At 43.0% G+C, this 57331-nt stretch overlaps 1 protein-coding gene and 4 long non-coding RNA genes across 5 annotated transcripts; 3 read left to right on the top strand and 2 right to left on the bottom strand.

Moving 5' to 3' along the window:
* The first annotated feature begins 1413 nt into the window (after positions 1-1413).
* Positions 1414-1882, top strand: LOC114153398 (uncharacterized). The gene is made up of 2 exons (XR_003597319.1): positions 1414-1449; positions 1553-1882. It is a non-coding gene; the product is annotated as an uncharacterized LOC114153398 (long non-coding RNA).
* A 490-nt stretch (positions 1883-2372) lies between these two features.
* Positions 2373-12517, top strand: LOC114152625 (uncharacterized). Its single transcript, XR_003597188.1, has 3 exons — positions 2373-2991; positions 5100-5103; positions 12484-12517. It is a non-coding gene; the product is annotated as an uncharacterized LOC114152625 (long non-coding RNA).
* A 2740-nt stretch (positions 12518-15257) lies between these two features.
* LOC114153614 (uncharacterized) lies at positions 15258-30607 on the bottom strand. The gene is made up of 2 exons (XM_028032284.1): positions 29168-30607; positions 15258-15304 (listed from the first exon to the last, which is right to left on the bottom strand). The coding sequence occupies exons 1-2, from the start codon at positions 30435-30437 to the stop codon at positions 15297-15299; spliced, it is 1278 nt and encodes a 425-aa protein (XP_027888085.1). The 5' UTR covers positions 30438-30607; the 3' UTR covers positions 15258-15296.
* On the top strand, positions 29077-45662 carry LOC114153615 (uncharacterized). Its single transcript, XR_003597354.1, has 3 exons — positions 29077-29190; positions 30134-30141; positions 45650-45662. It is a non-coding gene; the product is annotated as an uncharacterized LOC114153615 (long non-coding RNA).
* On the bottom strand, positions 32692-36380 carry LOC114153616 (uncharacterized). The gene is made up of 2 exons (XR_003597355.1): positions 36333-36380; positions 32692-32769 (listed from the first exon to the last, which is right to left on the bottom strand). It is a non-coding gene; the product is annotated as an uncharacterized LOC114153616 (long non-coding RNA).
* Positions 45663-57331: the final 11669 nt, after the last annotated feature.

Here is a 57331-nt window from a genome sequence, read left to right as displayed (position 1 = left end):
GGTGTACAGGGTGAAGAGAAAGGGAGAAAGCACAGTTCCCTGTGGAGCTCCTACGTCACTGACCACCACATCAGACAGGACACTGCACAGACGAACAAACTGTGGCCTGCCTGTCAAGTAGTCAGTAACCCAGGAGATCACTGAGTCGTTGACACCCATCCTCCGCAGCTTCTCATCCAGTAGCAGAGGCTGGATGGTGTTGAAGGCACTGGGGGGGTCATGGTGGGCTGAAGGAGAGGTGGTGTGCTGGAGAATGCCAGTAGGTGGGTTGAACAACTTGGGGCAGTGTGGATGTGTGGGGGGATGGTGGTGGTAGGGGAGTAGCAGGAGGTGAGCTGAACCTGTTGAAAAACTGGTTGAACTGGTTTGCTCTATCCAGGCTCCCAGATGTCTGTGTGTCCTTCCCCTTCATCCCAGTGATGTGCTTCATTCCTTTCCACACATCTCTCACACTGTTCTGCTCGAGTTTGGACTCAAGCTTCCTCCTGTAGTTGTCCTTGCATGTCCTCAGTGTCTCTCTGAGTTCATGCTGGACTCTCCTCTGCTCCTCCTTATCTCCTGACCTGAAAGCCATCTTCTTTTTGTTTAGAAGTGCCTTCAGGTCACTGGTAATCCAGGGTTTATTGTTGGAGACGCAGCGCACGGTCCGGGCTGGCATGACAGTGTCCTCACAGAATCTGATGTATTCTGTGATGCAGTCAGACATGTTGTCGATGTCCTCCCCATGAGGCCCACAGAGCACATCCCAGTCTGTCGACCCAAAGCAGTCCTGCAGTGCCTCAGCTGCCTCCTGTGTCCACCTCCCCACCATCCTGATGCGCACAGGCTGCCTACTCACTAAGGGGACATACTTGGGAGTCATCCTTACCAAGATGTGGTCCGACCTGCCAAGGGGGGGCAGGGCTGTGGCGCTGTATGCATATTTGGCATTAGCATACAGGAGATCTAGCATTTTGTTTTCCCTGGTGGGACAGTCAACATAATGCTGGAAGTTGTTTAGAGCTCTGTCCAATGAGGCATGGTTAAAGTCACCTGTGATGACCATGAAGGCGTCTGGGTTTTTAGTCTGTATTTTGGCTGTAGGAGCGCTGATGACGTCACAGGCCACCACTGCATCAGCTGATGGGGGAATGTAAACAGCGATCAAAATGGCGGACGTAAACTCCCTCGGTAAATAATACGGCCGCATTCCCACAGCCAGAAGTTCAATGTCCGGGCTACAAATCTGTTCCTTCACATTAACATGACCGGGATTACACCACCTCTCACTCACATAAAGTGCAATCCCGCCGCCCTTCTTCTTCCGACTCTTGGAAAAGTCCCTGTCCCCGCGCACCAAGGAAAATCCAGGGACCTCCACGCTGTAGTCTGGAATAAGCGAGTGTAGCCAGGTTTCCGTGAAGCAGAAGATACTGCACTCCCTGTACTCTTCTGGTCCTAACCAGCGCCGTGAGTTTGTCCGCCTTATTCCCCAAAGACCTCACGTTCCCCACAGTAATCACCGGTACCGCTGGTTTGTGCCGTCTCCTCTTCTCCCTCCGTTTAACTCCAGACCTGCAGCCCCGGCGTCTCCTCCATAACTCCTCTGGGACCACAGGCCTGTCTCCGGGCAGCAGCAGAGGCTTATACAGCGCAATCAGCTGTTCACGCGCGTAAACAATGCCGCCACTCCGTTCGGCGAGGTTCTCCGTAACAAAGAGTAGAAAAAGTAGCAGAAGAACGCGGAGAAAAGCGACAAAACCACATCCAGCCATTGTGGAAAGCTTAACTGATGGTCTATGGGTTCTTTAAGCATGGATCCTTAATCGGTTACAGCAAATATACACAGATTAACACACACGACGGGAGCTGCGTCTGCAAGCAGCCAGCTGTGCCGGTGCCATTTTTCTAGAGGTGCCCTAGATGCCCCTGGTCTCACATAGCTCTTGACTTTGTTACTGGTTTGCTGTTTTCTAAGGGTTTCACTGCAATCATCACCATCATAGATTGGTTCTCCAAAGCTTGTCACCTCATCCCATTACATAAACTCCCCTTCTTCAAGAAACGGCTCAGCTCCTCATTAAACACGTTTTCTGTCTACATGGAATCCCCCTCGAGATCCTGTCTGACCGAGGTCCACAGTTTGTTTCCAAGCTTTCTACGGAGTTTGGGAGTGCCTTGGGGGCCAGGATAGTGCTCAGTTGGGGTTTTCACCCACAAACTAAAGGCCAAACAGAACAGGTGAATCAGGAACTTGAGCCCTCTCTCTGTTGTGTGTGTACTTTTAACCCCACTACTTGGAGTTCACAGCTGCCCTGGGTTGAATATGCTCATAACAGTCATGTCTCATCTGCCATTGGGTTATCCCCATTTGAATCTTCCCTTGGTTACCAGCCACCATTGTTTCCTTCACAGGATAAAGAACTCTCTGTCACCAATGTTCAGCCTCATCTCCGTCGCTGTAGGCGCATCTAGGATCAGACTGTCAAATGAAATAATTATTCGCACTGTTATTTCTTTCTTTAATTTTGTTCTTTCATTTATCATGTGTGTTTCTTGAAGTTAAGCAGCTGCTCAGAGCTGCACCTTTTGCTCCGTTGAGGGGAAGTGTCAAACCACAAGTCATTCTGTCTGCGAGGGCAACTCATTTCCCTTCAACAGCCTCATTTCTGTATAGACACCTAACTGCTGATAAAGATGAAATAGTATTCGCACCTGCTCTGATTAAACTGTTGAACCTGCGGGGTGTGAAGCGAGCAAGGCGATTATTGGAAACCGCACGTCTCCACGCGTCTGTTATCTACTCTGTATATATGTGGAGTTGCGGTTTGTACAATGTCATGATGTTCTGTCTAATTTTCCGTTTGACCTAAACCTTGCACCTGATGACTTTGTTCCAAAAAACGTTATTTTTGGTTGACTTCCCGGAATTGTTTTTGCGCCACCTGGGCGTCTAAGATGTGTATAAAAATTGACACGCTGCATGCTGTCTTGCAGAGTTTGTTTGATAGCGTCTGGCTGTACAACAGTCTCTCCCCTGCGCAGGTGTTTGTTCTTAATAAAGCTGTGTTTTTTGTTCTGCCTATTAAATCCTCGTAATAGACTATTTTTCGGGGTTAACAAGACCATTACTGCTCTCAACCGCTCTGCAGCACAAAATCTGCATCTGGCTCACAGGAGGAGGATCCCAGCATCTCAATACCAGCCGGGTCAAAAGGTATTGCTCTCTACCAAGGACATAACACTGAAATATTTCAATAAGAAGCTTTCCCACCAGGTTTATCGGATCCTATGAGATACCCTCAGTTCTCAGCCCCACCTCAGTGCGTCTCAAGCTCCCAGACAGTTTAAAGATCCACCCAGTTTTCCATGGCTCTTTGATTAAGCCTGTTGTCTCAAGTGCTATGGTGCACCTAACATAAAGACAACATAATGTGAGTTAATTGTTTCTTGTCAGCGTAGAAATTAATACAAAAATGAAGAACATCCCCTAATCATAACATTTCTACTGAATAAATTTAAGTGGAAATAGAATATTTGATCTAACTTCCAATAGCCAAGTAAAGAAGAGAAATGTTCAATAAAGCATCAAAAGAACTACACTAATAATCACAAGATTTTTAAAAATCTTTTCTTCTTTCTTTTATGAGGGTATACTCTGATATTACAACCTGACTGGTTAAAGAAACGTGTGAATGAAATGCTTCATTAATATTCACTTAGCCTAAAGTGGCACATTAAAATTTTATTTGAAAAATGTTGGCAAAATGTATGTTGTAACTAAAGGGCTTTGGCTCACTTGAGAATTTTCTAACAGGTAAGCTCAGCTCATTATTCATTTTTAGAATGTTTTGAAAAAAAATTATTATAATATTGGTTTTGTTGTCCCCTTCAAACAGTGGTTATCAAACCAGCTTTTTCTCCAAGTATTGTTTAATCAATGTTACATTATTGAGCTGAAAGACTCAAGCTGCACTGAGACTTGAAGATGAACAGGTTAGTATTTGCATTTGGTACAATGATTTATGGAATATGGCCTGTGCATAAAATTGCTGGCAATGCCTTTGCTCATCTAAAGGCAAACCTCAAAAACAAACAATATGTGATTGCCACTTACTTTTATTTGAGGGTCTGAAAACAGATTTTCATCGGGAATGGGTTTCTCATTAGCATAGAAATGAATATGATGACAGATAATGAATATGCCTCTTGATGCTTCACAACGGCTCTAGAATGATCAAGTATATAGGCAAACAAAAAAAGACATTTCTTTTTTTTAGGCAAGCAAATATGTGTGAACATTAGCATACTGCACAACAGAGAAAGAAAGTGGTTCTACTGAAAGCAGGCAGAGTGATGTAGAAAAGAGAACAAAGTCAAGGTCAGTGTTGGATACAGAGCGCCCTCCTATCTCTGTTTTTCCTTGCATTCCAAATCAAACACACACATGGTCATGTCTGCCCAGTTTTTCAACCATGGAATGAGGTGTCACATTTGATTGCCTGAGGTAAGACAAGCTCATTAGTACTTTCTAGCCTGTAGATAGAGTGTCAGAAACTGATTCCTGAATATGCAGCTCATTCTGTTAAATCAGCTGGCTACATGTGTTGTTAATGTTTGATTTAGGGATTATAAAAATGAATATTTTTAGACACAATTTAATATAGTCTATAGGCCAAATAACAAAAACTGAGGATTTGTCTCAAGATTAATCTGCACTAGCACAGCTCGATGACATGTGGCTGGGCTCAATCTTATGCCACCCGATAAAGCACTGCACTGTGAAAATGAAGATGGTTCAGGAGTTCCGGAACAGCCTAACTGATAGTGTTAATTCTGTACAGAATGAAACAAGACAGTTCAGCAGCAGGAAAAACATCACTTCACGTTCATCCATAACACCCAGCGATGGTCTGGACTTATATGCCAACATTCAACATTAAATGCTAATACAAATAATCATGTTACATATTTTAAATCAGGACAAAACAAATAATAAAAGAAACACAGACCACCAGCTGACATTTGTGATTAATAAATGAAATGCATAACAATGTGCATATTGTGAAAAAACTATCTAAAACTCTAAAAACGAACAAAAAAGTTAAATAAAAAGACAGATGAGTAACAACATACCTGCACATTATGGAAATAGACAGTTCAGCTACATGAAAAACACCCAGCTGACATCAGTTCATTTGCCCATGACAAAGGAACCACATAAAAAAAACGCTGCACAACGTGGGCAGAGCAGTTGGCTTGTTGACACATGTGCTGCAACAAAAAGGTCTTACTCAACAAAAACATTCCATCTTCCACTAAATTATACAAAAAACTTGAACATTTTACAAACACATTGGCTAAAAGATAGTAAAGCATTTTGTCGACTACAGCAACTTTTAAATAGTATATCAACAGAAGCTCCTTGAGAAAATGTCCTTCCTCCATAACACCCAGGAATGATCTGGTGAAGGAGGAAGTGGCGTCATGGGTTACGTCTGCAAAAATAAAACTAAACGTTCCCAAAATTATTATATAAATTTAATTTATATGATAATTTGAAGATACAAATGAAAGACAATGAAATTAAGAAAATAAAAAATAGATACATAAAATATTTGGTGGAATGTGTTATGTTTTCTTTCTTCCATGGTATACACACATGTACACAAACACAAGTTTGTATTTATTAGGACTTTGTACTGACTTCCATTCATTTTAGTAACAGCATTTATGCCTAACCCAGACATTTTCCATAAACCTAACTTCACTGTAGCATCATATTTTTTGGAAGGGCCATAGATGATTATTAACTTACCATCTTTCCAGTCCTCAAGTAGAGTTGCCAGCCACTCCAGCCATGCCCTTGCATCTTCCTTCTTCTTGGTAATTATAGGGTGCTGGACCACTGCTAGATGAACTCCATCTGGGCTTTTTGTGCAATAATAGATGCCTTGCGACGCCAGCCGAAGGTTCATCATAGTCTGCAGGGCGCCTTTGTTGGAGAGATGATAGTCGAAGAACATTTTTTGAACCACCAGGACCCATGACAACAGTCCTTCTCCAAGCAGCAGCTGCTGCACCGGATACGTTTGTAAAGTGGACTTTGAAAGGTGCGATTGTTCCCCCCTTCCACCTGGACCTGGATCTTCATGGCTTGTGCTCTTGCTTGCATCTGTTGGAAGTACGCCTGTGCCTCCACTTTGTCACTCATAACTTTCTTTGTCTCCTCAAGTTGCAAGCCCCCAAAGCCTCTCGTAACATTCCTGAGTAGGGATGAGTTTAGGCTATTTGGCTACTTGCTTCACTGTCTGGATTTGGTCAACTATCCTCAATAAAAGCTCTCCCTCACCTACACCATACAGTTACTGCAAAGTTGGTGACTGACTGCCCTATCAGTCACTGACAACCCTACTCCTTTCAGGTTGTCCACACTAAGTGTGTTGAACAGAGCCATGCTTCTGCTTTTACACACCAAAAGCAGAAGTTCCTTGGGCCCTCCTACTTTTATTCAGGGCCCCACTTTGGGCACCATCTTGTTGTTGTGCAATAGCCAGCCCCGCCCTGTTCCCTTACAGTTCAGGTCTGGCTACTGACCAGCACTCCATCTGATGGGTCTGGAAAGTCCCTCAACTAATTGAGTCTTAATCTGACTAGAATTATTGAAATAATTTAAGTGTTTCAGTAATTCAATGTTTTGGCTAGATGAGTCAAGAGAGACTCATCTAGCCAATTCACTACCTACGATCCGGATGTTACAAAATTTTCAGTCAGTGGAGCAATCAGCTGAGTAGCCCTGCAGCTGTGTAACCCCAAAAACCACACCTGTTAATGGCAGCTCTCTCCCTATTTAATAACGAGCACTTATTACTGGGCTAGATTAGTTTTAGTAGTGTTAAGGAAGAATAATTTATAAATTAACTTTGGAAAAAAGTTTGGCTCTCTCTTTCTTAAACTTCCGGGTCCTCTCAGCGGGCGACGTGCAGCCACAGGGAAAACAACACTGTGCGTTGACGTCACAGAATCACAGAGTTTAATCCCATACAAAACAACGCATTAATTAACAACAGAACTGCAGAGGGACAGACATATACATTCATTACCTTGAGACAGGAAAAATAGAGAAAGAAAAAAAACAAAGAAAAGGCAAAGACGCGTCTTTGGAGAGAGCTGATGCAAAAAAGCAAAATAGTGGCAGCTTTCTGAATTTTTACTCCTGTGCACGAAGTCTTATACTGAAGGTGTGTCTTTCCTTTTTAATATATTCAATTAAGGTGGTATGTTTATTGTGTATAATATTGCTAGTGTTATTATTAGTTGAAATACGCCACCTTGTGGTCACTTTAAGTTATTGTTTAAGTTAATAGTAGAAGAAGAATATGGACAGGAAGTGCTTTGCCCAGAATCAAATGGCCGCTCCACACTCCTAGTTCTTTCTTGGTGTTTGTTAAAGCATTGTCTGTGAGTATTACTTGGTAAAAACATTAAGACACCTGTAATGTTACATAATATGATGGTATTGTGTAACGTTGTATGTTTACAGCCCGTTATTATTAAGCTAATGAGTCCGTTTTCATATGCTAATTTTTTGTTGCTAATCGCTAGCTAACATCCTCATTTCATTGAAAGTCAATGCCATGTTGGTCCTTTATTTTATTTGTATCGCTCTGTAAAGCCTAGATTGTAATACATTGCATTTCTGTATGTTACAGTTTCACAAAAAAGGAAGAAGAAAATTATTGAACTATCACTGAAGTAAACTTTATTAACCAGTCATCGCCGTCAGGATTTTCTTCATCTTTCAAGATTGTTTAGCTGTTTGGATAGCTAGTGCGAGTATCTAGTGAGGCCAATAACATAAGGCGTACCTCTAGTTGGCCAACTGGAAGCTACCTTGGACACTCAGAAAAACTTAGAACTCCCCCTAATTTACGCCAAAGATCAAAGGCCATTTGCTCTCTGGTTTCAACAAAAGAGCCAACAGCTGCGTCCTGGCCTCCTGGGTTCTACGGTCATTTGGGTAAAGAAAAAACATCCATCCATCCATCCATCCATCTTCTTCCGCTTATCCGAGGTCGGGTCGCGGGGGTAGCAGCTTCAGAAGGGAGGCCCAGACTTCCCTCTCCCCAGCCACTTCTTCTAGCTCCTCCGGGGGAATCCCGAGGCGTTCCCAGGCCAGCCGAGAGACATAGTCCCTCCAGCGTGTCCTGGGTCTTCCCCGGGGCCTCCTCCCGGTGGGACGTGCCCGGAACACCTCACCAGGGAGGCGTCCAGGAGGCATCCTGACCAGATGCCCAAGCCACCTCAACTGGCTCCTCTCGATGTGAAGGAGCAGTGGCTCTACTCTGAGTCCCTCCCGGATGACCGAGCTTCTCACCCTATCTCTAAGGGAGAGCCCAGCCACCCTATGGAGAAAACCCATTTCGGCCGCTTGTATCCGCGATCTCGTTCTTTCGGTCATGACCCAAAGCTCATGACCATAGATGAGGGTGGGAACGTAGATCGACCGGTAAATCGAGAGCTTCGCTTTTTGGCTCAGCTCTCTCTTCACCACGACGGACCGGTACAGCGCCCGCTTGACAGCAGACACTGCGCCAATCCGCCTGTCGATCTCCCGCTCCCTTCTTCCCCCATTCGTGAACAAGATCCCGAGATACTTAAACTCCTCCACTTGGGGCAGGACACCCCCCCTGACCCGGAGAAGGCACTCTACCCTTTTCCGGCTCAAGACCATGGCCTCGGATTTGGAGGCACTGATCCCCATCCCGGCCGCTTCACACTCGGCTGCGAACCGATCCAGCGATAGCTGCAGATCACGATCTGATGAAGCCAAAAGGACCACATCGTCTGCGAAAAGCAGAGATGAGATCCTAAGGCCACCAAATCGGATCCCCTCAACACCTTGGCTGCGCCTAGAAATTCTGTCCATGAAAGTGATGAACAGAATCGGTGACAAAGGGCAGCCCTGGCGGAGTCCAACCCTCACCGGAAACGAGCCCGACTTACTGCCGGCAATGCGGACCAGACTCTGACACCGGTCATACAGGGACCTGACAGCCCGTATCAAAGGGCCCGGTACCCCATACTCCCGGAGAACCTCCCACAGGGCTCCCCGAGGGACACGGTCGAACGTCTTCTCCAAGTCCACAAAACACATGTAGACTGGTTTGGCGAACTCCCATGCATCCTCCAGGACCCTGCCGAGGGTGTAGAGCTGGTCCAGAGTTCCATGACCAGGACGAAAACCACACTGCTCTTCCTGAGTCCGAGGTTCGACTATCCGATGGACCCTCCTCTCCAGGACCCCCGAATAGACCTTGCCAGGGAGGCTTAAGAGTGTGACCCCTCTATAGTTGGAGCACACCCTCCGGTCCCCAGGCTCCGCTTCCTCAGTGGAAGGCATGTTGGTGGGATTGAGGAGGTCTTCGAAGTACTCTGCCCACCGGCCCACAACGTCCCGAGTAGAGGTCAGCAGCACACCATCCCCACTATAAACAGTGTTGGTGCTGCACCGCTTCCCCCCCCTGAGACGCCGGATGGTGGACCAGAATCGCCTCGAAGCCGTGCGGAAGTCTTTCTCCATGGCCTCTCCAAACTCCTCCCACGCCCGAGTTTTTGCCTCAGCAACCGCCCGAGCCGCATGCCGCTTCGCCCGCCGGTACCCATCAGCTGCTTCCGGAGTCCCACAGGCCAAAAAGGCCCAATAGGACTCCTTCTTCAGCCTGACGGCATCCCTCACCGAAGGTGTCCACCAACGGGTTCGAGGGTTGCCGCCGCGACAGGCACCGACAACCTTGCGGCCACAGCTCCGATCGGCCGCCTCGACAATGGAGGCACGGAACACGGTCCACTCAGACTCCATGTCCCCCACCTCCCCCGGGACGTGTTCGAAGCTTTGCCGGAGATGGGAGTTAAAGCTCCGTCTCACAGGGGATTCCGCCAGACGTTCCCAGCAGACCCTCACAACACGTTTGGGCCTGCCAGGTCTGACCGGCTTTCGCCCCCACCACCGGAGCCAACTCACCACCAGGTAGTGGTCAGTGGACAGCTCCGCACCTCTCTTCACCCGAGTGTCCAAGACATACGGCCGCAGATCCGATGAAACGATGACAAAGTCGATCATCGAACTGCGGCCTAGGGTGTCCTGGTGCCAAGTGCACATATGGACACCCTTATGCTTGAACATGGTGTTCGTTATGGACAATCCATGGCGAGCACAGAAGTCCAGCAACAGAACACCGCTCGAGTTCAGGTCGGGCGGGCCGTTCCTCCCAACCACGCCCCTCCAGGTCTCACTGTCGTTGCCCACGTGAGCGTTGAAGTCCCCCAGCAGAATAAGGGAGTCCCCAGGAGGAGCACTCTCCAGTACCCCCTCTAAGGACTCCAAAAAGGGTGGGTAATCTGAACTGTCGTTCGGCCCGTAAGCACAAACGACAGTCAGAACCCGTCCCCCCACCCGTAGGCGGAGGGATGCTACCCTCTCGTTCACCGGGGTAAACCCCAACGTACAGGCGCCGAGATGGGGAGCAACAAGTATGCCCACTCCTGCCCGACGTCTCTCTCCCTGGGCAACTCCAGAGTGGAAGTATGTCCAGCCCCTCTCAAGGAGACTGGTTCCAGAACCAGAGCCATGCGTCGAGGTGAGACCGACTATTTCTAGCCGGAACCTCTCAACCTCACGCACTAGCTCCGGCTCCTTCCCCACCAGAGAGGTGACATTCCACGTCCCAAGAGCCAGCTTCTGCAACCGAGGATCGGACCGCCAGGGTCCCCTCCCTTGGCCGCCACCCATCACACAGTGCACCCGACCCCTTTGGCCCCTCCCACGGGTGGTGGGCCCATGGGAGGGGGGGCCCATGTTTCCTCTTCGGGCTGAGCCCGGCCGGGCTCCATGGGTAAAAGCCCGGCCACCAGACGCTCGCCATCGTGCCCCCCCTCCAGGCCTGGCTCCAGAGTGGGGCCCCGGTGACCCGCGTCCGGGCGAGGGAACACCAAGTCCAAGGTTTTCCTTCATCATTGGGGTCTTCGGGTTGCACTTTGTCTGGTCCCTCACCTAGGACCTGTCTGCCTTGGGTGACCCTACCAGGGGCATGAAGCCCCAGACAGCATAGCTCCTAGGATCATTGGGGCACTCAAACCCCTCCACCACGATAAGGTGGCAGCCCATGGAGGAGAAGAAAAAAAAAAAAAAAACATGAGATAAGATTTCACAGATACCTGTGGAATCCGGAGTCTCTCCCGTTATCTCTCCTTACATAAATTCTCAGGAAAAACTTAAATCCAGTAATTTTGGTTCCAGAAAAGGTTATCTTTACAACCCCAGTTTTTCTCCTCTGCACTCAGCACCTCAAAAGATTGAGTCCTGCCAAAAATAACACATAAAATCAACAGAACAAAATGAGGTATAATTCCTGAGCAATTTTCTAATACTAAACAAAACATTTTCATTCAAACAATTTTCCATTTGATTCTGATATAGTCACAGATAGTACAATTTTCAAATGCATTCATCGTTTACTAGATTAGTAGTTTTAAAATGAGATAATACAATCTTCAATAAAAACATGGTATTAATACTTAGAAAAATGTCTTAGAAATTAAATGTTAGTGGTTTCAACATTCTATGTTGTATTCAGTTTTACACCATCCCAGATGTTGGTTTCTGGAAGGCTTTTGATCTTCTGTGAACCAAACAGATTTCTCTCCCCCAGGCCCAAGTGATACTGCCTTTCAGCAGATGCTAATTTTATGGCCTCCTGTGCTCTGACAACACAGCAGGAGACCCATAGAGAGATCTGTATTTGGTTCCTGTTGTCTGAATGCTTGCCCATCTGGTTTAATTTTAAATCCTTAACACAAACCTGTTCAAAATTAAGAAATTTGTTCAAAATAGGAGTGTTCAATATGCCTTTTACACATGCCGTAAGATTAACTGTATTAAGCACTAAAAATAATCATTTTTCCTCAACAGTAGCTAGACATAAGCTCCAAGTTTTTTTTAAATCATCTATAAGGTAACCATTAAAATACCTCCAAATCTCTATTATTATTTATTATTATTTTTTACAATCATTAAAAGAACTCAAAATTGATAGATGACATTAATTTCATTGTCCATAACTTATCTTTGAATTTTCTGATGCTTTGTTAGCAAGCTTTTAGCATGGTTAAGCAACAGTAAGATTTTTAACAATCAAAAATTATACATTTAGAAATCACATACCAATCAACTCTCTATCCCTAACCACTGTCACTATTACTATGGGAGGATTTAGGATGCAGTTCACTTATACCCCAGATGATAGGCAGATACCGGCAGCAGGTGACCCTGCTGTCCTTGGTGGAAGATTTGCTTCATCTCAGCGAAAACTCTCAGTCTGAATGGAGAATAAAGGATGTCGACGTTGCCTGTTGGTTTGGTCAACTTACCATCAGCTGGTGAAAGCTTTGTCCATCAGCCAAGTCTGTTGCTGGTAGTTAGTATTCCTGTTCAGGAAGAGTCAGAGACAGCTGTCAGATCTGGAGCCACGGGTGAGGGCAGTTGGCTTCTCTCCTTGGTTGCGGGGCAGAGTCTTGGTTTTCCCGTTGCTCTTGGGTGCGGTCCTCTTTATACTCTCATCCCATGGTTGTGTATTGCAGACATTACGTTACCCCTTACTCATATGGTCAGATGCTTCGTGACCTTTTCCTTGCACCATTGATAATCCCTTGTTGACTCACTTCTTCTTTGGACTCTTTGGACTCACTTCTGGAGCTGGTCCCTCGGACTTGGTCTTGCTCAAGTTTTCAGTTCCTCTTTTTACTGCTGCAAACTTATCCTTTTCTGCGCTCCTACTTTTAACTTAGTTAAAAGGTTACAAGGCCTCCCAGTACATCTTATTATCACATCTAATACACTTATAATCACTTTTCATTTATTGCAACCAAAGCAATCAACATTCAATCATTATTTAATCAATACATGAATCAATACATTAATCATAACATTGGTTATAATCTCTATTACCATTATTTGTTACCTTTAAATCACTTGGGCCCATTTCAATTCTGTAAAAAAGAATCCATGTTTATTTCACAAAATACTTGATTTTTAATCACCAATCAAAGAATTATTATTCATTTCCAATTATCAACTACCAACTCTCATTCATGCAAATTCTGCATGAAATTGGAAAGATCTCAATATACCAGTTAGCACAACACCTACTGTAAACATATTGCATCTCTGATAGTGCTGTTTACTTTATGTCCTATGCATGTACAATATTGGATACATTTATCGGCCAGTTGATTTCTGGGAGCCTATTTCCTTAATTTTAGGGGATCGTGATCTGCTGATACTTACATGTGAAACTGATCTTATCTTAGTCAGCAAAGGTTTAAAAATCTGTCTCTGTCCTCTTCTGCTCTGCAGTGAGAGGTTTGACTGACAGGCCGGCCCATCTGGTCAGGTCTGAACTTTTGCAGTTAACAATATTCACCTCACTGTTGCTAACTCAGTCACTTTCTTGATACATTTAGCAACATTTCAGACAAAAAATTCATATCAGTCAAAATCAAAATCAGCAGGTCAGGCTTTTTAAAGATCAGCAACCAGGGATCGGCCAGAAAACTGCAATCGGTGCAGCCCAACTTAACATGGAATACATACACACATATTCATGACATTCTTTCATTAAATAAATGTATCTTATGCGTAACTCCAATAGCTAAAAATGTAATTCATACCAGGTGAGTCTTTCTCCCCTGAGAATGTGGACCGGTACCGGTACCGAACTGATTCTGAGCCTTCAAATGATTTTAACAGAAGTTTCACATAACTTAGAAGTTGATGTAAAAATAATGTTTGTTTTAGCCACATAAATGATCAGCAACAAACAATATATCACCAACTACAGTTTAGAGTAACTCTTCAATATTTTCATGGAGCAGCCATGAAGTCTGATGTAAAAACATTTTGCTAGACAATATCAAACTTTGAGAAGTTTCAATTATTATCAAACGTTATCAAACATGGCGTTTTGAAGCCAAAAAAATCTCAGGAGCAAACCATGAGAATCAAACTGAGTTTTAAAGTTAAAACTCAGCTTCGAACCAAGATCGAGATGGACAAAGAACTCTGGAGCTGAAGAAGAGCCGGGGCCACAGAGCCGAAGACTGTCCTGCGCCTGGGGACCAACCCGTCACCTTGGCCTCAAATTGCACTTCTCTCATCAGTTGGGTTCAGACCCTAAAGACAAAGACAAAGAAGAAGAAATGGTGCCTTCCTTCCGTGCGGCCACCTTGCCTGCATCTCAACAGACCAGAAAGAACTTGAAACAAGGTGAAGGGATTCAGAGCTGAGAGACAAGAAGCTGAGGACTGCGATGTGCATGAGATCATCACCCTAAGACTCTAGACCAGCAGCACTAGATCAGTACTCTTCCTGCCAGCACCCAAGTCCTGTGTGACCTCACCATCCATGCAGAGAGGAAAGCTCATCAGACCTGCAGGGACACCTGCCCTCATTGATCAGCGCTGTGAGCCTCCTTCTGCTGAAACACCTTCTTCATCATCAGGCCGGTTCTGGGGTCCGAAATTCCATACTCCGTCCATGTTGCAAAGATTCCCTTTTAGTTCTCAGTGTCAACATTAGGAAAAGATAGGTTAGATAAGATGACTGATTTTTCTTAGTTGATTTTTTCTGCTACTGAAATTAAGCTGTACTGACCCTTGCAAAATTGCCTTAGTTGCCTGCATCTCAACTTAGCATAAAATGTTAATTCAAAGTAGGACGTGTAGATTCAAAATATTTTAATACAATGCCCATTAATAATCAGAGAACTAATCTTTAACTTGGATATAAAAAAAATACATTTTCCTAATAAACAAGAGTGAATTCCCAGAAGCTCCCAGAGATTCTCATGTCCTGTCATCATCCTTTTCACTGTCTCCTCATCTTAAAAACAATTAAATTATGATAATATTTGCTTTCGATTAGACAGTCTTGGTATCAATTTTCTGGAGTTGTTGACTGATTATCTGCTCGGTTTTTATTATTGTACTACAGACATTCCTACAATTTTTTTTTTTGTCTCTTTCTATGCTGGTGTCTTACTAGAGCAGGGGTGGGCAACTCCAGGCCTCGAGGGCCGGTCTCCTGCAACTTTTAGATGCATCTCTACTTCAACACACCTGAGTCAAATAATGAGGTCATTAGCAGGACTCTGGAGAACCTGACTGCACTTAGGAGGTGATTCAGCTGTTGGATTCAAGTGTGTTGTACCAGGGAGACATCTAAGAGTGGCAGGACACCGGCCCTCGAGGACCAGGATTGCCTACCCCTGTACTAGAGTCACTCAGTTGTGAGACAGCAACTGTGGCCAGATGCAGGTTGATAAAACATTAAATATGAAATAATTGTTTTAACTTTCCCTGCTTATGGATCCTCTGCACACCTAGGGGATAAGGAAGGAATCGGTCAACTGCATGACTCAAGCTGGATATCATCTACTATTATTCAACATTTGAGACAAATATTTTATAAGCAAATAATCTGATGAATGTGGCAAACAAGACTCACACTTCACTGGTAACAGAAGTCACAAGAACAAGTAATTTGAGGTAATAAATTATTTACTGTTAACTTACAATCAATAATAAAAACTTAAATCCATTAATTTGAAAGTGTTTATTCTTAGAATTTAAATTTCTTTATTTGTATATATTTGATGTCTGTGAAATTAAATGTTTTTTCAAATTATAAATGTAATAATAGTTTAAACTGGACAATTTATTGAAATTCACCGAAAGATCTTAGCTTAGTGACGACATCATCAAAAATGTTCTGCTCCAATTGGAGAACTAGCGTAGTGCTTCCTTGTGAACTTGGTAAGAAAAGACTTTCAACTCTTCTTGCAGGTTACATTGCCAAGAACACAAGACCGTACTTGAGTATTGAGAAATGACCAGAGGTAAGCCACATGTACATTATCACAGAGCATTCAAACATCTTTCAGTCTATTTCAAAGATTAGTCACAATACGTATGTTATCCATATGTTTGTTTTATTTTGTTAACAGGACATCACCAGCTGAGAAGGCGCTGAATAAAAGCATCCACCTGCTATCAATAAAATACTTCAATCTGTTTGTACTTGTAATTGTTCCATTAAGATAATCAGTCCACATTTTAAGTATTTCAAAACCCACTAATGGAAACTGTCATTACAATATACAAGCTCTTATTACTCTATATTGGGTGTCAAGAAAACTGGTATGGGGTTTGAGATCTTTCCAGGTGCACGCAGAAAAAGGTGCATGAAGGCCTGAAAGAAATAAAGCAATCTTGTGTTTTGATTTATAATGATTAAGTTGAACATGTATGAGTACAATCCCTAATATGAGTATGTGTATAAGTAATCACTAAATGATTCTGAAATGTATGAATAATGATCTGTAATGGTAACAACAATATAATCTGAAAGAGAAGTGATTAATTTTTAGTGTATAACAGGCTGAGATGATTTGAATGATTTACAGTTGATTTAAATGATTTTAACAATAGATAATGAAGGGAGTGATAGAAAAGAAGGAAGTGGAACAGTACAGTCAGCAGGATGGGTGAGGCCCGGCTGACAGGAAATGCCGCAAGTTGGAAAAAGGAGGAACTTTTTACTGGACTCAGCAAACAGGATGGGGGCCGGGACTTTCCACCAGAGAAGCAGCAGATGTTCAGGAAGTCACGCAGACCAAGCTCTCCACACACACACACACACAGTGGAGAAAAGTATAAAAGAGGGCTGAAATAAGAAAGCAACGGTTCTTTGTCCGCGGCGCTGGAGAGGAGTCGACAAGGGGAAGCAGCTTGAGGAAACAAGCAATGGACCGCACCCTGGAACCACGGGAGACTTGAGACTCCGCGCCGCCAAGAAGGGACAAGATCTGGACGTCCAAGCCCTGGTTTCTGATACGACCGTCGGTCCTGCCTCAACCCGAATTTATTGCAACAGACTTGGAGAAAAGACGAAGGACCCGGAGGGATAAAGAGCTGGGTTTTCAAAGAGTTTGGACCCGTTCTACTTCGCATCTATTCTAAGGAGGATTTTTCCATATAAGGACAGAGACTCTGACCAAGACTTCTGGATGTTCCTGTTGCTAAAGATCCATTAACAACTGGGTGTGAGTTGAACCTGCTCCCTAAAAAATTCGATCTCAGAATTTGCGACATAGGTTAGAGAAAAGAGACAGGATAGTATGGTCATACATGTGGATTTTATTATACTGCTCTTGAATTATATACAATTGATTATAGATTTTTATGTCACATATCCCTGCTTAAGCTTGCTTAATAAATTTATACCATAAAATTCTAATGAGGTTGGTGGACATTGGAATTAATTGAGTCATTTGATCATTTTTCAGTTCTTTTAATTGAGGTAAAACTAATGTACATGATTCCAGGAAACAGGTGGCTTCATAATTTCCTTTGGTGAGTGTAAATAATGACCCTGGGACTTATATCCAAGTCACTAAACTTAATCTAGCCGGTTCCAAGAGCGAGTTATATTTTAGAAAGCGAGCTACCGTTAACAGAAGTGGTTATTGGAATTATGCAGCTGCGAGGGCTACTCAGCTGATTGTTTCTTAACTGAAAAGGGTCGTAACTTCTGGATTGGAGGTAGTTAGAGCTAGACGAATCGCTTTCGCCACCAGTTTGAACAGATTATCTCTTATAGATCTCTTTTAGGGTAATACCCAGGTCTCAGAGATTTTCCGGACCTGTTAGACAGAGAACTGGTCAGTAGTCAGCCAGGAGAAGTTGTGAGGAGTGGGTGGGGCTGGCTATTGCGTAATAACAGACATGGGTGAGAGTGCAGATTAATTACAGTGTCTAAGGAAATCCAAACTCACTGAAAAAAGGAAGGAGAAAAAGGATGATCCAGCTTCACTCCGAGAAGTCATGCATGTCTCGGTGATACTGAAAATTAAAAGCTCTGAAGCATCTGCTATACGGGATCAACCCAGAGAAACTGACAAGGCTCCCCACTAACATACACCCACATTTTCTCTGAACGAACCAAATCAGCCAAAACCATTAGTAGGGTGAAGATTGTCTTGAGGGGTAAACAGAAGTTCATTTATCACCGTGATGCAGCTTTAACAAAGTCATAAAACATTAACACATTCTGGCCATGTACAAGTAAATGTGATGAGAAAAGGGAAGATTGAGTAACCTCGTTCCCAGATTAAGGTGATGATGCATTCACCGAGTCTGAAACACAACAAAAAAAGACATACAAATATGTATATTTGCTGCATCATGTGAAGTCGTGTTCCTATACAGTATGTAGCACATTTCAGCATTAAAAGATCATTTTAAAATAAATGCATTTAAATTTCCTCCTGTCATAAAACAACTCTGTCATCATTTTAATAATATATCAAAACAACAGAAATATAAACATAAAAAGGTCAGAATGACTTCCAAACTGGAAACTTTCAACACCATATGAATATAGCCCAGCTCATGGTGAGTGTAGTTAGGAACTGTTTTAAGGTTTCAGAGGAAGACAATATGATGGCTTTGTGTAACAAATGTTGAAAGAAAGATCCTCAACAAGAAAAACGTCATTGTCGGGATCTGTCCCTTATCTGTGTTTATTTTGAGTTTCTGTCTCTCTGAGTCTCCGTGTTGTCCTGTCTCCCCTTGATTGTTCCCAGGTGTTTCTGGTCTCCTTGATTACCCTTTGTGTATTTAACCCCGCCTGTGTTCTTTGTTCCTTGTCGGGTCCTCGTCGTGTTTGTCTAGTCTGCCAGTGTCATCAGTTGTGAGCGTTTGCCCTGCGCTCCTTTTGTGCTACCTGGTCTTTTGGACTTTGTATGTTTTTGGATTTTTGGACTACTTTTGTTATTAAACCATCTTATTCATCTTACCCTGGGTCTGCTGCCTCTGCCTCACCACCTAAATCATGACAGTCATGACCTTTAATTTCATCAGTAACCTTAAACAAAATGATTGTTTTGACTCAGTATTCAAAGTATCTGAGGACTACCGCACAGTTGCAAGAAGCTGTTGGGACTCAAATTTGTTAGCAAAGCTTTTGATGAAGCAAGAAAATTTGCCCAAGAGGATACAGATGTTGAAGTGATTAAAGATCCCATAATGGAGTTAACGGCACTTGATGACCAGTTCTCCTTTTCTCGGCCCATTAGCCACTTGGAGCCGCAATTTACCAAGCCAGGCCGCCACCACTTTTCTGATGTGCATCTTCCAGATGAGTATGATGGAACTGCCAAATGCATTCATGCTTTTATTGACAGCAACATTAAAGACATAAGCTTCTTCTACTAATAATATTCCAGGAGGCTATAGGCTGACTTAGCAGAATGCTGCCCCCCACTGGTTTTATTAAAAAATTCACCACAGACATAAGGGCTATATATAGCCATAATTATACATTGTGCCAAATCATTCTCTATTTTGAACGTGTGGAATGCTTTTTAATCCCTGATCAATACTGGAGATCTTGTTTGTGTTGTTTACATGAATAAGTAATGCACCTTATTTAAATACCTGATATATTTTTGCCAATGTTGGTTTAATAATATATTTTCATTTGTAAATGTTAAATCTTCTTTAAAAAAACAATCTATTTTGGGTCTTGTTTAGAGCTTTGATGTCACAACCTTATATTTTTGCTCACTAGGCTTTTTTATTTTCAAGTAAGTTATCAGTTATTGGGTTTTAGAATGAGAAAACAATCGGTTATCAGTATCATTTTAAAATAAAAGTTTTTGTGCACCCTAGACTTGCCTAAATCCTCTGGATTTGAACCCCAAATCTTTTGAAAAAACCCAATCTGTGTATTTCAACCAGAAAGGTAAAGCTTCCTTTTCTGTTCATATAAAGAATTCATTTTCTAATGGGCTTCAAGTCATGTAATATTGATGGATCCACTGACCCAGCTTGAAACTTTCCCATCCCAGTGGTAAACAGCAAAGTTTAAAGCTAGCCTCAGGCTATAGAAGAGGGAGGTCATGCCACTGGCCTGTTTGATTCAGGGTGAGAGATTGATCTGAAACTTAGTAAACACTTAACAAATAGAGCAGTGTTAGAGTGCCGCCATGAAGAAAAGAAATGTTTATTCCGAAAAACCCTTGTTTCCTTTCACATAGGTTTTCCTTTAAAACACAGTAAACAGTTTTGCAATGTTTTGAAAAAGAAAATATGTTTTTGTGAAATATGTTTAAGAACAAAGCTGGAGGAACCTCCACAGAGGAAACAGCAATGAGCTTAAGGATGAAAATATCTGGTCTAAAACCAGTAAGTTTAATATTGCACTGAGCACAACCATTTGTTCTATGACTTTGTATTTATTTTTGTGTTTTTATTATATAAAGTACTTTGAACTGCTTTGTTGCTGAAATGTGTTATACAAATAAACTTGATTGATTCTTGCACTCAGTGATGTAATTGACTCTTGGTGTTCCTTATTACTGCTCACTGTTTACTATGCACATTTAGAATTAAACAAAGTCAACAATAAATATATAGACTTAGACTGACTTTATTATCATTTTGCATGCACAGAACGAAATTTCGTTGCATACGGCTCAGGACAATGTTTTGAGCTTCCAATGTTGTGAGGTTACTCCAGAATAAAATAAAATACAGTATAAAATATAAATATAAATATAAAATATAAAGTGCAGGACTGACAGTAAAATAGAAGTTATTTAGCTCTGTACATGTGCAAGGTATAAAGTGGAGACCAGATTTTAAGTGCAGTCCAGTTAAGAGTTCAGCAGTCTGATGGCAAGTGGGACAAAGCTGTTTCGGAACCTGGTGGACCTGCACCGGATGCTGCGGAACCTCTTTCCAGAGGGCAGCAGGGAGAACAGTCCATGGTGGGGGTGTGAGGGGTCACTGATGATGTTTCGGCCTCGGGACACGCAGCGCTGGGATGAAATGTCCTGAATGGAGGGAAGGGGGGCCCCGATGATCCTCTCTGCTGTCCGCACCACTCTCCTCACGTTCTTCCAGTCGGAGGCGCTGCAGCCTCCACACCACACAGAGAGGCAGCTGGTCAGAATGCTCTCTATGGTGCTTCTGTAGAACGTCTTGAGGATGGGCGGGGGCAGGTGTGCTCTTCTCATCCTCCGCAGGAAATACAAGCGTTTCTGTGCCCTCTAGACCAGAGACGTGGTGTTGACATTCCAGGTGAGGTCGTTAGTGATGTGCACCCCCAGGAATTTGGTGCTGCTGACCACCTCCACAGCTGAGCTGTTGATGAGCAGTGGAGCGTGGCTGGGCCGGTTCTTCCTGAAGTCGACGATCATCTCCTTCGTCTTGTCAACGTTCAGGATCAGGCTGTTGTCTCTGCACCAGTCCACCAGCTGCTCCACCTCCTCTCTGTAGTCCATATATAAAGTTACAGTAAATTGTAGATTATTTTAAAGCTTTCTTCCTGCTTAAATAGGTCAGATTTGATATATTTGATTTAAAAGGAACTTTTCAAATCTCAAGCTCATGTATTTTTCATCTTTCTGAGTCCATAACCCCAGTTGTAGGAATAAAATGTTTTCACTAGAGCTATTCATCAGCTGTAGGTTAAAATTAACCTACAGCAGGTCCCTTCAAATGAAGGGACCTGAAGAAAAGCAGTTCTTGTAGGTGAAATTTAAAATCTGAGGTGTTGGCATCCACCCCATCCCAAATGAGTGAATTGATTGGATTTCAAACATTAATTGTTACGTTTACATATTTCTTATCTTGCAAACATTTGCATCCTTCTGTGCAACTACAACAAGACATCTCTGTAAAACATCCAAATAAACAAGGCAGTATGTGGTAGCATTATTCATCTGTTTTTTGTTCAGTCTTTATAAAACACTCATTCTATGTTTTGAATTTGTTGTGTTATTATGTAGGTTTTCTTTCTTAGTATGAAAGTGTTGAGCTGGTGCCTTACCTCCTGAGAAGGTGGTCTACACATTAAAGTTATTCACTGGTGTTCAGTCTGAAACCACATGATAACTGGGTGTTGCCAGAAGGTCCCATCTAGTCCATAATGCTTTTCTGAGACACAAAAAGCATAAATAAAAGGGAAGACTGAATCTTTGTAGCCTGAAACAATAGATTAGTAAAGATAAGCAGAGGTTGTAAGTGATGACATGCATATCAATGCACCCTGCAAGGTAAACAATGACTCTCAATTACAAGGCCAAGTTTTAATTAAGATGATGGTAGAATAATTATTGCTCCTGACAGGGATGATTGAGACAGAGAGTCTATGGTCTGATTAAGGAATCCATCTGGATGCTTTTTGTCCTGTGGAGGTAATAAAGACATGACGTCTCATTGGCAGAGTAAAGCTTGCATTCACAAGAAGAGGCTCCTTCAATAATCTGGTTTTGTTTTCTCACATAAGTGAGTACACTTCAGAAAACTTTTGTCCATTCACCGTTGATTCGTTTGCCCTTACAGGGTTGTGTAGGGAGCTGGTGCGCATCTGCAGCAGTCATTTGGTGTGAGGTGGGGCACTTCCTGGACGTCTCTGGACGGGTCGCCACAGGGCAGCACAGAGACACACAGTACATACAACTTTACATGGACTTGGTCATAACAAAGGGCAATTTAGAGTTATGGGAAGAAGCCAGAGTACACAGAGAGAATCAACCCATGCATAGGAGGAATGTTAAAATTCTATGCAGAAAGATCCCAGCCTGGGATTCAAACCCAGGCTCTTTTTGCTTCAAGACACTTCAGAAAACACTACAGACATTACTGAACAATACTACATAGTTAGACTTTTTCATAGTCTTTCATGTTCCTTTCTTTTGTCAAATATCACTTAGACTTAGACTTAGACTGACTTTATTGTCATTTTGCATGCACAGGGTGTATACAGAACGAAATTTCATTGCATACGGCTCAGAACAATGTTTTGAGCTTCCAATGTTGTGAGGTTACTCCAGAATAAAATAAAATACAGTATAAAATATGAATATAAATATGAATAAAATAAAGTGCAGGACTGACAGTAAAATGGAAGTTACTTAGCTCTGTACATGAGCAAGGTATGAAGTGGAGACTAGATTTTGAGTGCAGTCCAGTTAAGAGTTCAGCAGTCTGATGACAAGTGGGACAAAGCTGTTTCGGAACCTGGTGGACCTGCACCGGATGCTGCGGAACCTCTTTCCAGAGGGCAGCAGGGAGAACAGTCCATGGTGGGGGTGTGAGGGGTCACTGATGATGTTTCGGCCTCGGGACACGCAGCGCTGGGATGAAATGTCCTGAATGGAGGGAAGGGGGGCCCCGATGATCCTCTCTGCTGTCCGCACCACTCTCCTCACGTTCTTCCAGTCGGAGGCGCTGCAGCCTCCACACCACACAGAGAGGCAGCTGGTCAGAATGCTCTCTATGGTGCTTCTGTAGAACGTCTTGAGGATGGGCGGGGGCAGGTGTGCTCTTCTCATCCTCCGCAGGAAATACAAACGTTTCTGTGCCCTCTAGACCAGAGACGCGGTGTTGACATTCCAGGTGAGGTCGTTAGTGATGTGCACCCCCAGGAATTTGGTGCTGCTGACCACCTCCACAGCCGAGCTGTTGATGAGCAGTGGAGCGTGGCTGGGCCGGTTCTTCCTGAAGTCGACGATCATCTCCTTCGTCTTGTCAACGTTCAGGATCAGGCTGTTGTCTCTGCACCAGTCCACCAGCTGCTCCACCTCCTCTCTGTAGTCCAGGTCGTTGTCGTCTCTGATGAGGCCCACCACCGTCGTGTCGTCCGCGAACTTCACGATGTGGTTGGTGGCGAACCTGGGGACGCAGTCGTGTGTCATCAGAGTGAACAGCAGAGGGCTCGGGACGCAGCCCTGAGGGGAGCCTGTGCTGAGGGTGATGACATCGGAGGTGTGTTGTCCGATCCGGACTGACTGAGGTCTGTCGGTGAGGAAGTCTAGCAGCCAGTTGCACAGGGGGGTGCTGAAGCCCAGGTGTCCCAGTTTACCTGCTAGATGCTGTGGGATGATTGTGTTGAACGCTGAGCTGAAGTCCAGGAACAACATCCGCACATGAGTGTTCTTCTCCTCCAGGTGAGCCAGGCTCAGGTGTAGGGTGGAGGAAATGGCGTCCTCAGTGGAGCGGTTTCGGCGGTAGGCAAACTGGAACGGGTCAAATGTGGGGGGGAGTCTGGAGACGATGTGTTCTTTTACCAGCCTTTCAAAGCACTTCATCATGATGGGAGTCAGTGCCACAGGCCGGTAATCGTCGAAAGAGGTGACTTGAGGTTTCTTTGGCACTGGAATGATGGAGGCAGTTTTGAGACAGGCTGGCACTGTGGCTTGGTCCAGTGAGGTGCTAAAAATGTCTGTTAGGACACCAGCCAGTATCATCCACATCCACTAAATATTACCAACATTAAATTGTGTTGTTTTTTCCTTTGTCTTCAGATCCAAAACAAGTACTATAACTTAAGGCACTCACTGGTTAGTGTTCAAAATATTCCAAAACCATTAAAGGATATGCAAGCCTTCACTGCAAGCTTCTGTCTATCGTAATGTTTGGTATTAGTTTGACCCATCTGCAGAAACGCTCACAGGAGAACGGACAATACTTCAAGATTTATTTAGAACAATGTTGAAATGTGCAATAATGATGATTGACTGGATTTCAGGTCCGGGACCAGGGGGAACTCAGGAGGATCGGAGCACTGGAGATAGACGGAGGAGAGCACAAATGAGGTATTAACACAAAACTGTGGATGATACTTACTTGTGTGGAAGAACTGGTTTGAATCTTACATAAAAAACTGGGCTTTCTTTGTGTCAATAGGAAACTGTTAAGACTCTAGATTTTTGTGTTTGGTTTTGTGTTCTATGTTTTTATTGTTTCTTTTTTTATTTATCAGTTATGTTTTAGTTCACCTTTGTTATTTGTTGTTACTGATTTTGTGTTAGATCTTTCTCATTTTGTCTTTCTTTATTTCACAGGGTTTCTACTTACATTGTCACTCTAGGTTTAGTTATTCTTTTATGTCTGAGTCTGTGTCTATCATTCTTTAGTGATTCTAGTTAGTCTTGAAACGATGTAGAGTCAATGCACAGCTTCAGTTATTAGCCAGAAACCAGAGATCAGGCTTGAAACCTGGGAGTAGTGATGGACCCTGACCTGAACTTTCTGAACCACTTAAAGACAGTTACAAAATCGGCCTTCTATCACCTGAAGAACATTCCCAGGATGAGAGGACTTATGTCTCAGTTGTCATGAGTCGGTGCGGGTGTTGAGGTGGTGAGGCAAACGTTGTAGACCCAGTGTGATGGACCAAGTTAAAAACAGGAGGAGTCACAGGACATATTAGAAAAATAGGGTTTTTTATTTTAACCCAAAGATTATAAATAACAAAAGATAAACTGAGCTCATAAAAGAGGTCAAAGAAACAAAACTGAACTCAGGCAAAAAATGTAAACAAACTGGCTGCACAAACAAACATAACTGACCTAACAAAGAAATGACACACAGGGGTTTATATACTGGCTGATCAGACCAATTAAGACACAATAGGGGTAACTAAACAGAATACCATTACAAATGACACAAAACAAATAACAGTACAGCTAAGTTTGGCTAAACTAAAGTCCCAAAACTGAAAATCAAAAATATCAAACTTTAAATACTAATATTTACTTAAATACAAAACTTATCTAAAGAAAGAAACTACAATTTCCCCCTGCCAGCAGGAACTAGTGGTGCAGTCCAATCAGCATGTAAGCCTGCTGAGCCCTGGCCCCATCCTTTGTCTGGTAACTCCAAGGCAGGTAAGTACCGGAGGGAAAAACAAACAGAATTAATCTTAAGCAAACAAAATTAATTTTAAGATGATATAAATACATATGTTAACTAAATGTGCGCGCTAACAAATAGAACAAATGCATTCAAATCAACTAATAAATGTTTTTATTGAAACTAAAGTGTTGTGTTTGTATGAAAAAATAAACTGTGCATAAAAAGAGTTACCGACAGAGTGTGGCCATGGATTTGGCCATCACACACTCCCCCACTTCCTGGTCTTCACTCTGGCACCGAGAAAGGTAATCAGCAGTGGTGTTGTCCTTGCCGGGGATGTAGTGAACCTTAAACCGAAATGGCTGCATAGCAAGATACCATCTGGTGATTCTCCCATTAGTGTCCTTCATCCTTTCTAGCCACTGGAGGGCTCTATGATCAGTCTGAAGGGTGAATTCTCTTCCGAGCAAATAATATTTAAATGAGTCAAGGGCCCATTTAATAGCCAAGGCTTCCTTCTCCACAGTTGCATATCGTCTCTCTCTTGGCAGCAGCTTGCGGCTGATGTAGGCAACTGGATGTTGGTCCTCTGGTGGTCCCTGCAGAAGCACTGCCCCAAGACCCCTTTCAGAAGCATCAGTTTGCAACACAAAGTCTTTTGTAAAATCTGGTGAATGCAAAACTGGATTTTTACTCAGGGATTGGCTAATGTCCTTAAAAGCTGCAACGGCATCTGCTGTCCACTGAATTTTGGTGGGACTTCTGGAACCCGTCATGTCTGTTAGAGATGCTGCTCTAGCTGAGAAATTGGGGATGAATCTGTGGTAGAATGCAGCCATGCCTAGAAAAGATCGTAGCTGTTTCCTGGTTTGTGGGAGCGGACAGGATGCTATAGCATTGATTTTATCAACTTGAGGTTTAAGAATGCCACCTCCAATAGTGAACCCAAGATACTGTATTTCTGTCTTAGCAAGAGCACACTTTGCTGGATTGATGGTAAGGCCTGCAGAACGCAGCCGATCCAGGACCTCCTTTAGATGATCAACATGCTCTTCCCAGGTTCTACTAAAAACCACAACATCATCAAGGTATGCACAGGTAAATGCTGAGAGCCCACAGAGTACCTGATCCATTAGTCTTTGAAATGTTGCTGGGGCCCCATGCAGACCAAATGGCAGGACTGTGAACTCGAACAATCCCCAAGGGGTGCGGAATGCTGTCAGCTCCTGGGACTGTTTGGTGAGAGGCACCTGCCAGTATCCTTTAGACAGATCAATAGTTGTTAAATATCTTGCGTCCCCCAGGTGCTCAATGAGGTCATCAATACGTGGCATTGGGTAGGAGTCAAATTTTGATATGGAGTTGAGGTACCTGAAGTCGATGCAAAATCTTATTTTGCCATCCTTTTTCGGAACCAAAACAACTGGGTTACACCACTCACTTGTTGAAGATTGAATGATTCCTAAAGACAGCATGAGGTCCATCTCCTCCTTCAGCTCCACCCGGAAGCGTTCTGGTATCCTGTAACTCATACGCTTTATAACAGCATCCGGTTTTAGAACAATGCTGTGCTCCACCAGAGTGGTGCGACCTGGGCACTCTTGAAATATGTCAGAAGTAATAAGAGGTGTTACCTGAGACTGTTGCTCACTGGTGAGATGGCTTAGGTCCAGCACAGAGGATGTTACTGAAGGCAAATAGTCATTAACTTCTTCCTCCTCATCCACTCTGTGAATAAGCAACACTTCTATTTCATTCTCCTTCCGTGGAACCCACTCCTTGAGAAGATTAACATGGAGCACTCGACTCCCTCGTTGGAAACCTGGTGTGGAGACTTGGTACGTAGTAGGTCCAGTTTTCCTCAGTACTTCAAAGGGTCCCTGCCACTTTGCAAGCAACTTGCTGTCAGAAGTTGGCAACATAACCAAAACCTTTTGACCAGGAACAAAACTTCTGTGGCGAGCTTTTTTATCAAACCAAACCTTTTGGTATTTCTGTGCAGCTGCCATGTGACTCTGAGCCAACTCACTCATCTGCTGCAGTTTATCCCTCATATGGAGGACAAATGAAATTATATTAACAGGATCCTCTTTACTTTGGTCTCCCTCCCATGCGTCTCTCAGCAGGGTCAGAGGGCCCCTCACATCATGGCCATAAAGGAGCTCAAATGGGGAGAAACCTGTGGAAGCCTGAGGAACCTCTCTGTAGGCAAAAAGGAGGTATGGCAACCACTGATCCCAATCAGAGCCTGTATCATTAACAAACTTACGAAGCATTTGTTTTAAAGTTTGGTTAAAACGCTCCGTCAGGCCATCCGTCTGTGGGTGGTATGGTGTCGTCCTCATGCTCCTAATGCCCAACAGCTTGTAGACCTGTTTCAACAGTGTGGACATAAAGTTAGTGCCTTGATCAGTTAAAATCTCCTGTGGAAATCCAACCCTTGAGAAAAGTTGAATCAGTGAGGAAGCTACATGTTTTGCTTTAACAGTCTTTAATGGAAAAACTTCAGGATATCTGGTCGCATAGTCTGTAATGACTAGCATAAAGCGATTTCCAGATTTACTTTTTTCCACAGGGCCAACTATGTCCATCCCAAGACGTAGAAAAGGTGTGCCAATGATGGGCAGGGGTTGAAGTGGTGCTTTGGTAGGGACTCTAATTGAGGTTTTCTGACACTCAGGGCAGCTTCTGCAAAATAGAGCAACATCTGATCTCAAACCAGGCCAGAAAAAATACCGCTTAATGCGAACAGTGGTCTTATACTTCCCAAGGTGGCCAGCCCAGGGAATAGAGTGTCCCAAAGTCAGCACTGTCTCACGAGCCTTCTTAGGGACAACTAACTGCTTAAACTGGCCATGTTGATGGTATAAAATGCCATCCTGCAGTATATACTGCTCTTTATTTGTGTCAGACCCTACAGAGGCCTCTCCCCTAGCCTTCAGCAACAGGGCAGACAAAGTTGGATCATTCTGCTGCATTTGTCTGATGTTTGTTGGTATTGAAAAACCCAGTGGCATATCTGGAGCCACTTCAACTGAAGTCTCACCCAGTGTATGTTGAAATTTCTCCTGCCTTCTTTGACTGCGTGGCTTCCGTGATTTCCCAGGTTCTATCTGCAGCTCAGCCTCAAAAAAGGGTAAAGCACTGAGTGTTGCAAAATGCTCATCTTGATTTTTAGCTTGGGACCTGGTTACAGCCACATTACAGCTCTGCACATCCCTCAATAAATCATAAATAACAGGCAGATCCTCCCCAAGAACTACAGGATAGGGTAGGTTATCAGCTACCCCAACCTTCAACAAATAGGGAGCCCCCTGCACCTCAAACATATCAGCAGTGGGGTATGATTTCTCATCACCATGTATACAGCAAACTGATATTGTTTCAGAAGGGCATATACAATTAATTGGCACATGGTTCTTATGCACTAGAGTCTGTGTGCTGCCAGTATCTATTAAAGCATTTATTTCATGTCCAGCAATCTTCACTAGGATGATTTTATTTGACTGCTTTATTTCAGGTTTAATACCCATATTCTGGTGAGGCACAAAACACATTTGAGTTAGCTTACTTTGATTCTTGGGGCACATGGGCTTGGTGTGACCTTCTTGTCCACAGAGGTAACACACTGGTGGTCTTTTTCCTGTCTTGAAAGGCTGATTTTCTCTTAAAAAAGGCTTACCCACACCTGTTGCTAGCTTTTGATGAGGTTGAGAGGGTTGTAACCGACGTGAGTCTTTAGCAGCTCTCCATGCACTGTTGCTCCATGGCTGACTCCTACTTCTGGCCGCTACAAACACATCTGCCAGAGTAGCAGCTTCTGCAGCAGACTTTGGATTGTGCTCCTTGATCCAGACCTGAAGCTCAGGACACAGCATTCTCAAAAATTGTTCCAGAATAATCGATTCACCAACTTGTTTCACAGTTTTATCTTTAGGCTGAATCCACTTCTCATAAAGTTCTTTGAGTCTTGAATACAATTCCTTTGGACTCTCATCAAGACTATCAAGGCAGCGAAATCTTTGTCGGTACGTTTCTGGATTTATATCATATTTTTGTAAAATGGCAGCTTTTACCTTTTCATATTCCAGAGAATCATCCACATCCATGTTAACATAGGCGCTGCGAGCCTTACCCGTCAGAAGAGGAATGAGATGAAAAATCCAGTCCAACTTTGGCCAACGATAAGCAGCTGCAATTCTCTCAAAAGTGGTCAGAAAGTGTTCAATATCATCTTCAACAGTTAATTTTTCTAATTTAGGATGATGAATGTGCACAGACTGACCTATTGAGCCGGAAGCTGACTCTGAATCCTCAGGTTGAGATGTTGTTTGAATCAGATGATCAGTTTGAGTTTCAACAGGCTGTGGATCAATTGATGTGGGCTCAGGGGGCGGGGTTGTCCTGGCATGCATTTCCATTTGCAAAAGCCGAAACTGGTGTTGCAAACACTTGAAGCGCTGTTCTTGTTGTGCAGAAACCTCTCTCTGCTTTTTCTCTCGAACTTCCTGTTGTCCCATGAACGCCTGAAGAATTCCTGCAATATCATGCAGAGTTGGTTCTCTGGTCTCATCATGCTCAGTGTCTCCAGCTGCTGCTGAAGCTCCTCCTTCCATTTCCTCCCTCTCTGATTGCTGGGAAACCTCTTTGGTCTCAACCTTGTTTCCTTTTCTTGGGCGCACACCATTCTGCATGGCTCAAAAATTTGTTGGAGGGGGTTAGTAAAAAAAAAATTACTCACAAAAATCAAAAAATAGAAAAAAGTCCTGCCTCCTCAACTCAAAAATCCCACTTCTGACACCACATGTGATGGACCGAGTTAAAAACAGGAGAAGTCACAGGACATATTAGAAAAATAGGGTTTTTTATTTTAACCCAAAGATTATAAATAACAAAAGATAAACTGAGCTCATAAAAGAGGTAATAGAAACAAAACTGAACTCAGGCAAAAAATGTAAACAAACTGGCTGCACAAACAAACATAACTGACCTAACAAAGAAATGACACACAGGGGTTTATATACTGGCTGATCAGACCAATTAAGACACAATAGGGGTAACTAAACAGAATACAATTACAAATAACACAAAACAAATAACAGTACAGCTAAGTTTGGCTAAACTAAAGACCCAAAACTGAAAATCAAAAATATCAAACTTTAAATACTAATATTTACTTAAATACAAAACTTATCTAAAGAAAGAAACTACAATTTCCCCCTGCCAGCAGGAACTAGTGGTGCAGTCCAATCAGCATTTAAGCCTGCTGAGCCCTGGCCCCATCCTTTGTCTGGTAACTCCAAGGCAGGTAAGTACCGGAGGGAAAAACAAACAGAATTAATCTTAAGCAAACAAAATTAATTTTAAGATGATATAAATACATATGTTAACTAAATGTGCGCGCTAACAAATAGAACAAATGCATTCAAATCAACTAATAAATGTTTTTATTGAAACTAAAGTGTTGTGTTTGTATGAAAAAATAAACTGTGCATAAAAAGAGTTACCGACAGAGTGTGGCCATGGATTTGGCCATCACACCCAGATAAGATGAATAATGATGATTTTAATGAAGAATAAACACAGTCCAGCAACGGGCAGCACGGCCAAGCAGAAGCCAGGGCTCGATGCCGGTAGCAACCGTTAACACGACTGGAACACAAATGACCGCACGCACATTAGACAAGATGCCAAACGAGACGAGGACCCGACAAAGACACAGACACACAGGTGACACTAAATACACAGGAGGTAATTACGGGGACAAGAAACACCTGGGGACAATCAAGGGCAAGACAGGACAACATAGAAACTCAGAAACACAGAAACTTGAAATAAATACACAGGAAAAACACGGAACATGACATCAGCAAGATCTAGAGAAACTCATCCATGTGTTTATCTTTAAATTTATTGATTACTGCAACACTGTCTTCTCAGGTCTGCCTAAAAAAATCAATTCTCCAGCTGCAGCTGATCCAGAATGCTGCTGTTCGTGTTCTACTAAAACCAGAAAGATGGAGCACATAACACCAGTTCTAAAGTCAATACACTGGCTCCCTGGAGCTCAGAGAATAGACTTTAAAATACTGTTAGTTTATAAATCACTGAACGGCTTAGCACCACAATACATTAAAGATCTGCTGTTGTTGTATCAACCTTCCAGACATCAGGGGAAGCAGCATTCAGCTCCTATTCACCACAAATCTGGAACAAACTTCCAGAAAACTGTAAAACTGCTGAAACATTTAGTGCTTTTAAATCTAAACTAACCCCCTCCCCTGTTTGGAGTTGCTTTTGATCATAGTTGAGTCAAAATCATAGTTGATTAAGAATTTAACGATGGCACTTGACTTAATGTAATGTTTCAATTGCTGATTCTATGTTGCATGACTTTGTATTTTTGTGATGTAAAGCACTTTGAAATGCCTTGCTGCTGAAATGTGCTATAGAAACAAAATTTGATCGATTGATTGATGGATTGATTGATTGAAGGTTATCCACCATGCAGAGGTGAGTGGGATGTACAGTATATAAGTGTCTGGCCAAGATTCCAGAAGAGACCCATGTTGATGAGCAGGTCATAAAGGACTAGTTTGCTTTGATGGCTGGTAACATGGTGGAGGGCAGAACAGACAAAACTCTGGTGGAGCTGGATGAGGAGAGCTTAAGGCTACTAGCCAGAATAGAAGAGATCCAAGGAGTATCTGGAGGTTTGGAGACTGTTGACAAAACTGGGTGATGATCTGGAACAGGATCCAGGGTTATGTCTGGGAAACCTTGGAAAGGGAAGCACACAGGGGGGGTAAGACTAAAGGACAATTCAAACAAGAAAAACATGGAGCTACAGGGGGCTAGAAATTACCACATAGGTTAACGCTCTGGCATCAAAAGACTGACAGCAGGTGTACTTAAATACACTTTAAATCCATCCATCCATCCATTTTCTAACACCCGTGCCCCTAGTGGGGTCGGGAGGTGCTGGTGTCTATCTCCAGTGAATGTTTCGGGGGAGAGGCGGGGTCACTCTGGACAGGTCACCAGTCTGTCGCAGACCTTATATACAATAAATATGAATTATAATTTTCGATTTTAGCAGTTTCTTCATTAGAAATATATATATTCTCCCACTTGGCAAGACATTTGCCATAACTAATTGTATAAAAGAAAACTCTCAAGCACAACATTTCTTTTTAGAATTAATATCATATTCATTCCATGAAAAAAAAAATCTCTGTCTTTCTATCCACAAAACCCTCACGTCTTACCGTCTGATTTTTCCACTGCTCCAGTAACAAGTCAGCAGGGTGGAAAATTGCATCTTGTCATGTAATATGCCACCCCTCACACCCACTTCCTGAAAAAATATGTATATAATCTATGTTTTCAAAGGATTCATCTTTTTCCTGCTTCACTCCACTTAAGTTGATAGCTAAGCAAAAAGAAGTAGGCCTTATCTATATCTGCAATCTGTTGGGATGAGCTTGAGAAGACTCAGAAAGATAAATAACGATCAGCTGCCTTTTTCACTACATGTTAGAATGAGAGTCTACCATAAATTACTTCCACCAGTAGCCCCAATGTACTTCACTAAAATGCATCACACTAGGAAAATAACAACCTCATTTGCTCCTCAGTAGGATGCTGTTGTGCCATGGTGTTCCCACAACTAAACTTTACTAAACCAATTCACAGATATGTTTGACAAGGTGCGTGGCTAGATTAAACTGGGAAAAGACTAGCAGTGTTAAAAATGATGAAGTGAGATGAAGTTGTTTTGTTTTATATAGGATCTTAATAGGACCATAGTCATAGTTCATAGTTACGGGTCCAGCTGCTCAATCTCACTCATTCATCAAGTCCACCAATCAGAAGAGCAACAAAGCACAGATATCATGTGAAGTGTTGCCAAACTGATCACATGCTTGTTTTCTCACTCATGACATTTTATTTCTGCTTCGTCATCATGGATCGTGGCTTCATGATGTGATTACTCATGAAGTAGACACCATGTCAAAGGGGGGAACAAGGAAGACGAGCAGAGAGAAGAAATAAATTGGCAGCCTAACATTTTGTTACTTGAGGTAATAGAAAATGATTCAGCAGCCCCAGCTGAGATCCAGGGTCTCCTTTAATGCTATGTATAGCTTTCTTCTTGTTTTGCAGGTGCAAATGTGTGATAAAGGTGGGGAAAAAAACAGATTCACTATTCTATTAAAATAGATACTATTAAAATGTAATCTTTTAATAGAACAGAATATTGATAATAATAATAATAATTTTTATTTTATTCATCCCAGCAGGGAAATTATTTCGCAGTTACAGCACACGACAGGAGCTGTGTCTGCAGGCAGCCAGCTGAGCCGACGCCATTTTTTGAAGGAGGACATGTGGCAGAGGTCGTCGGGACTGGGAGTCGAACCCGCGACGTCCGCGGGTCTAAGGCCTCCAAACGTGGGGCGTGCTAACCCGCTGCAATCAAATCACTAGTTTTATCTCTACAGCCAAATTACATTATTATGAAAAGATTTTTAATAATAGGTTCACACACACACACTACAGCTACTTTTTCCTTTATCTATATCACATGTTTATGAGCTGACAAATGGTGCCAGAATTTCTGAAAGCAATTTTTGTGCTCACCTGCCTGATCTTGAGGAATGATGGCTGAGATTCAGCCACTACTCCTCACACAAAGAATTTCAGATTCCTCTGTTCATGAATTCTGAGAAAGCTGCTTTCATTTTGAATTTCTTTGAAGCTTATTTCACAATAGTCACTAACTTTTCCCTTTCTCCTTAGAGGCTTCTGGATCTGCTATGGGCAGTTTCTTGATATCTACATTAAGATTCAATAATCATAATGTAGATTAAGATTGAAATTAAGATTAAGATTGAGTGATTAATCACTCAATCACTGTGTCTGGTTGAAATTTCGGGTCGTCCGTGCTTTCTTTCCATTACAGAGAAATCTGGCCAATAATGGACCCTTCTCCAGCATAACTGTGGTATAATAGTGTAGATTATTTTCGTTACCAGACTTATTTGAATGTTGCAAAATATGTTGACCATTAGTTCTGCACAGGCTCCATCTCATCCTGCTCCAATTGAGCTGCCTGCTCCAGAGCCATGTCTGACCCCTCCAGAGCTATTTTAAAGGAGACCCAGATCAGTTGCGATCTTTTCTGACTTGGTGTGAGATACATTTTGAAGTACAATCTTCTTGCCCCATTGAGAGATCAAAAATTGTCTTCTTTATGTCACTACTATCAGGCAAAGCTAAACAACGGGAAACTTCAGAGTGGCAGGTCAAATCTGTTTCTTGTGAGGCTCATGAGGGTGTTTGAGGCCCGAAACCTGGGAGTAGTGATGGACTCTGACCTGAACCTCCAGAGCCACATAAAGACAGTTACAAAGTTGGCCTTCTATCACCTGAAGAACATTTCCAGGATTAAAGGACTAATGTCTCAGCCAGATCTAGAGAAACTCATCCATGCGTTCATCTTCAGTCGTATTGATTATTGCAACAGCGTCTTCACAGGTCTCTCCAACAAATCAATCAAACAGCTGCAGCTGATCCAGAATGCTGCTGCTGGCGTTCTCACTAAAACCAGGAAGATAGAGCACATAACACCAGTTTTAAAGTCCCTCCACTGGCTCCCTGTAGCTCAAAGAATAGACTTTAAAATACTGTTGTTAGTTTATAAATCACTGAACGGCTCAGCACCACAATACATTAAAGATCTGCTGTTGTTGTATCAACCTTCCAGACCCCTCAGGTCTTCTGATTCTGGTTCTGCTCTGCATCCCCAGAACCAGAACCAAACGAGGAGAAGCAGCTTTCAGCATCTATGCACCACAAATTTGGAACAAACTTCCAGAAAACTGTAAAACAGCTGAAACACTGACTTCTTTTAAATCTCAACTAAAAACCCACCTGTTTAGAATTGTATTTGAAATGTAATCAATTACAAATTTATTGATGGAACTTGACTTAATGATTGATTCTATATTGCATTGTGATTCTGTGTTTGTAATGATGTAAAGCACTTTGAAATGCCTTGCTGCTGAAATGTGCTATACAAATAAAATTTGATTGATTGATTGATTGATTGATTGATCCCACACTCTCTGACCAGGAGGCATCTAGAGGCTTGCTATCCCTTAAGAAAGCAGGATTTCCCCCAGAGTATTATATTATTTACCTTGAGAAAGCCAATATGTGTCATAGCCTATATAGTTTTTAATTTGTTTGCTGTTGACAGTTCCTGGAATTAAGATGTGTTAATGGATGTGTTCATGCAGGGACTAAACAATGACTTCAAAAGCCCCGTACCGGGCCGTACTTGGACCTGGCTTCAAAGCCCTACTGAGCGTTTTTTTATTAGCACTTCCAGCTCAGTCCCACTCCCTAGATCCCTGAGAACTGTGGTTCCAATTGGGCTGGCCGGACAGCCCAATTGGTAAATGCAAAACAATCTCATCCATCCATCCACCCATCCATTTTCTGTTCACCCTTGTCCCTAATGGGGTCGGGAGGGTTGCTGGTGCCCATCTCCAGCTACAGTCCGGGCGAGAGGCGGGGTACACCCTGGACAGGTCGCCAGTCTGTCGCAGGGCGCAAAACAATCTCCAGAGGGCCAAAGTACAATTGGGCTGAGCCAAGCCCTGCAGTTCAAAAAGGCCTAAAGATGAACTTGCCACCTGAGACGACCCAAACTCACTCCAAGACTTGGCAACTCGGAGGGGGGGATTGGTCTCGCAGAAGGAAACCTGACCCTTGTTTTCATTGTGGAGGCAATCGTCATATGGTCTCTAACTGACCTTATGATTGTGCTATTCACCTCCTTTGTGGAGACAAATAGCATAAACACCAGAGAACCAAGCCAAGTTCTCAAGGCAGGTATTATTCATTCATCTTCATCCCCAGCTGTTGCTTGCTTCTTTTTTGTGGGTAAGAAGGATGGCTCTCTCAGGCCATGCATTGAAAGTTATTGGAAGTTATTAGCCAGAACGCATTGTCCTTCACACTAGTGGATAGGGTAGTCTGAATAGCTGTCAGGTTCTTCTACCAGATTAGCTTTCCAGCACTTTCTGGTAGGAGTGCACCAATTTATCAGCCAGCCAATTCACCAGTGCCAATTTCCTTAATTTTGGGAGATCAGTGATCGTCCAATTTTTACATGTGAAACCAATCTGATCCACCATTGATATCAACCTTGGCAAAGGTTTAAAAATCAACCACTGTGCTTTTCTTTTCTCCTGTGAGAGAGGTTTGACTGACAAACCGGCCAACCAGGTCATATCTGCACATTTACAGTTTACAATAGTCGCCCCATTGTTGCCAATTCAGCAACTTTCTTGTTATGTTAAGCAATATTTCAGACAAAAAAATGGTATCGGCCAAAATCGGAATTGTTAAGTTAGGCTTTTTAAAAGATTGGTAATTGGCGATCGGCCACAAAACTGCAATCAGTGCACCCCTGCTTTCTGGTTCTTCCACCCAACACGTTTTAGAAGAAAAGAATAAAAATTTGCACCAATGAAAAATCCACACAATTACAATAGAGATCCCTGCTCCAGGAAAACAGGCATTCCATGTATTGCCTGATTTTATTGAGCAAAAGTTCTTATGAAGACATATGTTCAATAAAAAAATCTTGCAGTTGTAAATGAGGATGGTGAATCTTTGAAGTGTGGGACTATAATCAGACACGCTTTTTGTTTTTGTCAGGAAGTCAGGAAGGGTAGCACTTATTGACCTTTCAGCTATGGAGCAGTCTTTATTGATGAATAAAGTTATGAAGTCGGTATGATTTCTCTAGGAAGCCAAGAGGAAAGGTTAAACATATCTCATTAATTCCTCTCAAAGGTGATTTATTGACAGTATCTGACCCTTAGGACAACAAACCCAGAGGAGAGAAACACAAAGTTGAGACGACTATGACAGCAGCAACAAATGTCAAAGTTTGATCATTTACAGTTTCTATAAAACAGAGATTTAAATGGGAAGTTATAGTATTGCAAACTTTCAATCGAAATTAATGTTAATTGTTTAAAGAGAATAGAAATTACATGTGACAAAACCTTACATATGTCCATTCAAGACACATGGATTATTGAGATAACTGTGCCCTAGTGTGCTGGCAAAAGCAAAACACGGCAATGATCTAGTCACAATTCGCTCTACCAACACCTGGAGTGCTAAAAGCAAAATGTGAAAGGAATTGGAATCAGAGGCGGTCCAAGCCTGTTTGGGGCCCCATCTCTATTCCCACACCCAAACCCTTCACCAGACAGCAAACCTGAGTGAAGTTGGCCCCCCCACCTTCTTCAAGCAATGCTCAAACTAATCAGCAGGCAGAAATGTACTTCTTTTTTATATCTACAATGACTAAAGGATTTTTTAAAAACTGGAGAAATTAGGGAACTTGGTTAAATTAAATTATATGCTCAAAAATAAATACATTAAATAATTGTGAAATCAAATGTATAGGAAAAATATTTAAAGTACATATAAAAGAACCTGCAAACTAATTTGAAATTGCAACAGCAAGAACGAGAAGCTACCATTTCATAACTGTGTCAAATAAATAACAGTCACAGCAGTTTATCTTTTGACAAACTACCACTCTCATTTTTTTATTCGCCTCCTAATGAGACACATGGGCTTACCTCTCAAATGCATCAGATCCAATCGAGGTGTAATGGGGGAAAGGCTTGCTCTCAGAGCCTCCAGTAGCTGAGTGTTTCGGGTTTTAGTCTTTGTTGTAGCCATAATGGAGAATCCTGGTTCACAGAATTCACAGGTTATTAATGGAAAGAGGAGTTTCTCAGCCTAGAGTTTCTCATGAAAATATTTTTCGCATTAAATACTTCTCCAGTACAATCCGTTGTAGCCTAGTTCCTGGCCTGTTCTTCTGCTAAACTTTGCTACACCACGTCTGTGACCCGTTTTTTGCAGACCTCTAGGTGGTGCTGGTTAACCATATAGTTAAGAATGGCTGTTACAGATTATCTATTTAGCAAACATCCATCCAGTCAGCCTTCCATCCAGTGTCTTTCGCTTATCTGGAGACACAGGCTTCCCTCTCTCCAGATCCTCCAGTGGAATCCAAAGGCGTTACCAGGCCAGCCGAGAGACATAGTCCCCCCAGCTTGTCCTGGGTCTTACTCTGGGTCTCCTCTAGGACGTCACCAGAACACCTGATCAGGGAGCCGTCCAGGAGGCATCTTAACCCAAAATCCAACCACCTCAACTGACTCCTCTCAACATGAAGAAGCAGTAATCCCTCCGAGATCACTGAACACCTCACCCTATTTCTAAAGGAGAGCCCAGGCACCCTACAGGGGAAACTCATTTCGGCCACTTGTATCCGTGATCTTGTTCTTTTGGTCAAGACCCAAATCTCATGACCTTAAATGAGGGTAGAAATGTAGATTGACCAGTTTATTGTCAGTTTTGCCTTTTGACTCAGCTCTCTCTTCACCATGACAGACAGGTACAACGCCTGTTTCACTGCAGACACCACACCAATCCACCTATTGATCTCCTGCTCCATTTGTCTCTCATTCTTAAACTCCTCTACTTGTGACCTCTTCCCCCACCCGGAGTAGACACGCTATCCTTTTCCATCTCAAGACCATGGCCTCAGATTTGGAGGCACTGATCTTCATCCTGGCCTCTTCACATTTAGCTGTGAACTGCTCCAGTGAACGCTACAGATTTTGGTCTGATGAGCCCAACAGGATCACATCACCTGCAAAAAGCAGAAATGCAAAAAGAAAAAGAAAAACAACACCAGAGTTTGTGAAGAAAAGAGTCTGGAGGTTGGCAACAAGGAGCTGAGAGTCTGGAGGTTGGTGACAAAAGAGCCTAAAGTCTGGAGGACGGAGGGACCCACAAAGAGGATCTGGAGGTGGGCCTTCAGATCCTGGTGGTGGAACCCAGTGGTTTGAAGATCTTTTGGTCATAATCTTTAAACCTGGCTCAGGACCTTGAACCCTACTGGCTGAAGGCACTAGTGTTTGGGGCCCACAGAACTGCGGCGCCAGAGGTGTTTAAAGCTAGAAGGCTGACATCGGCTGAAGAGCCTTAAACTCTTCCCATTGAGAGATGGGGAAGATGACCTACATAGAGGAGTTGAATAGGGCACATGTGCAGGCACTGAATTGTGCACTGGAGACAGAGGCGGGTCGACTTCAACCGATTGGAAACTGGAGACTGAAGACCACAGCCAAGTTCAGGAGACTATAGAACATGAGGAGACTGTTAGATTGGTGGTTCTGGTGTTGCTGGCGCTGCAGCTGCTGAAATCATTGCAGGCACTGCAGCCGTTGGAGATGTTGCTGGCACTGGGGCTGGTGGATGAGCTGCTGCTGGTCATGCAGCAGTGTGCTTTAGGACTGCAAGAGTGGCTACAGCAGACAATGTGAATGTGATGAGTGCTGGTCTCAGAGATTGTGGAAGGAGACGAGGGGGCTGCTGGCGAAGACGAGAAAAGAACTTCTTTCCACACAGTTTTGGAAGACATTTCAAGTCTTATGTCACAAATTGCTTAGCTCTTGATGTAATTAAGTTTTGAGGTGCAATAGATCAGTGGTCCCCAACCTTTTTATTATCGCGGACCGGTAAGGCTTGGCAATTTTGCTGCGGCCCGGGGGGAGGGGGATGGGTAGTGGAGGTGGGGGGAGGGAGTCAGATAAGGCTTCTGCATGTTGGCGTTCCAGCTAAAGCATTTTTTTTTGCCCCAATTTTCCCTTTACAACAATCTTACAACGTCCTGCAGTGTGTGGTGTGTTACGTGGTGGTGTGTTGAATATGCCCGATCTAAAATCGACCATATTCAACATTGTCTTGGCCAGATTATCGCAGCCTGTGGGGTTTTTACTGACTGGGAGCGAGAACGCAGCCTGTTGAATGTGACAGGTAGCCAATCAGAAAGCGCGGTGATGTAAGAACGGAGGGGAATCCCAAACAGTTGACATGGCAAATGAGAGTCCGGTGGACATCGGAGGTGATATGTGGAAATGTTTATTACTATATGTAAAGGTCATTTTTATATATGTTTATTATATGTGGTTATGTTTATTCAGTTAAAAATGTTAGGACGTGCCGTGGTGGCGTAGCGGTTAGCGCGACCCGTATTTGGAGGCCTTGAGTCCTCAACGCGGCCGTCGCGGGTTCGACTCCCGGACCCGACGACATTTGCCGCATGTCTTCCCCCCTCTCCTTCCCCGTTTCCTGTCAGCCTACTGTGATATAAGGGACACTAGAGCCCACAAAAAGACCCCCTAGAGGGGTAAAAAAAAAAAAAAAAATGTTTACTACGAAAAAACATAACTCACCTCCAAATCATACTGCAGCAAATAGAGCGGCTGCTCCCGCCGTCTTTTATTAAACGCCTTTTTTTTTTGTTTCGTCTTTTATCGCTTAAAATGAGTCCATAAACTATCACTGCTGCTTCTACATTGTCATCCATGTTTGATTATTCTAAATTCACGTATGGTCTGTTGGTGTTTTACTGAATTTTCTTGTGGAATCGGTTCTGTGGTGTGTTGCTCCTGCCGTGTGGCTGGACACACGAATCGATCGAACCTGTTGGACTTTTATCGGCTCGTGTCGTGTGTGGTCACAGACGTTTGGAAAATCGTCTGACAATCCTTAAATCTCGCCGTGTGAACCAGACCTAAAACTCACAAGCTCTACTCCTTTCATCTCGTCTCGACCACTGTCCTAACGCTCTCTGACTCTGGTCGCTATGGTAACATCTACATATCCCTTCAAAATAAGATACAGATGCGCCACAAAAACAAACATTTCACTTTCGTGAAAATTTTAACTCACGATAACGACTAATGGGAGCCCTGAGCTTGTTTCTCTGCAAACAGACGGTCCATCTGAGAGTGATGAGAGACAATGACACCCGAAGTGTTGCTTATGCACAGGGTGCTTGGTCTCTAGTGGAGAAGTTGTTGAAGCTTCATTGCCTCATTAACGAGCCGGTCACCGCATGTCATGCAGAGCTTGGACTGTGGGGATCATCTACCGGGATAAAATAAATTTTCCTGTCTCCTTCTGGGCCTTTCCCCCTTCACAAAGAAACTTTCCAAAGACATCTGATCTGTTTCTTACTCCTTTTGCTGCTTGTGGCTCCATGTTGGCGCGCAAGACGTGACCGAGAGAATCCTGTTAAAGGATTTTCAAAATAAAAGATCCTCCAGACTCAAATAATACATAAAACTGAAATGTTTAATTATTTCTTGCGCGACCCGGTACCAATTGGTCTACGGACCGGTACCAGTCCGTAGCCCGGGGGTTGGGAACCACTGAATAGATGACCTTCTTAATGAAGGTCATCTATTCGTTGACAAGACTCCTTCGTCGTTGACAAGACGAAGGAGATGATCGTCGACTTCAGGAAGAACCGGCCCAGCCACGCTCCACTGCTCATCGACAGCTCGGCTGTGGAGGTGGTCAGCAGCACCAAATTCCTGGGGGTGGACATCACTAACGACCTCACCTGGACTCTGAACACCACGTCTCTGGTCAAGAGGGCACAGAAACGCTTGTATTTCCTGCGGAGGATGAGAAGAGCACACCTGCCCCTGCCCATCCTCAAGACGTTCTACAGAAGCACCATAGAGAGCATTCTGACCAGCTGCCTCTCTGTGTGGTGTGGAGGCTGCAGCGCCTCCGACTGGAAGAACGTGAGGAGAGTGGTGCGGACAGCAGAGAGGATCATCGGGGCCCCCCTTCCCTCCATTCAGGACATTTCATCCCAGCGCTGCGTGTCCCGAGGCCGAAACATCATCAGTGACCCCTCACACCCCCACCATGGACTGTTCTCCCTGCTGCCCTCTGGAAAGAGGTTCCGCAGCATCCGGTGCAGGTCCACCAGGTTCAGAAACAGCTTTTTCCCACTTGCCATCAGACTGCTGAACTCTTAACTGGACTGCACTTAAAATCTGGTCTCCACTTTATACCTTGCACATGTACAGAGCTAAGTAACTTCCTTTTTACTGTCAGTCCTGCACTTTATTTTATTCATATTTATATTCATATTTTATACTGTATTTTATTTTATTCTGGAGTAACCTCACAACATTGGAAGCTCAAAACACTGTCCTGAGCCGTATGCAATGAAATTTCGTTCTGTATACACCCTGTGCGTGCAAAATGACAATAAAGTTAGTCTAAGTCTAAGTCTAAGAAAAAGAATGCAGAACGTTGTGGAACCAAACATACTGCAGCTTCATGCACCCACCATGTTATTTTACTACTTTGTCTGAAATTGTGTGTAGCTCAGCATAAACTAATAGCTTTCAAAGCTGCTGCTGCAAACCTTAGTGGCAAATAATGTCAACACAGCTACTGGGTGGCGGCCATGGGCAGGTGATTGAGTCGAGGTGAGAGATGTCAAAGTAAATCAGATCTGAAATGTGGCATTATGCAGTCTTAATGGAGATTAAAAGCTCTCAAAGTCAGCACAACACACTAGGCTTCACCTGTGTTCACCTTTTCTGTTTTTATGTTTGACCAGCAGAAACACTAAAAGCCTCCAGCTGTAGCTCCCTGTCAGGCTACACTCTGAAAGAGGGTAATTTTCCCTCCTAGAGAATCAGACAGAAGAGAACATGCTTTTAGATGTGAAGGGAAGAATTGTGCTGTGATGGGAGGGTTACTGGGCCCAAAATTGTGTTGGGTCACTAAGTGACAGAAAACAGTTTTTTGGTTGTTGTTTTTTTTTCATTGTTTATCTTTTATAAATTAAATTTTTACTAAAATAGTTGGTGTAAGACAAGAAAGTGGCCATAGAACATCTAAGAACTTCAACTTCTAGAAATATTAAAATATTTCACACAGGAAAATAGTTCATTAGTAGAAGATGGCAGTTATGCTGTTGTTTGATGAATATTAATGGTTTAAATGCTGTTTGTGTCTTTGACTTGCATCCCTTATGTTGTGGCTCTCCTCCATCTGTTCTAATTAAGGAAATCTTGGGCCTACCTTTTTTCTGTCTCTAATTTTTTTCATGTTTTCTTTCCATTAAATTTTCCAATGCACTTGTTGACTAACTGCATGGTTGAGTTTCAGGGGGTTCTGTCTTCTGTCATCACGTTTGTATAATTGCAATATTACAATATTTATTGCCAAGCAGGACGTCTGGCTTTCTTAGAAGCTTTCTTAGTGGCTTTCTTACATTTCCTAAGTCGACTCAAGATCTCTGTTGTTTCACCTGCTCCTGAGTGATGAGTCCCTTTTCATAAATCCTTTTACTTCCTGCCTGCATTCTCTAACACACACTTTTAGAATTCTCTTTCTGTTCACCTGTGGAAATCAAAGAAAGCACTAGATCCATCGGAAAGAACAACTTTTCTTTAAAATATACCTGTTCAATTCTACACACAATTTTGTCTCAAATAAACCATATTAGCAATTTTTTGACATTAATAAACATTTTACACCTTTAAATTACAGTGGAATGTTTTTGTAGTGCACAGAGAACAACTTTTGTACAGTGAGATCATGGCTCATGAAGTGAAAGAAGTCTTGTATTGTGACATATGAGTGTTGGAGAAATAGCCTGCTGTCTTTGCAACGTCTTGTCCCAGATAGAGAGCAGTTTAAGAGGGCTCCTGTCAAAAATCTACATATTGAGCCTGCTGGTAACTCTTGCACTGACAGTACCTGCAGTGCCATCTACTTAGACTGATAAAGAAATTCCAGCATTTTATGGTCTGGAACCAAGTTTCTTTAGTATTTGGAGTCTGCTCATTCCTTGCTTGGGCACAACTTGTGTGTTAATACTCCAGTCCAACCTACTGTTAAAGGTGCAAAACTAAATACTTGAAGCTCTCAGTCAACTATTTATGTTCTCATAATGTTAATGGCAGTGAAGCAAGATGTTTTCGTCCTGAATTTGCCCACTATCTCCTTTGTATTGGTAAGATCAAAAAAGTTACTCACTAGCCTGTAACTCTGTGAATACTTAACATCTGCGTAGAGGTTAAGTTTTGATGTCCAACAAACTGGTTCAAGGTTCAATATGACTGAAGTCTTCAGTAATAATGACCTCCAGGTGTTTGATTTGCAACTAAACAACAGGGTGTAAAAAGTTGCATGCTGCTGTTAAATGTGATAGTGGCATCTAAGCAATCACAAATACTCCTTCATAGTAATATGCTCAGGACTGCACCATCATTATATAATGTGAAAACAGTGAAACAGGGCAGTTGTTCATATTATGTGAATATTTCATTTCAAGTTAACGCATAAAAAATGTGTTGTGTTTAAATAATTCATTCTAGTAAAGATAAGATTTTTTGTCACCTAACGAAATAATTTAGTTATGTGTGAACACAACAAAATATTGTTAAGTGAATTAGCACACTGATACCTCTCATCATCATAAGAATGCAACAATAAAACTGCACTAAAAGAATAGCCAGTTTAATCACAAGAAATTCAACTATATAGAAAGACACTAGCCTGACACTATTAGCATGCAGAAGCACTAGCATAGCTCGGTAGCACAGCTTACTCACTTAGATCGCTAGCTTGTTTTCATAGTTGCACAATTAAATTGATTAACATTAATAATGATAACATTGGGTTAAGTAACTAAATATGTTAAAACAGATATTTCACTTGCCGCTCCTCTGTCGCTGCCAGAAGCCAGGCTGAGGTCTAAACTGTCGGTGCTTCGTCATGGCTACGGCGCTGTTGGAATGGGTTAATGCGATTGGCTGAAACATAGGTTACCCCAATGTGGGGTCGTGTTCCCATTATTGGCTGAAACAAGGAAGCTATCTGATTGGTTGCTGATCATCCAATCAGATAAATTATTCATTAAAAAAAACACATTTGTGGATTGAAACCCCCCAAAATTCACACACAGTTGTAGCAACTCACAGGCCAGAAGCAGCTTGTAAATCAATAAATATTTGTGTTTGCATCAAAAATAGAAGTGTGAATCTCGTCCTGTGTATTTATGAATCTCATGCATTTGTGGATCTTGATCTGTGCTTTTGAAAATTATGAGACTGTTTTAGTTCCATAGCACGTATCTGATCTTTTCAAATGTGACCTGAATCTCAACAGCCAGGTCATGTTCATCTAACGTTAAGTCACTGATACTCAGCAAATGTCACTATTCTGTGTCCAGATACTCACATGTGGGAAGAAAAACAACAGCTATGACTGACTATAATGAGGATTAAGTTGTTAATATGCTGCTCGGGTCGGACAACAACTTCAAATGTAAGCTATGCTCCACTGTTAGCATCCATGTTTACTTCTGCAAACACTGAGAACTACGTCCTCTTTTTATGGTGTCTGGGAAAACACTCTCTCTGTGTGACGTTGTTGCGCCCTCTATGAGGGACACTTTCAGGTCGTTTGCCATTCACACTGGAGAACACATACAAGTTGCATATGTTTGGAAGTGTGAACAGCCACGGTAATTGGAATTGAGTTACTTCAGGCTGCAGTGAACACAGCCTACTTTTCAAGCCATAGTTGAATGTTTGTGTCATTGTTGTGTCAATATCATTTAATGTAAGAAATTGGTGGAAACAAAAGGAAACTATTCTATCAAGCAGCTGCAACTCATCCAAATTTCTGTCTTGACCAACACCAGAAATAGAGATCATGTCACACTAGTTCTTAAAACTCTGCACTTTGGAATGGGATGGAAATGTTTCTATCAGTGTATAAAAGAGCTAAATGGTCCTGGTCTGAGATACAGGTCTGAGTTCATCCATCCATTCATCCATTACCTAACACACTTATCCTTGCAGGGCGGGTGCCTGTCCCCAGCAGTCACAGGGTGGGAGGTGGGGCCATCCAGGACAGGTTGCCAATCCATCGCAGAAAATTATGACATTACTGGTATAAACGTATAATGGCATTTTTCCTGTGTGAAAACTTTTCTCACTCCAGCAGCAAGTTGTGTGTATCTTTTAGTAGGTAATAATGTGTTATTTCTGTGAAGACTGTGAGGGCTGGATGTCAATCAGAGCTGGATGGAGGCAGTTTCAGATTATTAGAATGTTTCACTCCAGGATGCATTCACAGACTAATCAGAGTAATCACTTTAATGAGGCCTCTTTGTAAGCCACGCCACTGAACACTAGGGAGCTTTGAGACATCCCGTGTGGTCTGTGTTTATTTTGCATAATGAGATGAGAGCTGGAATGAAACCCAGACACCAAAAGTACAGAAAAAAACTGAATACCTTACATGTAATATAACTTCTAATACATTAGATAGAATAGAATTACTTTATTCATCCCAGCAGGGAAATTATTTCGCAGTTACAGCAGCATAGAGACAAGATAAAATAAAAATAAAATATAACATGCTGTCAATATAAAAAGCAGCTTAGAGCAGTCCTTGCAAAGATTCAAAATGCAGAACAGAATGTATATGTAAATATATGTACAGCAAGTGTGCCACAGTGCAGTTGTGCAAAATCGGACTGATTAGTGCAGAACAATGATTTAGCTTTTATTGTACAGTGAGATGGCATGTGGCAGGAAGGATTTCCTGTATCTGTCCCTACGACAGCGGAGCTGGAGCAGTCTATGTGAGAAGGAGCTCCGCTGTCTGTCCACTATGTGGTGGAGAGGCTGCTGTTTATTGTCCATAATAGACAGAACCTTCTTCAGTGTCCTCCTCTCCACCACAGTAACCAGGGACTCCAGCCTTAGTCCCAGTACAGAGCCAGCTTTCCTGATGATTTTGTCTAGTCTATTAGAGTCGCTGGCTCTGATGCTGCTTCCCCAACACACAGCAGCAAAGAAGATGGCACCGGCAACAACACTGTGATAAAAGGTCTCCAACATCTTGCTGCACACATTGAAGGATCTCAGCTTCCTTAAAAAATAGAGTCTGCTCATCCCCTTCCTGCACACAGCGTCAGTGTTAGATGCCCAGTCCAGTCTGTTGCCGATTACAACTCCCAGGTATTTGTAATCCTCCACCTCCTCCACCACCTCCCCTTTGATCTTTAGTGGCCATGAAGGTATCTTCTTCCTTCTGAAGTCAATCAACCTCTCTCTGGTCTTACTAATTTTGAGCCTGAGGTGATTCTGTTCAGACCACTCCACAAAGCTGTCCACCAGTGTCCTGTACTCCCCCTCCCCTTCATCTCCTATACACCCGACAACCGCTGAGTCATCAGAAAACTTCTGTAGGTGACATGACTCAGAGTTGTACTGGAAATCAGTGGTGTACAAGGTGAAGAGAAAGGGAGAAAGCACAGTTCCCTGTGGAGCCCCTACGTCACTGACCACCACATCAGACAGGACACTGCCCAGACAGACAAACTGTGACCTGCCTGTCAAGTAGTCAGTAACCCAGGAGATCACTGAGTCGTTGACACCCATCCTCCGCAGCTTCTCATCCAGTAACAGAGGCTGGATGGTGTTGAAGGCACTGGAGAAATCAAAGAATGTGATTCTCACAGTGTCTCCTCCACCATCCAGGTGCGACAGTGCTCGTTGCAGCAGGAAGATGACGGCATCGTCAACTCCTAAGTGGGGCTGGTAGGCAAATTGCAGGGGGTCTAGAAACGTCCTCACCTGAGGCCTCATCACCTGAGGCCTCAGCTGGGCCAGGAGCAGTCTCTCCATGACCTTCATCACATGAGATGTGAGAGTAACTGGTCTGTAGTCCTCTGGGTCGGATGGCCTTGGCTTCTTGGGAACAGGAACCACATGTGATGTCTTCCACCACAGCGGGACTCTCTCAAGCTCAGGTTGTACATGTGTGCCAGTACAGGGGCCAGCTGGATGGAGCAGGTCTTCAGGATCCGTGGTGTAATGCCATCAGGTCCTGCAGCCTTCCCCTGGTGTAATCGCTCCAACTGTCTCTCAACCTGGCCTGTAGTCACTGTTAGTTGGGGGTAGGTGTTGTTGTCTGCAGTGGAGATGGGAAAGGAGGAGGGGGGGGGTCATGGTGGGCTGAAGGAGAGGTGGTGTGCTGGAGAATGCCGGTAGGTGGATTGAACGACTTGGGGCAGTGTGGATGTGTGGGGGGATGGTGGCGGTATGGGAGTCGCAGGAGGTGGGCTAAACCTGTTGAAAAACTGGTTGAACTGGTTTGCTCTATCCAGGCTCCCAGATGTCTGTGTGTCCTTCCCCTTCATCCCAGCGATGTTCTTCATTCCTTTCCACACATCTCTCACACTGTTCTGCTCGAGTTTGGACTCAAGCTTCCTCCTGTAGTTGTCCTTGCATGTCCTCAGTGTCTCTCTGAGTTCACGCTGGACTCTCCTCTGCTTCTCCTTATCTCCAGACCTGAAAGCCATCTTCTTTTTATTTAGAAGTCCCTTCAGGTCACTGGTAATCCAGGGTTTATTGTTGGAGACGCAGCGCACGGTCCGGGCTGGCATGACAGTGTCCTCACAGAATCTGATGTATTCTGTGATGCAGTCAGACATGTTGTCGATGTCCTCCCCATGAGGCCCACAGAGCACATCCCAGTCTGTCGACCCAAAGCAGTCCTGCAGTGCCTCAGCTGCCTCCTGTGTCCACCTCCCCACCGTCCTGATGCGCACAGGCTGCCTACTCACTAAGGGGACATACTTGGGAGTCATCCTTACCAAGATGTGGTCCGACCTGCCAAGGGGGGGCAGGGCTGTGGCGCTGTATGCATATTTGGCATTAGCATACAGGAGATCCAGCATTTTGTTTTCCCTGGTGGGACAGTCAACATACTGCTGGAAGTTGTTTAGAGTTTTGTCCAATGAGGCATGGTTAAAGTCACCTGTGATGACCATGAAGGCGTCTGGGTTTTTAGTCTGTATTTTGGCTGTAGGAGCGCTGATGACGTCACAGGCCACCGCTGCATCAGCTGATGGGGGAATGTAAACAGCGATCAAAATGGCGGACGTAAACTCCCTCGGTAAATAATACGGCCGCATTCCCACAGCCAGAAGTTCAATATCCGGGCTACAAATCTGTTCCTTCACGTTAACATGACCGGGATTACACCACCTCTCACTCACATAAAGTGCAATCCCGCCGCCCTTCTTCTTCCGACTCTTGGAAAAGTCCCTGTCCCCCCACACCAAGGAAAATCCAGGGACCTCCACGCTGTAGTCTGGAATAAGCGAGTGTAGCCAGGTTTCCGTGAAGCAGAAGATACTGCACTCCCAGTACTCCTTCTGGGTCCTAACCAGCGCCGTGATTTCATCTGTCTTATTCCCCAAAGACCTCACGTTCCCCACAATAATCGCCGGTATCGCCGGTTTGTGCCGTCTCCTCTTCCCCCTCCTTTTAGCTCCAGACCTGCAGCCCCGTCGTCTCCTCCGTAGCTCCTCTGGGACCACCGGCCTGTCTCCGGGCCACAGCAGAGGCTTACACAGCGCAATCAGCTGTTCACGCGTGTAAACAATGCCCCTGCTCCGTTCGGCGAGGTTCTCCGTAACAATCAATGCCTCTACTCCTAAAGAACAGCGACAGAACCGACAGAACCACATCCAGCCATTGTGGAAGCTTAACTGATGATCTATGGGTTCTTTAAGCACAGATCCTTAATCGGTTACAGCAAATATACACAGATTAACACACACACACGACGGGAGCTGCGTCTGCAGGCAGCCAGCTAAGCCGGCGCCATTTTGATTAAGGTGTGCATAAAATTACAGTAATTTAAATCAAGAAAACTTTAGTTGTTCCCAAAGGGCCAATTTGTTTTTATTTTTATTTTTTCAGATTTTATTGGCCTTTATTTGAGAGTTCATTCAGGACAGTGGGTAATGAGAGAGGGGGAAAACATGGAACAATGTTCATCAGGACAAGACTCGAACCTGTGACGGCCAAGTCAAGGACCATGGTTGTGAGGTTTGTGTTGTACCCCTGCGCCACCGTAGCACCCCCTGCTCCCGTCACACCCTAAAGGAGCAATTAAAGGGTACACTGGAGCAGCACAAACACAGACACATTGAAAACTGACAAGGATTGTTATGTAAAAAATCCCTTAAAATTCTAAGTTGAAAACATAAAGAAATAATAAATGAATCAGAATTTCTTTTATTATCATTGTGCACGTAGAAAACACAACAAAATTTTAAAAACAGCAACTCTAAATAACTCTATCACAATACATATAAAGACACAGTAGAAACACAGAACAACTGGAATGTTAAGGAAAATAAATAAATGATGATCAAGCTTATTTTATTGCCCTGAAATGCCTCCCTGAGGGCAGGAGTTTGAAGAGGTGGTGTCAGAGTGTGAGGGGTCCTTGATGATGCTGTGGGCTCTCTGGAGGCAGGAGGTTGTTATTCGTGCACCAGAAAGATAGTCATTCCACCTCCACTCTGTATGCGGTCTCATCTCCTCCAGAGATGAGCCCCATCATCGTGGTATCATCAGCAAACTTTATGATGGTATTGTTTGGGTGGGTGAGGCTCCAGTCATGGGTGGAGAGAGTGCAGAGTAGGGGGCTTAACACACATCCTTGTGGAGAGTCGGTGCTGGTAATCAGTGTTGAGGTCAGGTGGGATCCTACTCTCAACCTCTGGGAGCAGTTTTTCAGGAAGAACATGATCCAGTAGTATGTGCTGTGGTGGATATCCAGGTCCCCCAGTTTCCTCCCAGTTTGCTCGGAATGATGGTGTTAAAAGCTGAGCCCAAGTCCAGGAAGAGCAGCCTCGCTTAGCTCCTTTGCTGTTCCATGTGAGTCAATGTGGTGTGTAGAGCGGTAGTGATGGAATCCTCTGTAGACCGGTTGGTTCTGTATGTAAACCGAGTTTGGTTGGCAGACAAGAAGTGATGTGACTCTGAACCAGTTTCTCAAATGACCTCATGACGATGGGGGTTAGTGCCACTGGCCTGTAGTCATTGAGACTGGTAATGTTGATGACGGTGGAGGACTTTAAGCATGGTGGGATGGAGTACTGGGTGAGGGACTGATTAGAGATGCTAAAAACCCCAGCTAGCTGGTCTGCACAGACCCTCTCCGTCACACCAACAACTTTCCGGGGGTTCACAGCCCTCAGGGTTCTCCATACTTCCTGTACAGTGATGATCAGACTGTGGAGGGACATCAGCTACAGTAGGGGCTCGGCTATGAATCAGACTCAAAATGGGTGAAGAAATAATTGAGATTTTGGTGGTGTGCTGGATCTGAAGTCTGTGATGTGCTGGACTCCTTGTCACACCTGCCGGCAGGTGTTGCTGCTGAATTCCTCCTCAATCCAGTGCTTGTAGTTTGCCTTAGTCTCTCTGATGCCTCTCTTCAGAGAGGCTCAGGCACAACTGTACTGATCCCTGTCCCCAGATCTGAAAGCACTAGTTCTATCCATCAGCAGTTCCGTGACTTCTTTTTTCATCCAGGGCTTCTGGTTTGGAAACACCTGGATGTGCTTCTCCACTGTGATGGTCTTAACACAGTGTTGGATGTAGCCGAGTGCTGTTGAGGTGAATACCTCCATGTCCTGGCGCCAGAAACTGCCTGTGGTTGCTGGACAGTTCTGCAGTTGCTGAGTGGCACCGTGAGGCCAAGATTTCATAGTCCTTATCTTGGGGTTGCCATCTTTTTCACTGGTTTGTATGCTAAAATAAGAAGCAGCAACAAATGGGGGAACTGAGTGGTCCTGTATCCATGCTTGTGAGAGCATTATTCAAATGGCTAAGAGCTGTACTGGCATTAGCACTGAGTGGAATGTATTGACCCTTTGCAACGATTTAATCATTTGAGGGTCCATGATGGACATCGGAAGTAAAGGATGAGTGTATTGAACTGTTAAGGAAGAATAATTTATAAATTAACTTTGGAAAAAAGTTTGGCTCTCTCTCTTCCTCAAACCCCCAGGTCCTCTCAGCGGACGACATGCGGCCACAAGGAAAACAACAATGCGTGTTGACGTCACAGAATTACAGAGTTTAATCCCATACAAAGCAACGTATGAATTAACAACACAACTGCAGAGGAACAGAGATATACATTCATTACCTGAGACAAGAAAAATAGAGAAAGAAAAAGAAAAAGGCAAAGACGCGTCTTTGGAGAGAGCTGATGCAAAAAAGCAAAATAGTGGCAGCTTTCTGAATTATTACTCCTGTGCACGAACTCTTATACTGAAGGTGTGTCTTTCCTTTTTAATATATTCAATTAAGGCGTACCTCTGGTTGACCAACTGGAAGCTACCTTGGACACTCAGAGAAACTTAGAACTCCCCCTAATTTACGCCAAAGATCAAAGGCCATTTGCTCCCTGTTTCAACAAAAGAGCCAACAGCTGCGTCCTGGCCTCCTGGGTTCTACGGTCATTTGGGTAAAGAAAAACATGAGATAAGATTTTACAGATACCTGTGGAATCCGGAGTCTCTCCCGTTATCTCTCCTTACATAAATTCTCAGGAGAAACTTAAATCCAGTAATTTTGGTTCAAGGAAAGGTTATCTTCACAAAACCCCATTTAGCATAAATCCTGAGCAATTTTCTAATACTAAACAAAACATTTTCATTCAAACAATTTCCATTTGGTTCTGATATTGTCACAGATAGTACAATTTTCAAATACATTCATCATTTACTAGATTAGTAGTTCTACAATTAGATAATACAATCTTCAATAAAAACATGGTATTAATACTTAGAAAAATGTCTTAGAAATTAAATGTTAGTGGTTTCAACATTCTATTTTGTATTCAGTTTTACACCATCCCAGATGTTGGTTTCTGGAAGACTTTTGATCTTCTGTGAACCAAACAGACTTCTCTCCTCCAGGCTCAAATGATAGTGCCTTGCAGGAGATGCTAATTTTATGGCCTCCTGTTCTCTGACAACACAGCAGGAGCCCCATTTAGAGATCCCTTTTGATCTGCATTTGGTTACTGTAGTTTGAATGCTTGCCCATCAATAGTTTAGTTTTAAATCCTTAACACAACCCTGTTCAAAATTAAGAAATTTCTTCAAAATAAGAATGTTCAATATACCTTTTACACATGCCGTAAGATTAACTGTATTAAGCACTAAAAATAATCATTTTTCCTCAACAGAACACAGCAACTGAAATTATTTTCTCAAGTGTTTTTGCCAGTTTATACATGGTTTCTACTTGTTCCAGTCAATCCAATTTGTCTGTGAACGTAACACACCTGGTTGGGGCTCATAGAGGGCATTATTTACAAAAGTTTGAAATAGCTAGCTTAGAAAGCTAGCTCTCCTTCCTCTTGATATGCTCATCAAATGACTGACTTTGACTCAATTCACACCACATGGTTTATGTCACTGTGATGAACAGCATTTCCCCTTACACCGGAGCAGCTTTAAAAATGTATAAAAAACAAGATGCTAACCAGATTTTTTCGTACATGTTAGGCTAAATGATGGTGAATAGTTTTTTTTCTTTCTTTTAGCTCATCCAATAGTCAGCCATGCAAAGAAGACAACATAGTTTGAACGACTCACACAAGGTTCATCAGGATATTTTTGGGAAGTCACAGAGAAACTGATTATTGTAAAAGTTGTTTCTTTTATGCGTTTTATCTTCTATGTTGACAGCTACTTATGGTTTTCAGGTCTCTGTTAGCTGTTGAAATTTGTTTTTGTTTGTTAAATAACAAGCACACTAAAGTTTATTCATGGCGCTTTTCATTTTGTTTTTATTGCAAAAATACTACCAGCAGTTGCATTCTTTGGTAAAGAGCCAAATGTGACTGTAGCTGCTGTCGGGACAACTGCATCTGGTTTATTGTTTTGATGTTTGGTTTGGGGTGGCAGTGGTTGAAGTTTATTTGATATTGAACATTGGGTCTGGTGTGTGTGGTAGTTTTGGTGAATTTGTGTTGGTGCTCGTTAGGTTCAGTTAAGTGCACGTTCAAATGTGGGGGGACCTTTTGTTTTGTTCCGCGGACCATGTGTTGCCCGGGGAAGCGTTGGCTGGCGCACTTGGAGCCGCGTGGGGCATTCAAGCTCAAGAAGCTGAAGCTTTGTTCCTCTGGAGTCAGTGCGGCTAATGAGGTACGGTTTTGTTTATTTGTATCTTTTGTTTATGTGCTCAGTTTATTGTGAACTGATTTGGGTTTGTGTTACCTTTTGTTTTTAGTTCTGACGGCATTTTTGGGATGTTGTAAGATGTGTCCACAATAAATGGCTGTATAACCGAAGAACTGAGTTAAGCCTTTAATTAAACTCGAGAGGAGCAACAGTGACTATGCACTGAAGCTAACTAAAAATGAATAAGCGGACTTTTACCCCTCATGCAGTTATAAGAGGGTCGAGTGGACCTGGGCAGAACTTTTTATAATCTGCGAAGTCCGCCTGCACTTTTACAAGTTTTTCTTTGTTTTGCTTGGGAACTGAAGTGTTGACAGGATGCTCCGATGCTTCTCCACTGACTAACACCTCCAGGCGCTGCAACCATCTTCTGATGTCTAAGTTTATTTCTCATTTTGTACTATTCATTTCTTTATCTTGGTATATTACGTATATACACATAACCTGCATCTTAACTCGAGTCGAGCAAATCTCAATGTCGTTGTAATCTGTTGATGACAATGACAAATAAATCTTATCTTAACCATGGTACCTGCTGCGCTCTTCCCCAGCGTCACTGTAGACTGGCTAAGTTTTTATTTGTGCATAAAAACTTAGCCAGAGGATTAAATCATTAATATCATAATTTAACTACTTTAATTGTATTATTGTATCCACTGTTAGAACATCAAATTTAAATATATCAAAACTTAAAAGTGGAATAGACTTTTTGTACAAGATCCAGTTTTGAAAACCTTTCCAAAAACATTCATGAAGTTGCAATTGAAAAAGGGTGAACTGTCTCAAAATCTCAGTCACAAAACACACAGGAATCGATATTTATCTAGAATTTTTTTTAGCAGAAGTTCACTACAGGGAACATTTTATACATAATTATGAAATTAAATTGAACTCAGGTCACAGATCAACTGAGGATGGCGACTTCCTGATGAAGCACAGTAATGGACCTTAGCTACAATGGACAGAGGAACTAAGAAGTTCATGTCATCTTTTTTGGATGAGATCAAGGTGTTTGAGCCACGCGATGCCTCCAACATTGTGCACATCACCGCAAAATGCTTTCGCTCAATGAGGAAAACGGCAGATCCACACACCCTCTGCAAAGAAGGGTGTCACAGACAAATTGGATTGACTGGAACAAGTAGAAACCATGTATAAACCATGCATAAACTGGCACCCTCTGAACCCATCAATATAGCTGTGGACAAGATCACTGATGCCTATTGTCCTTGCAAGGTTGGGTAAGTCGGGCATTCATCGTTTTGTAGGCTACTTTTGAAATCAGTGGGTGATTCCTGTGGTTTGTTGGCAAATGTTTGAGTGTGCCTAGGTCTGATACACTGTACTTGGTGCTAGAGTGGCTAACATGAGTAACAGTTTAGTCCAAAGCCTTTTCTGCTAAAATAAAATCTTTAATGTATGTCAGATACAGACACATTGGATATTGATCTGTTTAGCTAACGTAAGACTGTGTAGCAGACAGGCTTCAAGGTGTAGAAGTTGTATCAGTTCTGCCATTACGCTGTACGTAGCTAACGGGAAGCGTGTGTTTGTGAGGCGGCCATGCATGTTGTAGTGGTGCTACCACGTAGAATGGTCATCAGCCAATGAAAAGCGGCCCCTGTGGTAAGGTCCATGCTTTTCTTGTTCCAGGCTTAGAGACAAAAGACCAGAAATATAACAAAACTAATTTGCTAGTGAAATGATTAGCCACTCTAACATTTCTGATAAAAATACAATTTGTCAAAGATAACTACGTACCTACCACCACAAAATCTAGAAGGCAGGTTACTGTGGTTACTGTGGTGTTAGCATTAAAATGACTTGCATCAACAGGAGGCAGTAGATTTGTCAACAACATCTAGATTTATTACAAGTCTGATCTGAAAGAGAACCAATAGCCAAACTCTAAAAATCTGTACTTTATTGTATGGGCCACTATAAATACAAATCATCCAACTTTTTATGTAATAATCAACTTACCTTGCTGATATTATATAAGAGACTTTCCATTTCAAAAAACTTTCCTCTAAGTTAGGTAAACATTTAATTGTTTTGTTTTTTGCCAACAAAAGAATTTTTGTAAACTTTTCTCCTGTTTTAATATTAGGACCTGAATTAAGTTTTATATTTTTTAGATGTTATTTACAAAGTTCACAAATCCCTTTTACCACCATATAAATACCTTCGTCCATGTCTTTGATTTTGGCACGATGTCAGCCTCCCACTTATGAAGAAACAAGTCTGCCTGTTCACCTGTTAGGCTTACCATAGTGGACAGACAGCGGAGCACCTTCTCACATAGACTGCTCCAGCTCCGCTGTCGTAGGGACAGATACAGGAAATCCTTCCTGCCACATGCCATCTCACTGTACAATAAAAGCTAAATCATTGTTCTGCACTAATCAGTCCATTTTGCACAACTGCACTGTGGCACACTTGCTGTACATATATTTACATATACATACTGTATCTGCATTTTTTGAATCTCTGCGAGGACTGCTCTTAAGTTGCTTTTTATATTAACAGCATTTTATATTTTATTTTTATTTTATCTACAACTACTACTCAGTG

Source organism: Xiphophorus couchianus, chromosome 11, assembly GCF_001444195.1.
Source record: "Xiphophorus couchianus chromosome 11, X_couchianus-1.0, whole genome shotgun sequence".
NCBI lineage: Eukaryota > Metazoa > Chordata > Actinopteri > Cyprinodontiformes > Poeciliidae > Xiphophorus > Xiphophorus couchianus.
The sequence above is the reverse complement of the archived record's forward strand: the minus strand, read 5'-3'. Positions and strand labels throughout refer to the sequence as shown.

Coding starts and splice junctions, on each gene's coding strand:
- LOC114153614 (XM_028032284.1), bottom strand. CDS start 30,437: ATGCAGAATGGTGTGCGCCCAAGAAAAGGAAACAAGGTTGAGACCAAA.